The sequence below is a fragment of the Spinacia oleracea genome, chromosome 1, assembly GCF_020520425.1.
Source record: "Spinacia oleracea cultivar Varoflay chromosome 1, BTI_SOV_V1, whole genome shotgun sequence".
NCBI lineage: Eukaryota > Viridiplantae > Streptophyta > Magnoliopsida > Caryophyllales > Amaranthaceae > Spinacia > Spinacia oleracea.
Window position 1 is genome coordinate 107,597,280 of NC_079487.1, and position 72,089 is coordinate 107,669,368.

The window sequence follows — 72,089 nt, forward strand, 5'->3', positions numbered from 1 at the left end:
TGTCATAAGTAAATTTCATTAAAATTATTAGACACTAAATCCTCAATACCTGAGTGATTTGAGATTACTTGTTTGAGAACTGGTTGCTTTGATGTTGACCAACCGTCGCACCGTAAAAGGAGGCTATAAAGGCAACGCTCAGGTAATCACCTATCAAACGAAGTCTAATCTCAAGATCGCAAGATTGGGATTGTCCTCCCATAAACCGGGATGAGATGCTTAAAAGTTGTACAAGGCCACTCGGAGAGCTAGAAACTGTGAAATGCATGGCCGTGCTCGGATGAATCATAGGCTATGATTATCTGTTTATTTGATCAGTTGAACTTTGAAGCCGAGAAACACCTCTGGACATAATAAGGATGACAACTCTTACCATATGTTCAAGAGCAAGCATCGAGCGACAAAGGAATTAGGAAATGCACACTTGTCCCTAAGGACAAGTGGGAGACTGAAGGAAATAATGCCCTTGGTCCAAGTATGCATTCTAATAAATGCGGTTCAGTATTAATTAACAAGTTAATAATTCAGTGAGATCAAGTGAGCTGAATGCCTAGTTAGAGGCCGCTTCAGTTCAAGTGGAATTAATGATATTAATCCACAGCTTACTCTTGACTGAACCCGTAGGGTCACACAAATAGTACGTAAACGGATCAAGTATTTAATGGCATTAAATACTCTATCTATGGATATTCGGAATCGACGGATCTTGGTTTCAGTGGGAGCTGAGATCGTCACAAGCAAGAAATGAATACTCCGGAAACGATGATATTGCCGGAAACGAAAATATGGATCGTATCGGAAATATAAATATTATCCAAGTCGTAGATGTTGCCGGAAACGGAAACATGGTACGTATCGGAAAATATTATCGGAAATGGAAATATTGTCGGAATCGGAAATATTGCCGGAAACGGAAATATTGTCAGAATCGGAAATATTATCGGAATCGGAAAATAATTCCGGAAACGGAAATATTAAATATTTGTTTGAAACGGAAATTAATTCCGGAATCGGAAATATTAAATATTGTTCGATCGGAAATGAATTCCGAAATCGGGAATTTAATCGGAAGCGTATCGTATGAATTAGCGTCAGACGAGGCTCGCTAGACGAAGGCCCAGCACGAAGCCAGACCATCGCCCAGCAAGCCACACGCATCACCAACACACGCCAAGCCTCGACCAGGCCCAGCGCAAGCCAGGCCCAGCCGAAGCCATGGGCGCGCGCGGACAGCAGCATGGGCCGATCGCTGTGCGCTCAGCGTGGGCCGCAAGGCCTGCGCGGGTGTACGGTGCTCGTGCGATGCTCGTGTGCGAATCCTAAAGCTATCGGGATTCGATAAAAGATTAAATCTTAAACCTATTAGATAAATTTTATTTAATAGAGTCCTAGCAGAATTCTAATTAAATTAATTAGTATCCTAATAGGATTCCAGTTCCTTTTCCATACCTCTTTAAATAAGGGCCTAGGGTCATTATTTACAGATACGATTGAAGTATTCTAAAGGGTAAGTTTTGAAAGAAAAATTCAGCCATACACTTGCACTAACCTAGCCGAAAATCTATACTACCTTAAGGGCGATTCTAGTTGGTCAAACTTGATGCGGATCCGGACGTACTGTGGACTATCTACGGAGGGATGACATTTGGAGTCCTAAACACTTGTTCTTGTTCGGTTCGGGCGCAGCTAGGGAAGGCACGCTACAAAGCGTATGCATCTATACTATGCTAAATGATTATGTGTAAATAATATGCTTTCCTGGCTTTATGGTTTTTTTGCATGATTTATGTATTGTCATATGTATCATAACCTAACATCCATTTATTTACTTGATTAAAATATTTACCCCAACCCCATTTGCTTTATTATTTTATTTCATTCAACTAATTCTTCCTTAATACCGTGTCCGGACAAGTGTATCTCCTATTTAAATACGGAGTGAATAACAATAATTGTATTAGAAAAATGAATTATTAAAAAAATAATAAAAAATGAAACCAATAAGCTGAAAAAAGAACCAAAAATACTCATTTTATTACTTAGGGTCATTGAACCCGTGATCCTTGGCAAACACTAAAGGTGCGGTTTGTTCAACTTATTTGACCTGAACTTATCTGAACTTATCTGAACTTATTGAAACTTATCTGAACTTATTGAAACTTATCTGAACTTATTGAAATTTATTGGAACTTCTTGAAACTTATTACTAATAATACTCCGTAATAATAATAATAATAATAAATAATAAATAAATAAATAATAATAATAATAATAATAAATAATAAATAATAAATAATAAATAATAAATAATAAATAATAAATAATAAATAATAAATAATAAATAATAAATAATAAATAATAAATAATAAATAATAAATAATAAATAATAAATAATAAATAATAAATAATAATAATAAATAATAAATAATAAATAATAAATAATAAATAATAAATAATAAATAATAAATAATAAATATAATAATAAATAATAATAATAAATAATAAATAATAATAATAATAAATAATAAATAATAAATAATAAATAATAAATAATAAATAATAAATAATAAATAATAAATAATAAATAATAAATAATAAATAATAAATAATAAATAATAAATAATAAATAATAAATAATAAATAATAAATAATAAATAATAAATAATAAATAATAAATAATAAATAATAAATAATAAATAATAAATAATAAATAATAAATAATAAATAATAAATAATAAATAATAATAATAAATAATAAATAATAAATAATAAATAATAATAATAATAATAAATAATAAATAATAATAATAATAATAATAAATAATAAATAATAAATAATAAATAATAAATAATAAATAATAAATAATAATAATAAATAATAAATAATAAATAATAAATAATAAATAATAAATAATAAATAATAAATAATAAATAATAAATAATAAATAATAAATAATAAATAATAAATAATAAATAATAAATAATAATAATAAATAATAAATAATAAATAATAAATAATAAATAATAAATAATAAATAATAAATAATAAATAATAAATAATAAATAATAAATAATAAATAATAAATAATAAATAATAAATAATAAATAATAAATAATAAATAATAAATAATAAATAATAAATAATAAATAATAAATAATAAATAATAAATAATAAATAATAAATAATATTAATAATAATAATAATAAATAATATTATTATTAATATTGGAACTTATTAGAACTTATTGGAACTTATCTGAACTTAACTGAACTCATTTGAACTTATTGGAACTTATCTGAACTTATCTGAACTTATTGGAACTTATTGGAACTTATCTTAACTTATCTGAACTTATTGGAACTTATCTAAACTTATCTGAACTTATTGGACCTGAAATTTATTTTTTTAAGGTGAACAGAACGCACCCTCAAACCCCTTTAACTAGGGATGGCAATGGGTCCAAGACCCGATCCTGATCCGGTTGGACCCGATCCATTTTTAAGGGTCTGGGTCCAAAAAAATTAGACCCTGTGGATCTAGGGCGGATCTGGGTCTTTGTTCAATGGGGTGGGTTTGGGTCTGGATTTGGGTCCAAGAATCAAAAACCCAGATCCGACCCACAGACCCATATATATAATTTTTTTTTATTAAAATGTAAACATAATTCAATATTTATGTGCTAAAGTCTATTCGGTTCTTATGATACTAAACTATTTAAAAATTATTTGGCGTGACATATAATAATAATATTACAAACTTTAAATATTTATTTATTGTACTACAAGGCTAATATGATATATTTTCTAAACATAAGTAACGAATATTATGTTTTTAGTGGTTTTATTAAAGCAAGATAGTGTTTATGAACATCATGCTTACATGAGACTTCATACGAAAAACTTTAATCCTAATACAGTAATATGGTCATATCGGATGACTTTTGACCATCTATTACTATATACTAAAAGAGACACCAGGAATGACACGTGTCACTTCCTGGTGAAAATTTTTCCCGCCAAAAACTCTTTCCTAAATAGAAATTTATTTTATTCTTTTTTTATTTTCTCTCCTTTTGTATAAATGTTTATATATGGAAAAAAAATATAGGATTATGGAATATGCCATTATTAAAATTTTGGTAAAATTTTAGTCAAACTGTCATATCAATAATAAAAAATATTCTTACTCGATATTTTGGTCAAATTATCATATTAAATATATCAAATATTTTAGTCAGATCATCATATTAAACATATAAAATATGTAATACGTAGTAAGTTAAAATATGATAAAATGAGTACATTGGAGATTATTATTTACGCAATAGATTTAAGGGACAAATAATTCAATTAAAATTTTTATTAAAAAGATGGTCAAATAATAATTTTCAAATATCCGTGCGTGCACGAGACCTAATCTAGTGTTAGAATAATTTTGTCACCCTTAAAATATTTACTATGAACCCCCTAAAAAAATTATGAAAAATATTTACTTGTGAACAATATTTTTGACACTATACAATAACAATTATTGTTACCTATAAATGAAAACAAATTAAAATAAGAAATAATACTTGTGATTACATTATCTAAAAAAACCTAGCATGCCATTTATTAAACAGAAGAAATACTCTGTATTTGTTGCATGTTAGCTACCAAAAAGAAAGAAATTATATTTCATTATATTATAATATCCCATCTTAATATTATTATTTTGATAATGAATGATTATGTGTAGTAGTAGTGATATGTGTCACTCGTGGTGTGTCTTTTATTATATAAGTTACTAGTTTTATATGCACGTGATTAAAACACTCAACGCAACCCTTTTTATTTACTATTCATAAGCGAATATGTGTAGTAGTATTTTTATTCGTAGATTAAAACTATAAAACAATTAAAACAAAAACCATAGATTAGAATTAGAATTCTAAAGTTGTTTTATAGTTTTATTTGTAGACTATAATTCTAAAATTTACTGGTTTTATTTGACGCAACCCTTTTTACTTTCATTTTTTCATTCTACAAAAATCCTAACCCTCACTTTTACTATTTTCTCTCAACATTTTTTTGATATTATTTTGGTTCAAATAAATTTGATTTTTTTTATTAGTGTCACGTGTATCTAATCAAATTAGAATACATATTTTGATTGCAATTGACGATATTTTTGACTTGGAACACCTTGAAATTGGGATCTTTTACCAAATTGGCTACTTTAACATATTTATTTACCAAAACGACTACTTTTAAATTTTGATTCTCAAACTAGCTAAATTTTATTTACCAAAATAATTGTTTTTTTTTTGAGCCAAAAATCATGTACCAGTCTGGTTTTATTTTTTTAATAAATAGTAAACCGATTTTATTTGGACTTTTATTTAATTTTTGAAATTTGTACTTATTACGGAGTATATTTTTTGGGTCTAAATATTAGTTAATTACAAATAATGCTACATAAGTAATAAGAGGTTTTAAAATAAAGTGGAACACTTACCAACCGTATTCATTTTACAAAGAAGCATGGCCATGCTACGCATGCGGTGAACGCAAAGAAGGAGTAGGCTATTTAACCTATTTAACCTATGTACCAATGGGTTACTTGTTTTTATAATTAAAGACCAAAATTCCACAAAATTTCCAATAACAAATAATATTATGTATTTATCAAATTTGAGAACTCCTTGAAATCGAGTATAATTCAAAAAAGGAGAATCTAATTGGATATGCCTTCTCTTGTTTGCTTCTATTATCATATCAAAATTTGGAAGTTGGAAACTCCCTAATCACTCCAATTAAATAATTGAATGTAACTAAGCATGAAAAAAACTTTAAACAAATAGAAAGAAAATTACATACTTATCAATTTTGCTCTTAGAATCTTCATCAGGAAAACATAAAGTCGGATTTAGGGATGTCAATTACTCCCCGTCAATTGAGTTGGAAATCTTTATAGTAGTGATATTGATCGACTTCCCGTTCAAGGTGTAGAATGGTAGGTATTAAGAAAAATAAAAATCCAAAAAAAAAAAAATTGCAAACCCCAAAAAAAAAAAAAAAAAAAATAATAACTCAGCCGGTTCACTATTTAAAAATATATATATAAAAAAAAACCAAACCAGTTCGTTGATTTTTTCTTAAATATTTAAACTTTTAGCTAATTTGGGAATTAGAATTTAAAATTAGCCGTTTTGGTAAATAAATTTATAAAAATAGCCATTGTAGTAAAAGATCCTTGAAATTGAGGTAATTTTCGTTTTTTTTTCTCTTATTTTTCTAATCATTTTCATGCAGTTGGTATGAAATAAATACTTCTATTTTGTACAGATTGAACGGAATATAATTAACTATTTCTTACAGATTGAACATAATAAAATTAACTATTCTTACAGATTAAATAGAATATAATTAACTATTTAATACATATTGAACATAACTGACAGGCTAAATCGCACTCCTATCAAAGATAAACCTAACGTTCACCAACTAAAAATATAGCAAGGGAAATAGGGATCGTATCCACAGGAAAACAATGTTCTTTCTACTATTAAAGTAAATGTCTAGACTACTAGAAATAGGAAAATGGTATGGTTTGATAATTATAACTAAAACAATAAACAATACTAAAAACGGAATAAATCAGATATTAAAAGGTATAGGGCATAGGTTCACCAATGAACAACAATCCAGGATGATAAACAATCAATAATAATCAATAGAACAGTTACTTAGACTAGAATGCTCTCTCGAATCGATACTAATCATAGGCTTAGAATTAACGGGCTCTCGCTACGTATTAATCCCAATTCTACCTATTGAAACAAGCCTAAACATCAAATTGCATCTCTCGAATATTAACTTGATATTGCTAGACTAATACAATTAAACTTGCGCAAATCTAATCGCATAGTAAATGAAACCAATCAATAGGAATTAAACACAATACCAACAATCAACAACATTCAATCACCCCTTCATATTAATTCATGGATTCCCAAAACCCTAGAATATAAACTACTCACACATATTTAATTTAAACAAAGCAAACATGATTAATGAAAACATAATTAAAATTGAATAACGAAGGAAAGAACTAAGAAATACCAAATTGAAAAACAAAGGATGAAATTTAAAGCTTGAAACTTGAATTGAATAATAAAAGTAATTAACAAAAGTTTAGAGAGAGAATAAAAACTAAGCAATAAACTAAGGTACTACTCCCTCCATTTCTTTTTGATGTATCCATTTCAGAAAGTGGGGAGTTTTTAAGAAAATTGGAATCTTGGTTTGTATTGGTATAAGTGTAATGATTGGGTGTAAGAAAAATGATTGTATGTAAGAGATTATAATAAAAAAAAGAAGAGAGAAAATAATAAAGAAATAAGGTAAGAGAGAGGAGTGATAATGATGGGTGATAAAGGAGGTGAGAGAGTGGGTATATGGGGAAGGGAAAATAATTAAATAATCAAAAGGTCTTGCGCGCACAAGGTGTACAATAAATTTATTGTACACCAAAATAACTTTTACCCATTTTTTTGTAACTTTAACCTAGTTTTAATTAACTTTTACATTAGTAAAAAAAAATTGATAGATAAACATTTTAAATGGTTAAATAATTAATTTTATACGTTATTAGTGATTTTAAAGAAATAAGTTTTACTAAAATGAAAAAATTTATCACTAAAATGTAGATAACTTTTACATATATAAGCTTAACTTTTAAGCATTTTGAAGTAACTTTTACTCTAGTGTACAATATTTATTGTACACCCATTGTAAATAAGAATTTGTGTTAAATAATAGGGGTGAGGAAATTTAGGTGGGAATATGGGTAGAATCTTTAGGTATTTTGGTAATTAGATAGAAATGTAAGGGTATTTTAGGATAAAATGTATGTCCAAAAATAGAAACGGATACAACAAAAAGAAACGCTTAAAATGGAAACGGATACAACAAAAAGAAATGGAGGGAGTAGAAAATAAGATGCTCAAAAATGAGATGTCTAAGGGCTATATTTATAGTCTTGCCCAAAAGTAGAAGAAAAAACCGGAAACATAAGCTAAAAATCGCGCCCAGGGGTTGTCGTCGCCCGATCGGGCAATGGGCCGCCCGATCGGGCGATCTGCTCGTCAAACTGCACGATCCCGTATCTTAAAAACACCATATCTCCTTCGTTATGAGTCGGAATTAGGCGAGTGACCACTTGTTGGAAAGTTCTTAAAATCTAGAATCCAACCCAATTTGAATCTTTGCATTTGGAGTTGTATAACTTGAGTTATGATCAAAATAGTGGATGAGATTGAGTTTTCTACTTCTTTCACTATTCGCTTTGCTTGAAAATTCTTCCAACTCAATGTTTGCGCTCTCGTAAGTGTAGACACCTACTTTTGTCCCCATTCCCGCAAGGGAAAGGTTCGATGATGAAAGCATAAAAACTCCACTTGACAACGCATCTCCTATAAAATAAACGAATCTCGATTCCCCATTTCATTTCACCTGAAACCTGCTATTTATGGAAACCTGCTAAAAATAGTAATTGCCGTAAAAGGTAGCTTCTAAAAGTGGCAAAATCATAAAAGATAGAAACCTGTCAGAATTAGGTGTTGCATTCCAACATAAATCCTAAATGAGATAGAAAACCGCGAGAATCCTATTCCTAATAGGGTTCGGAAATAAGAGTTACGTATTAATTTAAATCCTAACGAGCCTAGAGTTCGTAACGGGCCCAGACGCATTCCGTCACAAATTGATACGCGCTAAGAGACTCAAATTAATATCAAACTCTACGGATTTTAGAATCCGAATCTGACTAAACAAAAACTGCCCAGACCCTATTTTCAACGCCTGGCTCTGGGCGCCGATATCTTCGGCGCCCAGGCCTGGGCGATGAAAATACCTGGGTACGTTTCTTTTCCTAATTCCTTGTGGATTAGAACTCTGCAATTCTATCCTTCCACGAACTCTTCCCTATAAATAGGCCCCTAGTTTCGACGTGAAACGACACACAACAACACATAATATATTCTGAGTATTGACTCTAAACCCCTTAGCCTAAGCCTCTCGCTGCGAAACTGTTCACGCGTTCTGTCGCAATCGATCCATAAATCGAACAGAACGTATCCTGTCCCATAATCGAGATTCGTTAAATAAAAAGGAGAAATAGCAAAGTCAAAGTGGTTAGTTTTCTGAGAACCCTGACGCACCTCTCAAGGGTGCGTCGTAATGTGTCCCTTTTCGATGATTTAACCGCTTTCCTCGCCCTTTTTATGAACTGTTAAACTAACCTAATATGATTGTTCTATCACGCCTAACAAATATAATATTTTTGGGAAATCGGATTATCATGCTAGGTCCCTTAATGTTATTTAAATCAGATAATCACGATCGAATTAGTATTATATGTTGCATATTGCTAAAATCAACTCAGAGTAGTTTAATAGTTAACGCATGTCCCTTCAATTATTTATGCTGAGCTAGTAAGGATATCCTGCCTCTGGAGTTATCGACGAGTGAATTACTCCTCTCGGTAGTTACAGTCCCCCGAACCCTCAATCTCTACCTTGCGGGTGTATATTGAGAGATCCCCACACCAGGGATCACAAGGGAACCTACGGCCGTCGTGGTCAAACATAATTGCACTCCCTTTATGTCACGATAATCGGGTTTTGTCAGTTTTTCTCATTGTCGTTAAAAACTGAATGGCGACTCCTATATTACTAGTCGATTGGGTGTATACTCACAGGAAATCCAATTACACTTGATTGAATAAAAAGAATCGTCACACCCACGAGGGACAGGTCACGCATTAGCCTCGCGCTTTTTTCGACCCCCTCACAGTGGCGACTCCACTGGGGATAGTGAAGGAAATACTCGTGCTTGTAGGTAATCAAAATAGCCGAAGGGTGAAACGATCCTACCCCGCGTTTATTTCCCCATCAAGTTGGGACGACCTGAAAATCAGCATATTAATGTGAACGGGCAGAACAACATAACGAATCTCGACTCCCTCGGGAGTTGGGACTAAGGATACCTTTTTCGCCAATAGGGGGGTGCATACGCCGCGCATGTTTCCCACTCGGTACTTGTGCAGGTAGTACACCTATCCCGAACCCAATCGCTCGCCCATTAGGTCCCTCTCACCTGCATGCCCCCTTGGCTTGCACTTGCGGGTTGGCCTCTTGAGCGAAATTCGTCTATTGAAGACACTACCTCGACCGGGGCATGTGTTGGATCTACGATAGAAGCGGTACCAAGCCAGGCGCAAGTAAACTACCCATAGAAGCCTATCATAAACTACGTGGCATATTTAATTTTCAAATCCATGTTTGTAATGTAGTTATGTGTAGCGAAATATGTGATTGTGTGACAAACTATCCTAGAAAACCAATGACCTTAAAAATTGCCCAAACATTCATAGACTAATTTGCCAAAGAGTTATACCGAAGCACGTGTTCCGCAAACCCGAATGATCGCCACAAAACAAGCGACGCTCGGGATGGCCTGTAACGAATCCCACAAACGCTGTCACACGTAAAGGACGTTATTAGGCAAGCACGCAAATCGAAGTCGCATAAACAGAAAACAGAAAACGAGAACCAGCCAGGGACGCATTTTCAACGCCCCTGGCTGGGCGCCAAAATTTCTCACGCCCACTGCTGGGCGCTGAAGTTGCTGCTTGACTTTCTGGTCAGGCGCAGCAGCCTCGGTGCCCAAGCAAAAAGAAAGTACGTAGCACAAAAAATATTCATCAAAAGAATTGCTACGAGGGCGTAAGAAAAACACTCGATTTCAAAAGGCGACTCGCGAAAAATTAATAACTCTTTGTGTCGTCGTTAGGCCTCCTACGACGGCAATGCTCGGCACCAAAACCGAACATGCTAACAACTATGAATGTCACACAGGCAAGTGTTTCGAAAATCCAAAGAATGACCAAAAAAAAACCCCAAAAAAGTGTACCGACAGAAGAAAGAGCGAAAAAGTGAAAAACCAATCTAGAGAGTCGAAGTCTAGACTAAGTAATGCCTGAAACTTTGGGAACCTAAACTTTAGCTTATCTTATGCCTAGGACTGGTCCTGCCACTTGGTGCCGATCAGGGAATCAACGGCTAGTGCGTCTCGAAGATACATCACCAACACCAGGTTTAGTAACTCCAAGCTCTGTCCGTCGTCCCTCATTTCAAGGATCTCCGCTTCCCCAACCTCGATTCGCACCTCCAAACATGTCCATCGAAGATTTGCGAGACCAGATGGTCCAAATGACCCAACTCATGGGCCAACTGAAAATGGAAAATGAAGCCTTAGCGGCTGCGCAAGCCAAAAATGACCTCGAAAACGAGAAGAGGATTGAAAAAATGGTCCTACAGCAAACCATGAGGAGCAAATACTTCTCCCTCGAGCCTGAACCCTTTTCTGGCAAATTATCAGAAAAGTTCAGTTCATATGACTTACCAAAGTTCAAGGCCACGGATAACCCCCGTGATCATCTACTGAGCTTTGTGAACACCATGAACTTGAAAGGCGTGGACAAGTCCATGTACCTACCTGCCTTTCCTTTGTCCTTGGAACCTGTGCCGCTCAAATGGTACTATCACCAGGACCCTAAGCTCTTCCCCACTTGGGAAGACTTTGTCAATGTCTTCATCAAGCCATACTCGTCGAACATGGATTTCCAAGTCACCATGCGCGAGCTGGAAGTTCTCTTCCAAAAGAAAAATGAGGGTTTCACAACCTACTTTGCTAGATGGAGGGACCAGGCGGCCCAGCTAATCAATAGGCCTCCCGAAACAGAATTGGTCCAAAAATTCATTGACAACTTAGACCCGGCTTACAGACAACACCTTAGGTACCTGGGACTCGACACTTTCAAAAGAGTTTATGATGTGGGAATAAAAATCGAGGACGACCTCGCCAAAAACATACAGAGCAAACCTGCATATAAGACCAACACCTATAATCGGGGTAACACACCCCAAGCCCAAGAAGTCCATGCTGTAGAAGAGGCTCCCGCCCGAAGATACCCTATAAGATGGGTCCGAGACCGAAAGTTTGCCCCACTCGGGTCAACTTTGGTACAACCCTTTGAAAGACTAACCAATCAAGGAAAGTTGAGACCTATAGGCCCCACCCGTGACCCTCCTGTCAAAAACAAATATTGGGTCGAAGGTACTTACTGCAAATTCCATCAAGGAAATGGGCATGACACTGAAAACTGCTGGTATCTAAAACATACGATCCAGGACATGATAGAGGATGAAGTAATACCTCTCCCTAACATTGGCAAACCCAACAACAACAAGAGCCCACTCGGCTCTTGTCACATCTCCCTCGACCAACCAGAGAATTTCGACCCCACGGTGTATATTACACCTCAAGGTGCACCACTTGCTGTGGTACCTATGGATCGAATCGAGGGGGAAGTGTGCGGTGTGTGGAACGATGATGCTAAAGATATTTACCTATCTCAAGTCTCGGGCCAAGACCTCTTCACTGAAACTTGGCCCGGGTATGCTCTCATTGACACCACCCCTCAGGAGCCCGAGGTCGACAACCTCACCCGATCCGGAAGGATATACCAACCGGATATTCACCCACCTCCTATGGACGACATCCCGGTTAGGCAAACTCCTGAGAACGGGCGGCACGCCACCGTCGCGGAGGTCATTGAAAATCCTCTCCTGAAACAACTGAAAAGAACCAAGGCTGAGATTACCATCTGGGATCTTATGTGTACTTCAAAGGAACATCGCGAAAAGCTTATTCGCTCACTTGACCTCATCTCAGTACCCACAGATATCACACCTGACTCATTGGTTAGCCATGTCACGAGAGATGCCGGAGAAAAGGCCATAGTTATAAAGACTTACCCAAAGAGGGGGGTGCTCACAATAAAGCCCTTTACTTAGTGGTTGGATGCAAAGGACAAAACATCCCCCTAGCGCTCGTAGATAATGGTTCGGCGGTTAATGTCTGCCCATTGCGAACCGCCCATTGCTTGGGGCTAGGAAGCGATGACTTCCAAACCTCCTCACAAGGGGTACGAGCTTATGATAACTCCCGAAGGCCTGTGTTGGGAAAAATCAACCTTACCATACAAACTGGGCCTGTGGCACGCACCACGAAGTTTCAAATAATCGACATCAAGCCCACTTTCAACCTCCTCTTGGGGCGACCTTGGCTCCATGACTTAGGAGGTGTGGCTTCAACCTTGCACCAAATGGTTAAACTTAACCATAACGGGGTAATACTAGAAATCCGCGCCCCTCCTCTCGATGTCAGTTGTACTATGGTTGGAACGGACGAAACTGCAGATAACCTTTATGGGTTTCAAATGGAAGAAACAATCCAGTTCATCGAAGATTATGATCCAGCATTCCTAGACCCGCATGCATCCCGAGTCATCCCTAGAATGTCGTTAGCTCAAGGTTATTTCCCAGGAACCCCATTGGGCATAAGGAAGAAGGAATGCACATTCCATCCTTTTCCCGACAAATCTACCCCCTTTGGCTTAGGTTATGAACCAACGGAGGAAGATATCGCTGACCGCCTATCTAGGCTACGCCTTAACAAAGCCAAACAAACCACCCTCCTTCCCCCATATCAAAGGACCCTTAACGGGATGTTTGTTCGGGAATGAGAAGAACACCCATGCTGTGATTTCCCTGAACCCTTCGTTCAGGATGGCCTGCTAAAACCCGGATTTGAAATTTTCCATGACTGCCACACCTTGGATGAGGCACCCCACCTCACCAAGACTAAAACAGCTGAAATATTGGACAACCAGGCTCTATGGAAATTGTTTAACGAATCGAGGCCTATGGAGAACGAAACTGTGATGACTACCCTAGCTTTACAAGATGAAGGTTTTGATCCAACCCGGTTAATCTCTCCTGCATCAACACTAGAAGAGGTCGGGAACGGATGGGTGAAGATATATCAGTGGGTCAACGCAAAAGGAATGGGATTCAAGATGAGTATCGGTGAAGGACCGAAGTTTTATGAGACTAAACCCCAGGCTTGAGCCATATAGAGCACCGTTAGTAAAAAGCTTCTAGTAGTTCTTTAGATTGATAATAGAGACTTTAGATGGTCCTAAGGCCCTTTAGAATATGGGTCAGTTTTATTTCAGTGTGTTTTCCTTACTTTCCGAATCAATAAAGGCGTAATATTTCTCCTAAAATTTTTATTCTAACACTAAATAAACACCAAATGTACTTGCAAAATAAAAAAAATAATAAAGAAGCGGTCCACTATAGGCCCAACAAACAAAGCCCACTCGGTTTTGAAATAATGCCATGTGAACCAGTTCCCGAAACCCACAAAATAAACCACACTATCCCATCCTCAAAACCCAAAAAGCCAACCAATGTCATCATAAGAGCCAATCCATGCAACCCAAAATCAAAAAGAAATCAAAAATTTAAAACAAATGCAAATGTTACCAAAAAAAATAAATTCATAAAACGTAGAATCCACCAACAGCTTTCACATAGATTCCATCATACCCTCCACAAAAGATCTTCATAAGTTCCGCACCCTAACTCCATTTTCAAAACTGTTTTGAGTCACCAATAGAAAAAATTAATCTGGACGAAAATGCGTTTCACGCTAACAGTAAAAAAAGCCTCCAAAATAGCCTCAAAATTAACTTTAACTACGAAGCAAAATATCAAGGCACAAAAAACGAAATAGAAATAAATGCAAGAACATGTGAAGCAAAACGTCAAAATTGACCGCCCAAGTTATTTCAGCGCCCAGGGCTGGGCGCCGAAATTTCTGACGCCCCAGCCTGGGCGTTGAAACTCTCTGCCTGCCAAAAGTTTTCCTTTTTTCGAAAAGTGCTTGTCATTTTATCCGCACACAACGGAAAAATAACGAACACTTGGGGGGTACAATACGTATCCAAATAGGTTTACCAACAAATTGGTCGAATTTTACGCGTATATGGAAAACGGCAGATGAAAATAATGGCAAATACTTCACTCATTTAACCGATTAAGTAATATGTTTCCACTTCAGGACATATCTACCGAAATCCGGCATACTAGAACTTATTCTAAAGCTAAGAACTACGCGCGACCTGATTCTGACAAGATACGTAGGCAATCCTTACTAAGGATTCGGTCCAATTAATAAAAAAAAATTATATTCTTTGTGTAGAAAGTGTTAGACATATAAACAAAATTAAATGGGAACTAAAAATACGCCTTTATTAAAATATAATAAGAAGGAAAACAAAGTGCTAGGAATAAAAAACAAACACAACTGTAATAAATAGAGGGCACCTACACCCTAGCAAAGAACTACACTACTCTAGTTCTTCCAAATCATCAAATAAAGTCTTGAAGAGAGCAATGTTCGCAGGATCATCCCCATAGTCTTCTGCGCTGCCCCAATATCAATCTCCATAAGAACTGGCTCCTGGACACTAACTTCCAAAGATGCCAAAGCTTTAGAAACATTCTCAGTTATGGCCTGCTCAGCCTCAAGGGCACAAACAGTGGTGGGAGAAGGATTACTATCATCGACTGGACCAGCCACTGTTTCTACAGGCGGCTGAGCCTTCCTAACCCATACATTGTTCCGGCGACGATCTCCGCGAGAGCTTGCATTTCTTTTAACAACAGCATGCCCCTTCATGTTAGGCACCTTTTTAGGCCTGACACTGGAACGGGGAAGAACTTCCTTTCGCTTTCGATCAGCACGAGCTTTCACAGTCTAAAAACTATAGGTACGAGGTCTGGCAGAATCAGGACCCTCATACTTAACACGAATACGAGGTATCAAAAGCTCAGTCGGCTCTCCATTACGAGCCTCGGTCCTCACATCCTTGTCATCGGAACTCATCCACAACTTATAGTTTTCAGAAAGACCCACAAACCCATTTGTAACTACAGCCCAACGCGGGAGACCATCATAATACCTAGCCCACGCTAAGACCCGTGTTTGTGCAAAGGTTGCTACCTTAGGTGGTACCGTATCAGAAAAGGGGATAGTCTGCCTTAAACCATATTGACGCATGACTCGGTAAGGGAAAATATAAATGGGACAAGATAGCCCCAACAAAGAAATATAAACCGATACATCAGACCCCCCTGTCATAGTAGTCAAACCCCACCATGGTACCACCCACTTAATAGAACAAATTCCGTAAGTAAAAAAGGAGGTCCATTCGGCCTCGTCCTGGCCTTGGTGCAAGTATTTTCGGTTACCCAAAGCTATAGGGAGATAATGTTTAGGATCGGCAGGAGCTTCCAAAAGTCTAAGCCGTTCCGCAAGCCAAATCTGCAAAAACAGGTACGATCGAATCAAAAGAATGAAAAGAAAGAAAAAAGGTTCCTGGGGCGCAGTTTCAACGCCCAGGACCAGGCGACGAATATTCCAGCGCCCAGCCCTGGGAGCTGAAACTCAGCCCCAGGCCAAAAAAAAAAGAAAAGCGGCGTATATGTGCGCAAAGAAAAAAGTAGATTACCTGCAGTAATAGGGGGCTTCCCTTAAAAATTTCGGATTTGGCATCCTTCTTCAGCTCATCCGCACTCAGCAAAGTCTCAGCAACAACCAACGGCATAATAGAATAGCAACTTTCCATCTGGCTAATCAAGGGGATCAGCCTTACGTCACCGAACTCACCGTTATTATTCGACAGCAAATAATGATTCAACAAGCAAAATACAAGGGCTCGAATGTTCAATTTTTTTTCGGTCATATTCTTACTAGGCCTAAAATGATGTTTTACGAGTTTTGCCAAGTTAACCTTATCGTCTACAACAAGTTCAGCAAACATGTTATCATCTAGCCCTAGGAAAGCCCTTATGGTTGTTTTACCCTCTTCAATAGTGCCAGGGGTAACAGGAGTAGCATTAGTAGGATAACCAAGGATCGCAGCAAATTGATCAGGCAAAGGACATATTTCATTGCCCCGAAAGGAAAAAACATGATGATCGGAGTCCCAAAAGTTTAGGGCAGCATGCAGAAAATTATAATCAATATTAATTTGTTGTAAGCCTAAAAGTGCCTCTAAGTGGTATTCTTTTAACAAAGCTTTTTCTGTGGGAGTAAGGGCTCGTAGCCAACGCCTAACAGTCCGTTGGAGTGAGAAAGTAGGGGTCGACATGGCAAAAGCAGTAAATAAATTAGAGCACGGCAAAAAAGAGAGAAAGAATTTGAGAGTGGTGGAAAATAAGGACGTACCTAGCCCCTATATATAGCTGAACGCACCCAATAAACATCCTGATCCCATTCGAAAACGTGTTTAGAAATCCGAAAATCAAATATTACCAGGAAAGAACTTTCAGCGCCCACCTCTGGGCGCCGAAATTTTTAACGCCTGAGCTTGGGCGCTGAAAATGCAGAGGCCCAGATTTCACAAAAACACGGAATGGGAAAGGACTTAAGACCGTCTTGCTAAAACACGGGGCCCTATTGCAAGTAAGATCAAGCCCAAAGCACCTTTAGCTCCCAAATATGCAAAAAAAAAAAAAAATAACAGTGAAACTTGGTCGAAACTTAGACTCATCTCAGAAAACGCTCATGTACACTTTTCAAAAAATAAAAAGCAAGTTAAATATCATGGTCATTCTTCGAAACACCAAAAATATGTAGTCATTGGTTTTCCAAATAGAAAATGTCTGTCTGTCAAAGGGATAATCCGGGCCAAGCCAAAACCGGATGTCACCTGAAAGCTAAAGTCGCACTCCACGGCTTCACTAAAATAGCACACTACTATAGGAGGTCGCTCGCACATACGAGCTTGACCCCGAACATGATTACAAGACGCGAAAAACAACCGACGAGCCCCAACACTTGGGGGCTCACCAAAAGTGGACTCCAACAAAAGTGTGCAATCAAAATCACATTCCCAGACCGTGCCACGCACCATAACATGTTTGGATTTTCAAAAAATATTGTTAAACAAAAATATACACAATGTGGACCCACTTATAGGACACGTCTAAACAGGAAATATTACGACCCACCAACATGTTGTAATCACAAAAAGCCCTTCTACATGGGCAAAATAAGAAATTCAAAATGGGCTCGCCCACCCTCAGCGGGCGGGGTCTGCGTCACTAGCCGCGCAGGTCCTCAGTTTTCGAAAGAAACAAAATATTCAAATTTAAAATAGGCTCGCCACCTTCAGTGGGCGGGGTCTACGTCACAAACCACGTAGGTGAAGGAAATAATGCCCTTGGTCCAAGTATGCATTCTATGTTAAGTCTAATAAATGCGGTTCAGTATTAATTAACAAGTTAATAATTCAGTGAGATCAAGTGAGCTGAATGCCTAGCTAAAGGCCGCTTCAGTTCAAGTGGAATTAATGATATTAATCCACAGCTTACTCTTGACTGAACCCGTAGGGTCACACAAATAGTACGTAAACGGATCAAGTATTTAATGGCATTAAATACTCCATCTATGAATATTCGGAACCGACGGATCTTGGTTTCAGTGGGAGCTAAGATCGTCACAGGCAAGAAATGAATACTCCGGAAACGATGATATTGCCGGAAACGGAAATATGGATCGTATCGGAAATATAAATATTATCCAAGTCGTAGATGTTGCCGGAAACGGAAACATGGTACGTATCGGAAAATATTATCGGAAATGGAAATATTGCCAGAATCGGAAATATTGCCGGAAACGGAAATATTGTCAGAATCGGAAATATTACCGGAATCGGAAAATAATTCCGGAAACGGAAATATTAAATATTTGTTCGAAACGGAAATTAATTCCGGAATCGGAAATATTAAATATTGTTCGTATCAGAAATGAATTCCGGAATCGGAAAATTTAATCGGAAGCGCATCGTACGAATAAGCATCGGACGAGGCCTGCCGGACGAGGCCCAGCACGAAGCCAGGCCATCGCCCAGCAAGCCAAGCGCGCCGCACAAACAGCCACGCCAGGCCCAGCGCAAGGCCAGGTCCAGCAGGCTGCGCAGCGCGCACAGCGCGCACAGCACGCGCAGCGCGCAGCGCGCGCGGGCGCTGCGTGGGCTGCTGCTCGCGCGCACGCATGGGGCCCATCGTGGCAGCCGTGCGTGTGTGTGCAAGTGTTTGTGTTCGTGCACGTTTCCTAAAACATGCAGAGTTCGGTTAATGATTAAATTCCTAATTCTATTTGATAAATTAATTAAAATTAGAGTTCTTGTAGGATTCTAGGTTTAATTAATTTGTATCTGAATAGGATTTCGATTCCCTTTCCATACCCCTATAAATATGAGGCTAGGGCTCACAATTTATAACAAGTTTCAAAGTATTCAAAAGTGAGTTTTTTGAGAGAAAATTAAAACACACATCTTGCTCATAAAAGTGCCGAAATTTTCTAGTACCTTAAGGGCGATTCTAGTTGGTCAATCTTAAGGCGGATCCGGACGTGCTGTGGACTATCTACGGAGGGACGACACTTGGAGTCCTAAAGACTTGTTCTTGTTCGGTTCGGGCGCAGCTAGGGAGGGCACGCAACAAAGAGTATGCATCTAAATTATGCTATATGATTATGTGTAAATAATATGTTGTCCTGGGTTAATGGTTGTTTCCGCATGATCTATGTAATGTCATATGTATCATAACCTAACAGTGGTATCAGAGCCCCTTATTATTTTCATAATCTAAATTGCATGAACATGGTTAAATATTACAAATTTGCAAGAATTAAAAGGGGTGATTAATTTTCGTAATTGTTAATTAATTGCAAATTGCGTTTATTTAATTATACGTACGCAGTTTTTCGGCAGTTTCTTCGTTACTCATCCGAATTGAGTGATTTTTGTGTCAATTCCGCATGTAAAAGGCATTCTAAAATTTTGACAAAAATAGTAATTTTCTGCCGAACCCAGAATTCTCAAATTCGAAGCCTAACTATGACTTTTCGAAGGTTTTAGTTTTTCGAATGCAAAATTTCGTAAATTTAAGATGTTAAATTAAATATTTGCGATTCTTGTTGATAAATCTTGAATTTTTGATTGACCTACTGCATATGTTTAACAAGTTTGAATGCCTAGTCTTGTTAATTATGCAATCTAATTTGTAATTATGATTAATTTGTTGAAAATTAGAATAATTTAGAATTAATTTGATTTTCATAATTAATTGTAATTTAATTAGAAACCTATGATTAAAAACCACCATAAAAATTGTAAATTTATGATAAATTTTAAATTTTTATGACCTAGACTTGAATCCATAACAATCGGAAATCAATTGGATAATAAATTTTCGATTTTTCGCCCTAAAATTATGAAATTAATATTATTTATTAAATTGTCATTAATTTTAAATATAAATTTTAAATTTTTATGCGATTCGTTCATAAAACTTGCACGCACGAAGCAATGGACGCTTCGTGTTACCCTTAAGGGGTGTTGTATAATGCGGGCATGCGACGACGAGCAAGGGAGCTCGTCGCCCGTGCGGCACGAATGCAATGAGCAAGGGCGTAGTGCACGAGCACAAGGCAGCAGCCCTGCCTTGTGTCGTGTGCCACGAGCAATGTACGAATGGGCATGGGCGAAGGGCAAGCCAAGGCAGTCGCGTGTGGGCAGCAAGCGAGCTGCGCCACAACGCGCGCTGCCTCGCACAAGAGCGCGCAGCCTCGCGCGCAGCGAGCGCAAGCTCGCGTGCCACGAGCGCTGCGCCCAGCATTGCTCGCGCGCACAACGAGCGAGGACTCGCGCGCACAGCCAGCGAGCGATGTCGCCCGCCCAGCGAGCGATGTCGCGCGCCCAGCGAGCGATGGCTCGTGCGCCCAGCGAGCGATGTCGCGCGCGCACTGCGAGCGATAGCTCGCGTGCGATGAGCGCTGGCGCGCGCAGCGAGCACCAATGCGTGCGGAGGCTTGCGATGGGGATGCAGCAGCTATGCGACGAGCGCATGGGCTGCGCGCACATGGCCAGCAATGGCTGTGTGCGTGCGGCCCATGGGCGTGCAACGCGTAGGGTGTTTGCGTTACAATTAAAGATCGTTTTGAATGTTTAATTTGAAAATTTCAGTTCACGTAATTTTAATTAATTTTAAAATTAATAATTTAAATTATTTTCTTGGATTTTAATTTTGAATATTGTAATTATAATAAATTTTATTTATTCTAATTATTTTACTAAAATTAAAATCATGAATTAATTTAAATACGACTGAAATTAAATTAAACTTTTTGGATTCAATTATAAATTTATATGAGCTTTAAATTTTAATTAAATTTGTATGTTTCCGGTTAGACTAGAAATACATTTTTATGTTTAAAATTAGTAAAGCATATAAATTTATTGGTTTAAGTGGGAGCGCTTTTTAGTCATAAACTCTTGATTAGGTCTACAAATCCTTAAGGTTAAAACAACTTGATTAGAATTAATAAGGACTGAATAATTGGTAGATTATTGGTGCCCTTGATTAATTGCTGCAAATGTTTACGTGATGCATAATGTGTTTTACTAACCAGCTATGTGGGCCATTCATGATAATGAATGGGTGAATGGTATATATTGTATATGTACTGTTTTGCAGGTTATGAAGTGACTAGTATGGCCCAAATAGGATAGAAAATATGGTCTGCGTACCATTAATTTGAATGTAATTGGTCTAAAGTACCAAAGTTATTTTTCAATTCAAATATGGTCTGCGAACCATCAAATAGTTGTAATTAGTTATAGCTTATCCTATTTGAAGAAAATGGTGCCTCCCACGGAGATTTTCAAGACGGACTTTGAAGTCAAAGCTTCAAGATGAAGTCGGGCCATACTAGATCACATTTATCTTATGCATGCTTTAAGTTATTTATTGTTTTAAATATGTCTTAAAATGCATGAGATCAAAAGCTTGATTATGTTGCATGATTAAGGATTTTAGTTCACTTAAAATCTAACCAACATAGTAAGAGCTTTAAGTTCCAAACTTAAAAATTGAGTTAAAAGGTGCCATGCCAAAATATACACTTGCTTGGATATCCTTTACATCAATCTAGTAATAGTTTTCGCTCAGCGAGGTGTTACTTATTGGTCCTAAAGGGGCAAGGTACACAAATAATTGTGAGTACATGTTAGTTTTGGTGAAACTCAACGATATAAGTAAGGAGTCCTTTTATGTCGTGGCAAAATCGATAGGTTTACCTAATAAGTTCTTAGACGTACCTATCAACCAAGATAGTTTCTAGACTATTAGCAAAAGGCTTTTGCTTACCTAAGATGTTCTAGGATTAAGTCGACAAACTGTGCTTAGTTCTTCAATGATTTTAGGATCTTGGAATCATTTTATTCACACCTGCCGGAACACATAATTTGAATAAAATGCTTAATAAACATTGAATTATGCATGTATGCTAGAATTTAAGTTTATTAAGAGAAACTGTGAATGGTTATTTATTTGTTTATTCTTTTCAATTGTAGTTTTAATATGGCAAACAACAATCAAAACATCATCATGGGTTCTGAGCTTATGGTCAAGCTGAACCTGGCAAATTTTCTTGAATGGGAAGCTAAGCTAGTTGAAATAGTCAAACTCAATCGACTTGAGTATGTACTGTCTCATCCCATGCCAAGCTACTATGCAGAAGACATGACCCCTGAGAGATTTTACGCCTGGGATGCGGATCTAAAAAAGGTTATGAGTCTCATGCTGAACAATATCCCTGATGATTGGGCTAAAAGGTTTGTAGCCTATGAACCTTTTACGCTCATCAAGAATCTGAGGGATATCTGTCGTGGAAGCACGGAGGACAGGGACCTGAACGTCCATGAGTTGATTGAATCAATGTCTGGTCTAAAGGTTAGTTCTCCCAACAGGTGTTATAGGATGGAAGTCCAAGAAACACATGTTCAGCTCCTTCGCACTAAACAGAGGGTAGGCGTCCCACTGAGGTTCCATGTGGATCTTATGCGTTCATACTTTGATCGCCTAAGTCTACTAGGAACACCAATAAGCGAAAGGATGGCAGTTTCTATCTTGCTCAATTCACTACACAGTGGGTTTGGTCGCTTCAAGCAACTATACCTAAGTGAACCAAGAGAAGAAACAGTTGCAGAATTTGTTCACCTTGTCAGAAAGGCTGAAATAATACTGGACTGTGAAGCCAAAGATTTACTCAAGGCTAGAAGGAGACTGTTCAAGAAAGGTGGAAAGTCCAAGGGCAATGCTAAATCAAAGCAGGACAAGTCCACATCAAGCTGTCTTTATTGTGATGGAATAGGCCATTACAAAAGAGAATGTCCAAAGCTAAAGGAAGATCAGAAGAACGGAACAGTCGTTCCATCTTCAGGTATTTTCGTTATAGACTGTATACTTGCTAATTCAACTTCTTGGGTATTAGATACAGGTTGTGGCTCACACTTATGTTCCAATCCACAGGGACTAAGAAGAAGTAGAAAGTTAAGCAAGGGTGAAGTCGACCTACGAGTGGGAAATGGAGCACGGATTGCTGCATTAGCCGTAGGAACTTACTATTTGTCGTTGCCCTCCGGGCTAGTTTTGGAACTGGAAGAATGTTTCCATGTTCCAAGTCTTACTAAAAACATCATTTCAGTTTCTTGCTTAGATGCTAAGGGATTCTCCTTTTTAATAAAAGACAATAGTTGTTCGTTTTATTTTAAAGAGATGTTTTATGGATCTTCTAGATTAGTCAATGGACTTTATTTATTAGATCACGACAAACAAGTATATAACATAAATACCAAAAAGGCCAAAGAGGATGATTCAGATCTCACCTATCTGTGGCATTGTCGATTAGGCCATATAAACTTGAAACGCTTAGAAAGACTTCAAAGGGAAGGAATTCTAGAACCATTTGACTTAGAGGATTATGGTAAATGCGAATCATGTTTACTTGGCAAAATGACAAAGCAACCTTTCTCTAAAGTTGGAGAAAGAGCAAATGAACTATTGGGTTTAATCCATACAGATGTATGTGGACCAATGAGTACAAATGCTAGAGGTGGTTTCAGCTACTTTATCACTTTCACTGATGACTTCAGTAGGTATGGTTATGTCTACCTAACGGAGCTATTGCACAGGCAAAAGAGCCTAGACACCACCAGAGAGTCAAGCATGTACTTCGTAGATTTCACCTTCTACGAGAGTTCGTTGAAAGAAAAGAAGTCGAGATAAGCAAAATTGGAACTGATGACAACATATCAGATCCATTAACTAAACCTCTGCCGCAGGCGAAGCACAACTCGCACACTGCAGCTATGGGAATCAAGCATATTGGAGAATGGCTTTGATGTCTCTGTTTAATGTTTTAAAGTTTTAGAGTTTAAATCTTTGTAAAACATTATTGGTTAATCATTCACAATAAATGAAATGAATTCATTTTTCCATTTAATTTGTGGTTTATTAAATGATGAGTCCCTTCAATTTGACGATATATTCAAGATAGACTGTCAGGACCAGTCCTGTGACTAAGAAATTTCTATCAAGTGAACTTGAATGTCAAAGGTTGAAAATGGTCCCTAATCGGAGTTTTCTATAAAATTGGACGCATAGAAAACGTTAGACGATTAGAATGCAAGATGACTAGTAGTTCTGTTTCTTGAACTATGTGGATATGGCAATGTCATAATCATTTGCATAGATACTTACTTTGGGAAGACTAGTATCGGACAAGACCTATGAAACTTTACTGTAAGAGATGAAAGTCTGTCATAAGTAAATTTCATTAAATTATTAGACACTAAATCCTCAATACCTGAGTGATTTGAGATTACTTGTTTGAGAACTGGTTGCTTTGACGTTGACCAACCGTCGCACCGTAAAAGGAGGCTATAAAGGCAACGCTCAGGTAATCACCTATCCAACGAAGTCTAATCTCAAGATCGCAAGATTGGGATTGTCCTCCCATAAATCGGGATGAGATGCTTAAAAGTTGTACAAGGCCACTCGGAGAGCTAGAAACTGTGAAATGCATGGCCGTGCTCGGATGAATCATAGGCTATGATTATCTGTTTATTTGATCAGTTGAACTCTGAAACCGAGGAACACCTCTGGACATAATAAGGATGACAACTCTTACCTTATGTTCAAGAGCAAGCATCGAGCGACAAAGGAATTAGGAAATGCACACTTGTCCCTAAGGACAAGTGGGAGACTGAAGGAAATAATGCCCTTGGTCCAAGTATGCATTCTATGTTAAGTCTAATAAATGCGGTTCAGTATTAATTAACAAGTTAATAATTCAGTGAGATCAAGTGAGCTGAATGCCTAGCTAGAGGCCGCTTCAGTTCAAGTGGAATTAATGATATTAATCCACAGCTTACTCTTGACTGAACCCGTAGGGTCACACAAATAGTACGTAAACGGATCAAGTATTTAATGGCATTAAATACTCCATCTATGAATATTCGGAACCGACGGATCTTGGTTTCAGTGGGAGCTAAGATCGTCACAGGCAAGAAATGAATACTCCGGAAACGATGATATTGCCGGAAACGGAAATATGGATCGTATCGGAAATATAAATATTATCCAAGTCGTAGATGTTGCCGGAAACGGAAACATGGTACGTATCGGAAAATATTATCGGAAATGGAAATATTGCCAGAATCGGAAATATTGCCGGAAACGGAAATATTGTCAGAATCGGAAATATTACCGGAATCGGAAAATAATTCCGGAAACGGAAATATTAAATATTTGTTCGAAACGGAAATTAATTCCGGAATCGGAAATATTAAATATTGTTCGTATCAGAAATGAATTCCGGAATCGGAAAATTTAATCGGAAGCGCATCGTACGAATAAGCATCGGACGAGGCCTGCCGGACGAGGCCCAGCACGAAGCCAGGCCATCGCCCAGCAAGCCAAGCGCGCCGCACAAACAGCCACGCCAGGCCCAGCGCAAGGCCAGGTCCAGCAGGCTGCGCAGCGCGCGCGGGCGCTGCGTGGGCTGCTGCTCGCGCGCACGCATGGGGCCCATCGTGGCAGCCGTGCGTGTGTGTGCAAGTGTTTGTGTTCGTGCACGTTTCCTAAAACATGCAGAGTTCGGTTAATGATTAAATTCCTAATTCTATTTGATAAATTAATTAAAATTAGAGTTCTTGTAGGATTCTAGGTTTAATTAATTTGTATCTGAATAGGATTTCGATTCCCTTTCCATACCCCTATAAATATGAGGCTAGGGCTCACAATTTATAACAAGTTTCAAAGTATTCAAAAGTGAGTTTTTTGAGAGAAAATTAAAACACACATCTTGCTCATAAAAGTGCCGAAATTTTCTAGTACCTTAAGGGCGATTCTAGTTGGTCAATCTTAAGGCGGATCCGGACGTGTTGTGGACTATCTACGGAGGGACGACACTTGGAGTCCTAAAGACTTGTTCTTGTTCGGTTCGGGCGCAGCTAGGGAGGGCACGCAACAAAGAGTATGCATCTAAATTATGCTATATGATTATGTGTAAATAATATGTTGTCCTGGGTTAATGGTTGTTTCCGCATGATCTATGTAATGTCATATGTATCATAACCTAACAGTAGGTCCTTATTTTCAAAAACAAACCAAAACAAAATAAAATTTCAAAACAGATTCGTCCACTTCAGCGGACGGGGTGTCCACCCTCAGCGGACAAGGTTCGCCACCTTCAGTGGGCGGGGTCTACGTCACAAACCGCGTAGGTCCTTATTCTCAAAAATAAAAAATTCAAACAGATTCGTCCACTTCTATCGGACGGGGTGTCCACCCTCAGCGGACAAGGTTCGCCACCTTCAGTGGGCGGGGTCTACGTCACAAACCGCGTAGGTCCTTATTTTCAAAAACATCAAACAGATTCGTCCACTTCTATCGGACGGGGGGTCCCCCTCAGAGGACAGGCTCGCCCACCTTCAGCGGGCGGGGTCTGCGTCACTAACAGCGCAGGTCCTTAGTCGCTGCAGCGATAACTTTTACTGGATTTTCCTTCGTTTTACGTCCTATAAAAACAAGGGTACTGGATTTTCCTTCGTTTTACATCCTATAAAAACAAGGGGGTTTTCTCGTTTAGCCAGCCCTGAAAATGAGAATCTTTAAAAACGTTTTACCTCGTGATTGGGCTTGGCCAAGCCCAATTACACTTTACAGCTTTAATTTCGAAAACATCTGTAGTTACTCCCAATGGCAAAGTGAGGGGGTTTCTACGCACCTTTAGCTCCTTCCAATGACAAAGTGAGGAAGTTTCTATACTATCAGTTGACAAATCCCAATGACACGTGAGGGATATGTCGACACTTCAAGTGATGACCCTTAAGTCAAATGTTATCACTCGGGGGCTCGTGAGACCCTCGCAAAACAGGTCACATACACCATGGCTTGTGCGACGCACTCCGTCTAATACTTTGACCATCGTCTTACTCCAAGACTCAGTCAAAGTGGGGGCTAACTGTAGACACCTACTTTTGTCCCCATTCCCGCAAGGGAAAGGTTCGATGATGAAAGCATAAAAACTCCACTTGACAACGCATCTCCTATAAAATAAACGAATCTCGATTCCCCATTTCATTTCACCCGAAACCTGCTATTTATGGAAACCTGCTAAAAATAGTAATTGCCGTAAAAGGTAGCTTCTAAAAGTGGAAAAATCATAAAAGATAGAAACCTGTCAGAATTAGGTGTTGCATTCCAACATAAATCCTAAATGAGATAGAAAACCGCGAGAATCCTATTCCTAATAGGGTTCGGAAATAAGAGTTACGTATTAATTTAAATCCTAACGAGCCTAGAGTTCGTAACGGGCCCAGACGCATTCCGTCACAAATTGATACGCGCTAAGAGACTCAAATTAATCTCAAACTCTACGGATTTTAGAATCCGAATCTGACTAAACAAAAACTGCCCAGACCCTATTTTCAACGCCTGGCTCTGGGCGCCGATATCTTCGGCGCCCAGGCCTGGGCGCTGAAAATACCTGGGTACGTTTCTTTTCCTAATTCCTTGTGGATTAGAACTCTGCAATTCTATCCTTCCACGAACTCTTCCCTATAAATAGGCCCCTAGTTTCGACGTGAAACGACACACAACAACACATAATATATTCTGAGTATTGACTCTAAACCCCTTAGCCTAAGCCTCTCGCTGCGAAACTGTTCACGCGTTCTGTCGCAATCGATCCATAAATCGAACAGAACGTATCCTGTCCCATAATCGAGATTCGTTAAATAAAAAGGAGAAATAGCAAAGTCAAAGCGGTTAGTTTTCTGAGAACCCTGACGCACCTCTCAAGGGTGCGTCGTAATGTGTCCCTTTTCGATGATTTAACCGCTTTCCTCGCCCTTTTTATGAACTGTTAAACTAACCTAATATGATTGTTCTATCACGCCTAACAAATATAATATTTTTGGGAAATCGGATTATCATGCTAGGTCCCTTAATGTTATTTAAATCAGATAATCACGATCGAATTAGTATTATATGTTGCATATTGCTAAAATCAACTCAGATTAGTTTAATAGTTAACGCATGTCCCTTCAATTATTTATGCTGAGCTAGTAAGGATATCCTGCCTCTGGAGTTATCGATGAGCGAATTACTCCTCTCGGTAGTTACAGTCCCCCGAACCCTCAATCTCTACCTTGCGGGTGTATATTGAGAGATCCCCACACCAGGGATCACAAGGGAACCTACGGCCGTCGTGGTCAAACATAATTGCACTCCCTTTATGTCACGATAACCGGGTTTTGTTAGTTTTTCTCATTGTCGTTAAAAACTGAATGGCGACTCCTATATTACTAGTCGATTGGGTGTATACTCACAGGAAATCCAATTACACTTGATTGAATAAAAAGAATCGTCACACCCACGAGGGACAGGTCACGCATTAGCCTCGCGCTTTTTTCGACCCCCTCACAGTAAGTACATAATCTCTTGTATTTATTCAAATGAGTATAAAATGCACAAAAATATGGTAATTCCTACAATGTTGAACTTGAAACTACAAACACACTACAAGGAGCACATTAGTACTAAAAATCGCTCCGAGGAGCTCATTTGAGATCAAAAAGTACTAAGGGACGGGGGTTAAAACACTATAAAATATGAACATATCAATAACAGAACTATGTATTCTGTGCAAATATAACAAAATGATGATACAAGTTCTTTCAATCGTCTATAATGATCGAAAGAGTTATGGACTGGTCATGTAGTGGTTGTTTGTTATACATTGGTAGTGGTGATAGAACTTATTTCTGTTACGTTCAATTTTGAATGGGATTATGTTTTTTTCTATTTAAACGGAATACTTAGTTATGTTATGTTCAATCTGTACGAAATGGTTGATTAAATTTTGTTCAATCTGTACAGAATAGTTAACTATATTTTGTTCATCTGTACAAAATAGAAGTGTTAATTCATACAAGTTGTGTGAACAGAATTAAAAAAGGAAAAAAAATGAAAATTACCTCAATTATAAGTAAAAATATCGTCAATTGCAATATAAATATTTATCAAAAAAGGTTGAGAGAAAATAAAATGTGAGGGTAGAGTTTTTTCTAAAATGAAAAAAATGAAGTAAAAAGGGTTGCGCCAAGTAAAATCAGTCTGCGTATAGTACTCCCCTTTTAATTCTATATTTATATTTTTAAAAAATGAGGTTGAGTTCTATGAGTACTCCCTCTGTCCCAAAAATATAGCGCATGTATTCATAACCCGGTGTCCCTAAATGATGTGCCTGTTTCTATTTTAAACCTTTAATCTTTGCTAATATGGTCACACATTGTAATGGCAATATTGTCCCGAAAACAAATTGTAATTCAGAAATGTTTATTTAGGTAGTAATATTTGTACTTTTAAAGTTGTAAGAAGTTGTTGAGAAATAAAGAAATCTTATTGGTCAACTTTAATTTGTATGGATTAGTAACTTAGAATGTTATTTAATCATTTTTTATTGGTCTACACAATCATCACTATAATCCAAATAATTTAATTGTTTTTTAAAAAAAATCTTACAAATAATTATTGCTAATTATCTATGCTATCATTTTCCTTAATTCCCGTGTTTTTTGTCAAACGAACACTATATTTTGGGAAGGAAGAAGTGTATGTTTTGGGCTTATGTAGATTTTTTATTTGTTCCGATTCTAAATTTCATGTACTCGATATTGGAATTGGTGTTTACAACGTCCCAAAAAAAAAAAATAGAACCGAAATCTGAACAACAGGTTCGATTTCGAATCCGTCGGTTCCTAACAGATTTTGGTCCCGATTTAGGTTACTCCGACTTTTAGTTTCCCATAGTGTTGAAAATAAAAGAAATTCTCACTCTAATGCTAGACTAAAACAAAATCCTTTTTCTAGTGCCCACGTAGTGTAATACCCCGAATTTTTAAAACTCGATTAATTATGCTTAATTATTTTTATTTAGCTTAAAATCGTTTTAAATCCTAAATTTGAACTTTATTTTAATTAAAGAAGTTTTATTTCGCTTGAATTTTTAATATTGCTACATGATTTATTTTTCAGTTTATAATTTAATTTCATATTTACGAGCTTAACGACCTTTTTAAATTTTAATTATTTTCGGATTTCTAAATTTATTTTATTCGGAAACTAAATTAATTATTTAACGTTCTTATTTTTATTCGAAAACTAAATTTATTTTTCGTTAACGATATTTATTATTATTTTTTTAATTTTGTATAAAGAATTAATTTAGCTAAACATTTCTATTTTTAGTAGTTTCATAAAATAGCAACAAAATTTCTGAATTTTAGTCCAACCATGTGAAATTACTAAAATACCCTCAAGGAACCAAAATTCCCTTTTCTCCTCTTCCCTTGCTCCCCACGTACAACCAGGAAGGAAATTCCTTCCTTCCCTCCTTCCCTCAATTCTGTCCAAGTTCACTCCTTGGACCCCAAGCAAATTCCCTTCTTCTTCACTCTACTTCACCTTATTATCAGACACAAATTTGCACCCAATTTATCAACCAAAATCAATTACCAAAAAGAAAACTGGAAATCTCAAAACCCCCCCTTGTTTCCTTTGATTCGAACCACCACAACAAACACAGCCACTGCAACCACCATGACCGCAGACTACCACCTCCGTCCAACCGCCTAACACCACCCTAACCACCGTCGGCTACCACCACACCCCCTCACCCTGCTCCCTCCTCTCTTTTGGCCTCCCCTGTCTCTCCCCTTTTCCCGCTTCGCAACACCACCCACGCCACGTCCCACCACCGACCACCAACACCACTATCAGCGCAACCCTTCTGCGCCGCTCACCCAACCTCCACCGCCCAGACCAGCCACCTTATTCCTCCCCCATCTCTCTCCTCCCCCGCATCCCCTGCCCTTCCCCTGTTTTCTCTTCTCCCTTGCTCGCCGCACCACCAGCACCACGCCACCACCACACCACAACCGCCTCACCACTTCTGGAGTAAACCCCCGCCTCCACCTTCACCGTGAACCACGATCCCTCCTCCCAGAACCGGCCGAAAAACCACCCACAAACTCCCCTGCTTTCCCCTCCGATGTTCGACCCCCTCCTCTCGCCTCACTGCTCCGTCGTAAACCGCCGCTCAACCACCACCATCACTGGCGCCTCCTGGCGCGGCTTCCGGTGCTGCTGCGCCACCCAGGACCCGAACCCAGCTCCCTCCTCCCTCCTCTCTTTCTTCCTTGCCTGCTCGTGTTTTCCTTCCCCCAAAACTAAACCAGTTTCATTTTGAAACTTTGGTTTTGTTCCTTAAACCCATAATTAAAATGGGCCTAGAAACCTAACTATTTGGGCTTTTTGGTGAGTTGAAATTGAATTATTAATTTCAGATTTTCAATTTAACAATATTATGTTTTAATAACTTTTATGATATAATTATTTACGAATAAAATTGTTATTATTTTTCAGGTTTATTTATTGATTTTTAATAAAATAAATTACTAGCTTGATTTGGCAAAAAACCGAATTTATATAATATTTTCATGAAAATTGGCTTATGAAATATAAAATATATTTCGATTTAAATTTTCGTTTAATAATAATATTTTCATTAAAATTCAAAATTACACTTTTTATTAAAATTGGTTAATTATAGATTCATTACTTATAAAATTTATTATTTATAAAATGTTGATTTCAGATCATTTATCGTTTTAGTACTAATTCAATAATTTAATATTCTGAAAGAAATCGGACTTGGAGCTAAGGAAGAACGATCCATCAGACGGGAAATATAAAACTACGGTTGAGGTAACGGCTATTGCTAGTACCCGCAATCCCCTTATAAATATGATTTATGAAATTATGACGTTATGATTGAATTTATGAATTAAATGTTTTTGATGTGTTTTATGGATTGTGGGATGAAATATGATTTGTTTGAATTGTTTATTATAATATGATTTGATTGAGTTTTCTCATAAAATTATGTTTATGCAATGCTATGAAAGAATTGATGTTTTATGGATCCCAGGATCTAAATGATGTTTTATGATATAAAATGAGTTATGTTATTTCAACTGAAATACAAGCCAAGGCTTGGTAAAAATACATAAAACATGATAAATGAAAGTGAAAGACCTGGTTTGTCTGGCGGTATATAAACTACCATCTTCCTATCTACCGGTCATGCATGCACCACGGACACCTGTCCACCCATGGATTACGAGCCCAGGCTCCCATGGTTTATGAGCCCAGGCTCAGGGCCCAGGCCCCATGTTACGATGAGCCCAGGCTCTTATGGGCCCAGGCCCAGTGGAGAATTCCTTCACGGTTCGTACTTGCCGAAAACTAGCATGTTAATTAAAAGTTATGAATGACATTTTTCATTAAAAGTTTATGAATGAATTGAATATGATGTTTTATTAAATGTTTTACTTATTCTATTCTCCCTGTGTTATTAAATAAAATGAGTTGAAATGAATTTACGTTGATAGGGTAGTCGTTACTGAGTTTTCGGCTCACCGTTTTGTTTTCCATTTTAGGTACTGGGGGGATCGATGGAAACGAGTAGAGGCGAGAAATTTCACTTTAATATTATTCACCTAGTTTATGCTTAATGTTTTAATAGTTTAATTAAAGAATTTTCGTAAGTTATGTACTTTTATTTTGGGAATATAAATGATTATTATATTAAATTATGAGGTTTTTATGGCTTATGTATGATGTTGCCTTGTATTTTCCAAGAGGGAAGTACGGCAGGTAATGTCCCGACCAAATTAGGTTAATTCCGCTGCTAATTATACTTTAATAATTGAATTAGAGGTCGGGGCGTTACACGTAGACTCTATAAAAAAAAGAAGTGAATGTTTTCTACTTTAACAATAGTCCCAACGTCTCAAGTCTCCAAGTTGCAAGACTTTATTTTTTTCATCTTATTTTTATTGCTTATTAGATAAGACTAAAACAAAATAGAAAAAATAAAAACACGCACATAAAACATTCATATCAGACTAGAAACTAGAAAAATCAGACTAAACTAAGTGAAGAGAATAAAGCTTAAATTAAAGGAAAGAAAAGAAAAATTCAGACTATATTAGAAATAATCAAATTGACCAGAAAAAGCAATAACAGTTAAAAAAACATTTAAATTAAACTAGAGAAATTCAGACTAGACCACAAAGAATCAAACCAAACTAGACCAAAATAAGCGAAGACCTTAGTCAATCTCCTATCAAACACCATAACACTTACGAAGTACTTAATTGCCAGACCACCTAACATTACTTAATTATCAAACCGTCTACCACATTTACTAACCGTGTGACGATATTTCATAACGTTATACTTAACCCTTACAACTACGTATGAGTCCATCTCGAAGGTGGAATTGTGGAAACACAACTCCCACAAGACAAATCTAATGGGAAACACCAAACACCTACTTTGGAAAAAAGAAAGAATATACACCTTGCAACAAACTCTTGATTCAAATCCCATATTGAAGGGTTTTAAAGACAAGTGGGAGTTTGAGTTGTGTGATAACTTAGGGATGGGAGCAAAGTATTCAAGTTTTAGAGTTAGATTCATTGTATTTGCATGTCATCCTATCCCCACACCACCTTCCAAATTCCTTGTATATGAATCATATTCATGCATTTCCCCTCTTATTATTAACAAACCTTATATTATAAATAAATTAATAACATTTTTATTATTAATTCATGGACCCACCCTTAAAACATTGACAACCTCTAAAGATAAAAACACTTCCACACCACAATACATTTTCTCTCTCATTACCGTTCGCTCCATTCATTCATTCCCCCTTCCCCTATTTTTTTTTCTTTCGCCCCATTTTTCCTCCTTTTTTGCCCTATTTTCAATAGGGTTTCCATCTTCGTGCCCCATTTGTTCATCTCATGAATTTTGCAGACCTTCGGATTACATCGATCCTTGTTGTTTTCGTGTTCATAATTTCGGTTTCTGGAACTCTTGTGGATCTGGGTGGCTTCTTTAACTCGTTTAGTTCTCACTTTTTTTGCCTCTTCGAGGTTTTTACTCTGCTTTCAACATGTCTCAGATCTTCGATTACAGTGGTATGTTTCGATCTCTCTTTTATTTTTCATAATTAATTTACTGTTTTTATTGTATTAGTTTGATTTGGGTTTTATGTTCTTTGCTTTATTTTTGAGTTAATTAGGGTTTTGTAATTAGGTTTTTTTTCTTGTTTGGGTGTTTTTTTTTGCTGTAATTTGAGATTTTTTGATAGTTCTGGGATCTGGGTTTTGTTGGGTTATTTGTTGCTGAAGTTTTCAGGTAGTTTTGGCATCTGGTTTCACTGTATTTATTTCATTTATAGCTTTGGCACCTGGGTTTTGGTGTGTCAGTTTAATTTGGATAAAATTGAATTGGGTGTATGAAAGTAGGCTTTTGATCTGTATTGGAGATTGTAAAAATGATTAACAAACTATGTGAAATTTCCGGTACAATAGGTGTAGTTCCTATGTTTTATCATGGATTTATTTCATAATTTGTTTTAATTCTCGGTATCTTATTTTTATTGGTGATTTTGGCTGTTTTGAATGATAATTTAGTTAGCTATAGTGTTGTTGGTGGAAAATTCATAGACTGAGTTTAGTTTTGGCTTTATTGAACTCTCAGGAAATGTATACTCAAACCCCAAAGAAGCTGGCAGCTTTTTGTCCCTTGGTATTGCCAACCATGTGGATGTTTACTTCCCTAACAAAAGGGCTAGGATCAATGCCCCTCTTGTATCAAAAGGAGAAAGCTTAGTACAGGAGAAGCATGTCTCTCTTGATGTCCTCCCAGATGAGTGCTTGTTTGAGATCTTCAGGCGTTTGCCCGGGGATCAAGAAAGGAGTTCTTGTGCCAGTGTTTCAAAGAGGTGGCTTGTGCTCTTGAGCACCATCCCGACTGAAGATCTATGCAACAAAAACATGGTTGTTGCTGATGAGGCTGAGGAGATCGAGAGCGATGGATTTCTTACCAGGAGTTTGGAGGGTAAGAAAGCCACCGATGTTAGACTTGCAGCTGTTGCTGTAGGAAGTGCTGGTCGTGGTGGATTGGGCAAGCTTATTATCAGGGGAAACAACTCCGTTCGTGGAGTTACAGACCTTGGTTTGAAGGCTGTTGCCCGATGCTGCCCATCTCTAAAGAGTTTATCTCTTTGGAATATTTCTTCCATTGGAGATGAAGGTCTTATTGAGATTGCCAATGGATGTCACCGCCTTGAGAAACTTGATCTTTGCAACTGCCCATCAATCACCAACAAGGCCTTGCTTGCAATCGCCAAGAATTGTCCGACTTTGACCTCGTTAAGCATTGAGGGTTGTCAGAATATTGGTAATGAAGGTGTGAAATCAATTGGACAGTTTTGCCCAAACCTTAAATCAGTTACCATGAAGGACTGCCCACTTATCGGTGATCAGGGTGTTGCGAGTTTGATGTCATCAGCTTCTTTCTCGGTAACCAAGTTGAAGCTTCAGGGGTTGAATGTCACTGATCTTTCTCTTGCTGTGGTTGGACACTATGGAAAAGTAATTACTGATCTTGTTTTGGCAAACCTTCAGAATGTGAATGAAAAGGGTTTCTGGGTCATGGGCAATGCTCAAGGTCTTCAGCATCTCAGGTCATTTACCATTTCTTCATGCAGAGGAGTTACAGATGTTGCAGTGGAAGCTGTGGGAAAAGGTTGTCCTAATCTTAAACAGTTTGTCCTGAAGAAGTGTGCTTTCATTTCTGACAATGGATTGGTGTCTTTTGCCAAAGCTGCAAAGTCTCTTGAGAGCCTACAATTTGAAGAGTGCCACAGGATTACCCAAATTGGGTTTTTTGGTCTCCTTTTTAACTGTGGTACTAAGTTAAAGGCTCTTACTATGTCTAGCTGCTATGGGTTCAAGGACATGATTTTGGGATTTCCCCTTCCGATCAAATCCACACCGCTTCGATCTGTAACAGTTAGTAATTGTCCCGGGCTTGGGGACATGACCTTGGCCATGTTGGCAAATTTGTGTCCTCAGTTGCAATGTATCAACTTCAACGGGCTTCCCTGTATCACTGATGCTGGCCTTCTCTCTCTCATCGAGAGCTGTGATGCTGGCGCTGGCCTTGTCAAGGTTGGTCTAACCGGCTGTGTCAATGTGACTGATAACGTTGTTATTGCATTGGCAAAATTCCACGGTGGAACCCTTGAGGTGCTAAACCTTGAAGGGTGTGGGAAGGTGACTGATGCAGGCTTGGTGGCAATTGCTGATGAATGTCTTCTGCTCAATGAACTTTACCTTTCCAAGTGTGCCATTACTGATTTTGGTGTTGCATCTTTGGCTCGGTCAAAGCAGCTGAGTTTGCAGATCCTCTCTTTATCTGGGTGCTCAATGCTCTCAGACAAGTGCATGCTATTCTTGGTGAAGTTGGGTCAATCTCTAATGGGGTTGAACCTTCAGAACTGCAACTCAATCAGCAGTAGTGTCATTGACATGGTGGTGCAGCGACTTTTCAGGTGCGATATCCTTTCCTAAGTGGAAGTTAAAACTATGCTCTTCAGGTAGCGTCAGAAGTATATTCAGCAGAACTCGTGAATAGTAAACGGTCTTTCTAGTTTTTTTTGGGTCCATCAGTTCAAAACGGGCTTACCTTTCGCCAGAGACTTGGTTCTTTTTCCAGGAGGAATACGATCGATTTATACCCCCTTTTTTTGCAGGTTTCCTCAAGATGGGAAACCTGTTTCAAGAATTTAGGCTCTGCCTTATTCTTGAGCGGTCGTTGATGCCTGAGATTACAGTTACTGGTTTCTGGATTTGGAGGGTTTTGCCTTTGTCCATCTTTTGCTGGCTTTCTGGACCTTCATCAAAAAAAAAAAGAAAAAAAAAAGTAAAAAAACAAAACTTTTAGCTTGGCCTTAGAGCTGAGTTCTAAACCTCTTTAGATGTAATGTTTTTTCAAGTCGTCCATGTAAGAGTGGGTTTATGTTCCGCTCACTATAGTGTGGGTGTTGTTGGTTGCTGTTTCCGTTGCTTTTGGAAGTTCGAAGTATGGTGCCTCGTGTCGTCGTGGGCTTTGGCTGTGGCAGCACCCTATTTTGGTGTTGCTGCCATTACAATCTTCACTCTTTTGATGGGTGGGATTGTTTTTTCAATAGTTTTGCCAAGCCTTGGTTTTACAGGCGCCTTTTGTATGAACTTGTTCGTTGCAACGGCTTTTCTTTACGTAATAGAAGAAATTATGAATAAATACTGCGTCTCTTGTCTATTATGATTTCAATTTGCAATTGCTTGGGTTATTCTCTTTTATTTCATGTGTTGATTGAAAACAAAAGGAAATGGTTTCAACAACTAATGCATGTAAAATTCTTTATCGGATAATTTGGATCCAAAACAACTGAGCATCTACCCGAATAATCGTTGGAGCTTGTATAATTTTCAAGTGCAATAATAATATTTGTAATAATCTTAACTACTCCCTCCGTCCCGGAATACTTGAAACCGTTTGACCGGCACGGAGTTTAATTCATTATAATTGACTTCTTATTTAATTGAAAGGTAGTTAGAGTGGGGTGTTTTTTTTAATATACTTCCTCCATTTTTTTTTAATTGCACCATCTTGGATTTCACGTTTGTCAATGCACTATTTTAACCACTAGTATCTCTCATTATACATTTTAAAAAAATATAAAAATTTGATAATTTTAAAGTATGTTTGGAGACGAATCTAACAAGATCCCACTTGAATATATTTTTCCTTACATATAAATCACAAAAAATAACTATATAAGTTATATGTGAATAGTGCTAAAAACAAGATGGTGCAATTATAAAAAAATGGAGGAAGTATATAGTGGGATGTGGTGGGGGGTCATGAATTTTTTTATGTTTATTTGGGGTAGTAGGGTTGTTGGTGGGCCCTTAGATAAGGTGAGAAAATAATAAAATATTATGTAAAGTTTCCATTTTTAGAAGCGTTTCAAGTAATTCGGGATAGCCCTATAAGGAAAGCGTTTCAAGTATTTCGTGACGGAGGGAGTAGTTTGAAATTTTGAAAATAGGAAGTACGTAGACAGGAGACCATGGAATTCGCTGGCTGCCTTATCTGAAAAAGCAATGATGCACTGGAAAACTACAATCGTTAAATAATTGTCAAACCCAACCACCGAATTATTAGGATCATATTAGAGACCCAAAATCTTTATAAGATTTGTTCATATAAATATTCATCAAACATAAAAATATGTTAGTAGTAACTAATCGAGTTAACTAAATACTTAACATAATAAGTACATACGGAGTAGTTATTGTTAATAATAATTCCCTTTTCAAAATATAGCAAGTCGAGTTTGAGAAAGGTCATTTAAGAAATGTTGGTCAATTAAATTCGACTTATTTATTAATGGAGGGAGTAATTTCGTAACGCCTTGAAGTTGAATAGAAACGATGGAAAGCAATCAAGCATCTATTATTAGTTGGAAGATGATAATGGTTACAAATTAAGATTTATAATTTGCATAAATTAAATAAATTGAAGATTCTGAGTGGCAACAATTAAAGACAAGACGAATTTCATAAAATTTGCAGCAAATCTTCCATAATCAGATATTTAAGGGATGCAAAATCAACTTTAATAAAAGTGCAAATCTCTCAAAATATTCGTGACTTCACTTAATTACAGTATTCCACACATCCTCACGTGGTCAAACAACATAAACTAGTGCTAATTGTCTACTCACTCTACCATTTCTCTAAATGGTGGGGTCTCTTACCATATAGTACTACGTATTAGACTTGACGACTTTTTCGTGTTCGCTTTGAGTATAAACGGGTTGGAAAAGCTCAACATTAACATAATCCGTTTCTTAACATAATCAATTTTCTGGTATTTGAACAAAGATGTTACAAACTTGGAATTCATAACATCTCATATTCTTAGGGCCAGATACACGGTACGTATAGTTCTAATTGTATTTAGGTAACTTATACGAGTACGGAGTATTATTTTGGGAACAAATTCCCAACGGTGTGTGGACTTGGTCGTTTTAGTTAAAATTAGACAAAACTTTTGACTGAAATAATTGACCTACACAACTCAAGAGTCAAGTGGTCGACAGTCAACATTTTAAAGATGGGCTATAGGTGAAGATTATGGTAATCACGTCCATGAAGATGTTGTAAACCAACCTCTGAAACTCGTGTAAGTGATTAGCATTTTTGTGTGAATATTATTTTGTATTAAATATTCCTTGATTTATTCTTTACATAATCTATAATATATCAGCATTAGATAGTGGAGAACCTCGAAACTTTCTTATGGAAGACTTTGAGTTTTGTTGCTACAACTTACAAAGTCCTTGTCTCCTCATTTTTGTGTTGTTAGTGCCAAATAAAATCGATGAAATAATGCATTTTGAAAATAAATGGTTGAAGGAAGGTTTGGGGTTGTGAATGAGACTTTGCCATAATTCGCAAAAAACTATAAATTTTATATTGCACCTGAACAAAAGGAATTTTTTCTTGTCCGTTTGACGACTTGTTCATTTAAAAATGGGCACAATGAATTATCAAATGAGAAAAAGAAACTCCTAATACACCTAATTCTAGATGCACCCAGATGCAAGATGGACATGCTCGTGAAAGAGGGACTATAAGTAACAAAGATGGCCGGTAGAAATTGCTGAAGGGAAGGCTATGGCTAATGCGTTGAAACTTGGTCGCAGGTATGGGTTCAAGGAGGTGATTCTGGAATCAAATTGCCAAGGGTTAGTCTCTCGTCTAACGAAAGGAGCCATTTATTTCTCTGATTTTGATTCAGTTTTAGGTGATGTATTGTCGCTTAGTTTGTTTTTTAGTACTATTTTTTGGTCACGTGTTAAAAGGGATGGAAATGCTGTGGTCCATCACCTTGTGAGACTAGTTCCTTTTGGTGTTGAGCAGATTTGGGAGAATCATTGCCCATCGGAGATCTCTCTGTATGTACTTATGGACACTTTGTCCCTTAATTAATGAACTAGCTCGTACTTCCTAAAAATAAAAAAATAACAAAGAACTAAAGGCAACATTAACTTTAATTTGATCGTTACAAACAGGGGCAAATCTTTGTTGTGGTTGGGGTGGGCCTGGCCCCCCCGGTCGAAAATTTTTGTAGTGTATTTTTCGTTACGCCCTCCCTAAAATTTGTGTATAATTGTATAATTACATAGTATATTGCTTAACTTTTTTCTACCGGCCCCCTCGTAAAACCGTTCAAGGTCTACAAATACAATAACTAGTCTTCCAATCGATATTAATATTATGTGAACTTACTCATCATGGTCAAAGAATAAAACTTTTGATGTTTTGAATATACAAATAGTAGTGGAGTAACAATTTTCGGCTTATCATTCATATTTAAAACCCAATGAGAGAGTGGGAGTGTGGGACATCCATGATCCATGGTCCATGGTCCGGTACAACCATAAATAAGGCTAGGTTTGATCTAAAATGGACCGGGTCGACCCTAGTCCAACTATCATGTATTTTACAATATGGTTGTAAACTTGTAAAGGCTTGAAAGTTGATCCCTTTCTTGGTGTTGGTTGGAGGGAGGAGTATTTGCTTTGAATGAAACTAAAGATGATGGAATATCGTAGCTAGCTTTTTCATGAGGAGAATATGATTCATGTTTAATAATCTGTTTCAAAACTTCTACTTTAGCAATAGTCAAGGCTCGCATCATTGGTAATCCATCTTAAGTCATACCACGTCACATTGTCCGACAAGGGATTCTTTTAACATTACATTGTCCGACAAGAAATTCTTTCAACAACATTACGATGTCTTGTTTACAAACAATCTATTAGAATGGTGCTCCCAGTTACATCACATGTAGATACCGTGAGTGAGGGGCACATGCAGCTCACATGTGTTGTGTTGTTGTACACAGTGCATGCGTCTTAGTAACACTTGTAAGTAAGAGAATACTACGCGTGATATTTTTTTTAAAAAAAAAGATTATCTTGATGTACCATACAACCGTACTCCTTAGTCCTTACTCATACATACGAATATAAACCTTAAAGTCGAGGAGATGAGTAAGGGACACATTTTCAACAAAACTTGAGAAATTGATCAATTTTGTAAGCAAATTCTATCATACTAACCAATTACAACAGAATCAAGTTGTGCTTAAGTAATTAGAATTAATCATATTTCCCCAGGGATTCTAAGGGTTCAATCATCATTTTTTAGGGTCAAGAAATAATTTATGTTGGGCTTTAACAGTTTGGGCCTAGAGTTAAATATAGTCCACACAAACATTCACACTCACCTAAGCAAAAACCAAATGAGTTTTCACACTTACACTCATCCCCATTAAAACTTCCTCAACAGACGTCGTTTTCTAATAAAAGTTTTCTCATGTAACAGTTGCATTGTACCACGTTAGCGGTGCAACTAGAACTGTAAAAAATCGACCCGACCCGAAAATCGACCCGAACCCGACCCGAAAATAATGGGTCCTGAACAAGATTTTGTGACCCGTAACCCGATTTTATCCGAACCCGAGCAACCCGAAATGTAATGGGTCAATACCCGACCGAACCCGTTTTGGACCCGACCGATTGAAAATCATTGTATTTATACTAAAAAATGAGATTATGAGAAAATTTAAGCATAATAAACACGTTGTTTTTACTATTGTTGTGTGTAATATAATTTTAATTTGAATTATACGCCATTTTATGGTTGAATTTGACTAAATATAAACTTGTGTAGGAAAATTTGTTAATTTTTGCTCATATTTTGTATATTTATCACCTAAATTAATGAAAATATAATGTGCGTTTTAAAATCTCTCAACCCGTTGGGTCGACCCGAACCCGAATGTTCTGGGTCTTGAACAAGCATTTGCAAACCCGAACCCGAAAGTGACCGACCCGATTCAACCCGAACCCGGAAATAATTTTTTACAACCCGACCCGACCGACCCGTTTGACAGGTCTAGGTGCAACCTTTGAAAAAATGGAGGTTGAGACTGGATTAAACGGGAATAATTTCCAAAATATTTGATTAATTGACATCTGATTAAGCAAACCTCTTTAACAATCATTGTTTTCATATAGGTTTTCTCATACAAAGTCACGTTGCACCATGTTAACGATGCAACCTAATTAAAGTCTAATTATTTCATGTAAAAAGTTTGATTAAAAAAACCTTGGTTTCTTATGGACTGGGTTGGGGGGATGCTTAACTTGTTTGGTAAACCAAATTCTCTACAAATCCTCTCCTTAATACTAACACAAGTAACAAGTCATGGGATAGATAGGAATGATTCTTGGAATCACCTCAGCCCAGAATCCAGCGACACCGACACTATCCGTCTTGTTTACGCTTTCACCGCGTTTCCCATACCGGACCATCAATATGTATTCTTACCCAAGCAACATATCAAGACTATGCATGCTCAGAGGTGAGCCTGATAGAAACACAGATCAACATTACAAGAACATGATCAAACATAATCCTGGAAATGCCCTGCTTCTGGGAAACTATGCCAGATTTTTAAAGGAGGTAGGAAATCTTCTACTGAAAATGAACATTTTATATGGTTGCAGTTTTCTGGTTTAATGTTTTTGTGTTAGGTTAGACTGGTGATTTGGCTAAAGCAGAAGAGTATTGCGAACGAGCAATTCTAGCGGAAGCTGGAGATGGGAATGGGAGTGTACTCTCTCTATATGGTGAACTAATATGGCAAAGCTGCAAGGATGTTACTCGAGCTGAAACTTACTTTCATCAAGCTGTTCTTTCTAATCCTAATAACAGGTAATCCAAACATAACCTAAATTGAACCGAACTTGGTTCCAATATGACCCATAGTCCAAAACCTGAAACAAACAATTAGTAAGCCATCTTTAAGAGGTAGTGAGAAAGGAAGCAATTGGATATTCAGTATTTTGTTCCTTATTCCTTGTATAATTCTGCAATAATGTCAATGCAGTTACATTCTCGCGTCATATGCAAAATTTCTGTGGGATGCTGAAGAAAAAGATGAAGACAGAGATGGATCAAAGTCAGCAACATAGAGATGTTCTAAATAAAATAATGGTCAAACTCAAATTCAGAATGATATAGCAATATGATGTGTTGGAAGAACCGAAGAATAAACATTATAAATAAATAAAAACATTGTTCCAAATGCAAACTACACCAATTTAGTCATCCCCCCCATAAGCTACTTTATGTATCATAAAACTACAACTGGTGTACGAGAACGAGAACGAGAGAATCCCAAAATTTACCCACAAACCACACTTCAATGGCAGATCACTAAAACAGTACTTAATAAGAGTAATAGATTCAAAAGAACAAACAACTCAGAAAAAGCAGTGATCAGACAATCCAGAGAGGGTGCAAATGCAGACTATTAAGCGACCAGACTGGCAATCTAAAAAGCAAACCTCACCAAACTATGGACAAACTGCTTCATATTCATATTCATATTCATGTTCATGTTCTACTAAGCCAACACTTCGTGGAGGCGAATGAATCCAATCCAACTGCACCCCAAGCTTCTTCTTCTTCTTCAATGTTCTGATACAGCTTCTTGCTCGACTGGGAGCTGGACTTGATCTTCAATAATAGGCCTGTTCTCAATTCCAAAATGATCTTCACCCATGTCACCCAAAATGAGCTGGACGTGAGCAGTCGGTGTAGGACCTGGGTTAGAGAGAGAAACTTCCTCTTCCACGCGGGCAATAGGTGCAGATTCTGTGTTAGACAGAGGAATATCCTCCTCCGCACGCGCTATAGGTGGCGTCCCATTAACTGTATGATCCAGCACTTTAGCATTCTTCGATAAGCGTGTCTTCTCAGACGGTAATCTAGGAAGGGACTTCCTCTGAGGCCGTTTAGACTGAACAGGGGAAGCTCCTTTGCTTGGGTTGTTGGTTTGTGAAACCACCTTCTCATCCAGACTTAGCCTTCCAAGTCGTTGGTTTTGGTCCCCTTCTTCTTCAGCTTCAACTGAGGATGGGTTCTTCTTCCTACCCAGCTTGGGCGATCTTGGTCGTGTAGTTGGTATCTGAATCAAAAGGAGGAAAGCAAAACTATAAAAGCTAACCCATCTTCAACATAGGAAAGGGCAATTGTTCTTTATATTGAAATAAAAGTGATAACAAGTCCATGAAAACAATGCAAACAGCAACAATTTTATAGCAAGTAATGGTACACCCATTCAGCCCCTTCTATAATCTATACCTTGTCCAGACCAGGAGCTTCTTCAAAGGCAGTTGGGTAATGTTTATGCTGACGTGTGTTGAGATACGACAATGTAAAAAGACCAATTCAAGTTGTGGGTGCAACATCTTTAAGACCTTACAAACTAAGAAAGATGTTCTACCAAATCGATGAATCTATTCTGTGCTCTAGAATTCTAAAAGACCCATGTTTCCTAACAAACAACTTTGACCAGTAACATCTTCAATTATTAAGTAAAAGTTATAAAAAGTTGAAATTTTGAAAAATAATCTACGTAGACGAATTTAACAAGATCCCACACAACTATGGTTTTTCTTACATCAATGTGGAATGTGTAGATAGTGCAAAAAAGTTAATATGGTGCAACTAAAAAAAGGAGGAAGTACTCGTACCACTTTCTCTTTTCTGTTCATTTGTTCTCCTTTTTTGGGTATCGGCAACTTCTAAAAGCAGTCTACCTCGGTCTAAATCTTTGCTACCTAATTGAAACTACAACATAAAAATACAACTCCTACTACAACCTAGGTCCTTATATACTAATAAAGATTACTACCTCAATTTCCTAACAATTCGTAACATTTGACTTTGATTGTTAAAATTTACAACTTACAAATTGTCAAATTTTGCATCCATTTATTAATAGTTTCTCCACGTGTTTATCTTTGTAGTATTTGAAAGAATACAGCACCACAAAATGATGATCAAAATCTACAAGGTTTGATCACAAAAGCTAGTTGTGCCTACAATTTTAAAGGACATAAAATTGAGAGAATACCAATTTTACACTCAAAGCAAGCAAATGTAATAAAACCCAACCTCCTACCTAAAACTTAAATGGTACATAGATCAAGAGGAAACTAGAGGAATTTCCCTTTTCTTGTCAACATAGTGAAGCATAGCTTATCCAATCTGGCTCTGCAAATGAACGGACACACTAAAAACTATCCATAACACTTCCTTCAGATGAAGAATATAATCACGGAAAAAAATAGAGGTTGTTGTGCGTGGCCTACTGGCTCACGATGAACCTTTTAAACTCTGTGACTATAGACATGATTAGCCAGCTTATGAACAAGACATCACAAGCTGTATCGAGACTTTAAAAGTCACAATAATTAAATCCCAGAAGAAAATAGTTCTACATTTACAATAAAAATAAAACACGGGAAAGAGCTCTTAACCCAAACAAAAGAAGAGAGAAGCAACTATCAATTTTTTTTGGTAGCCATCAATAGTAATGGGGATATGCCAAACAACCAAGAGAAAACAATCTACCTTCTTCAGTTCAACTTTTGGAGGTGCAGGTTCCTGGTAGAAGTTAGGCATTGGCGTTGCTTTAAAATTTAAACTTTTCCGAAGCATCTTAATCTCAGCCTCTTGAGATTCCTGGAAAAAACATAACTCATTATGAGAAGGTAACATGTATTTGCAGACATTGGTCTTCCTCAGAAGTATAGAAACATAAGCATTTAAAAATACAACACCTTGGACCTCTCCTTCAGGTTATTTTTCTCTTCTTCTAGCGCATGTATTTTTTCTTCGAGTTTGGTATAAAACTGCTCAACGGAAAAAATAGGTAAAAAAATCCAAGTTAATTAGAACATAGGTTATGCAAGAGAAAAGTTCCTAAAGAAAAAGAAAAGCAAACGCCAACCTCTCTTCTCTTCTCAGCCCGTTCATGACACCTAAAGCTGAAACCATAAGATGGAAGTTTACCCTCTTTTCGGGCCCTGGCATCTGCTGTAGTGGGGCTTCTGCAAAGTACTTAAGGATAATCTTACATAACAACTCAGAGACGGACAATAACCAATTAAATAAAACAATCAAACTTGAAAAAATGCTCCTTTACCCTTGCCAAATTAGAGCAAGGAAGAAAGGGGAAAAGAGGTACAACGTTAAGAAGGATACTCAGAAGATTCTCCATTTCCTTCACTTTTAGCTGGAGGTTCTTTCTTCAGGGGCTTCAATTTTGGCTTCACCCTGCATCCAAACAAATATTAATGTAAAATCAAACTGCGAAGACCTGAGCTAATAAATCATCCCCTACTTCAAATTTTTAATACACAAAGTTAGGCTTAATTAGGCTTATTAGAAATAGCATGTTCTCAAGGCAAGGAGACTTGATTAAAAACCAATTCAACTATAGAAAATAAAAATATAGCAATGTAACATACACAGGGGCTTCATACTGCACCGAAGTTTCAGAGCCAGGCATCATTTCAAACTTCTCCGGCTGCTAGAAAATAAGAATGACTTACCGTTAGCTAATCACGTATTATCTTGATCAGAAAGGGGCCCATATATTAGATAATACATAATAAATACTAATTAAACAAGTATCCACCTTAGCTTTTTGAGCATCACTTGCCGCAGATACGGGTTTTGAGGTCTTGCTTGGATTACTATTAGTAGCATTACGATCAGTAAAAGATTTAGTCTTTACAATAGGCTGTTTTGGCTGTGGTTTTGCCGACAAAGTACCATTAGTAGTTGCCTTCACTTCTTTATTGTTGGTGATCTTCTTGACTGATGTCACCGCCGCCTTTTTTGTGTTTAAAGGCTTCTCAATTTTGCCCCTGCCTCGATTGTTTTGTGCTTTGGGATCCTTCACGTCGGCACTTGCTGTTTCCACGTCCTACAAACCAACATATGTTCAATAAAAAGCAGTTATAGCAATACTAACTCAAGAGTACATATCCAAACAAAAACTTCAGCTGAAGCAGCGTACCTCAGATGCTGGGAAACCAGTGTTTTCCACATGCGCAATAGTTATCTCTTCCACTTCTTGGGTGGAAGAATCAATACCTACACCCGCCGTACTGCTTTCAGGAATTCCATTGACCTCAACTGCAACGTCTTCCTCTACCAAGTCATGGCAATCATACCGAGCACCATTCTGATCAACAACCCCAGCCATACTAGCACGAATATCAGTGTCAGCATCCATCATCAACTACACATTTATAAATTACCACATTAGTTCTAAGCAATAAACATGTATGGGCGGAACTATTACAGAAGAAAACGTAATCAAGCAGTCTTGTGATGATGAGCCATTAGTAATTACAGTACTAATTAGGCCTGTCTGAAAAACAAAGGCTTTCACAGATAGAATACATGTTCCATTCAAGCTCATTATTCTCACTAGTGAAGAAGACTGTTGTACTAGATTACGGACCACCATTCCATACTTTCAAAATCAAATCCCACATTTATATCGAAACCTTCCATTGCAAATAATAATTTGAAGATGAACCTCGACGCAATGGTAAGTCAATCGCTCCATTGTACTAGGTTTTCTGCATTCAAGGCCTCTCTCTTACTCCAAGTTAAAGGAAGCTTTGTGCACTAAGTCTCCCCTCTTTTCGACATCACCCACTCAACTGTAAAATCATCCTCCATTTCACTGAGGCTAATACTTCGCAACAAACTGCAGTTGACAATAAAATTTTAAAAAGTCCGTCCATTTTCTTCCATTGCATTGTGCTGCTGAGTACAAAATTACAGTCCAATACCTCTGATTCAGGACACGATAAGTTCATCTCTCAGCAAATAATAGATGCTACAGGTAGCAATTGATATTTTCAGGATAGATACCCGGCACTCGGATCCATGCCCGAGTCTAACACCCGCATCCGAGTCCAAGCATCATATCATGAACTATATACAGACAGAGTGGATCAGAAATTTAAAATTCATGTTCTATACTAATTACTAAACCCCGATAGTAGAAATTAAACAATACACAACCAATCAGAACTTCAGAACATTCTCTCATGTCATTTGTCAATCACTTCTATTTCATAATTTCAAATTTTCAACTATAATTTGTCAATTCAAACAAAACCAAGCAAACCAAGTTCACAGCAAATTAGGTCACAGTAACTCAAACAAGCAATTCCACTTCAAATCTCAAAACCCCAATATGCATAATCAACAACTAGATCCCCCAGAACTAGCTAAACACATCTTAAATCAAACCCATACAAACCCAAATTAAAAACCCAGAAATCAACAAAGTCTGTAACTAAAAATCAAAACTTGGCAACTAAAAAACAAGCAGAAAACGTTAAAAAGTTTGCATTTTTAATCACCTGGAAATTACAGCAACATTAACCAACTCGATCTGGAACAAATACAGAAGAAATGAGGGTAAGGGAAATTTTTCAATTTTCTGGGTAGTGCAGAAAATCAGAAATTAAAAAAAATCCAAAAAACCCCCACGATCTTACAAAAGAATTGAGAGATAACTGATTCGGTTTTGTTGTAAAATGTAAAGACAATTGGGTAATTTTGTTGTAGTGGGAAGATTTGATTTTTGAATCAAAAATCAAAGGAAGAGGGGGCTGGAAAGCAGTTTTGTTGAAAGAGAGTGACTGGGTAAGAGAGAGAGAGAAAGGTGGGGTTTTGAAAATGAGAATACCAGGTCACTTACACACGACCATTTTCAAGAGAGAGAGTGGGAGGATTACACATTTACACTACACCCTTTGCTAATTGCTCTTGCTTGCTCACACTGTTCGGGCAGTATGCTGAAATTGCGGTTGGAATTTTGGATTTTGGAAATAAGGGTTGGGGTTTTCACCCATTTTTGGGAAAGCCTCACTCTACTCGACCTTCTATATTATTACTCGGTAATTTCCGAGCCATGTTTGGTTTATCAAAATTAATTAATAACTCATGAGGTGTAAGTCTAAATTTATAACTAATGAGGTGTAAGTCTAAAGTCTTATAACCTACAAGAAATAGATTATCAGTCTTTGTCATTAATTGAAATTCTCATTGATAACCCGACCAATTATAATTATGGATCTCAAAAATCAAGCAAGACTTTTTTACTTGCGGTGGGTTGGTGAGTTGAAGAACCCTATTATTGAGTTTCGTTACTAAAGCTAGTTTCAATCCCCCTCTCCTTACTAATACTTGGGCATGCACAGAAATGAAGCTTAAATACTTGGCATACGTGGATGAGGCTTAAAGTTCATATTGAGTACTTCGTATGTGCTTATTGAAAAAATAACAGCAATCTTTACATTACTTAAATGTTATACACATTTTAAAACTTACCGTTAACAAGAGTATATGGTAGGTCAAGTACCATAAACTAATAAGGACCCAACATTAAAGTCAGGCCCAATCGAGTCACAAGCCCAAGAAGAAGAAACAGAACGGTCCCAATGAAGGAAAAGCCCAAGAGAGACGTAAGCCTAGGAAGATCAAATTTCCAGTGCCAGATGTAAGGAGGTTAAGAAGCGTGGAATAAGTCAAAGTTGATGTGGCCATGAATACCTTTTTGCTCTCCTCTGTTCAAGCAGTTATGGGGATAACTCCCACTCTCCCACAAAGCGCTATTCAACCGCCTCTTACTATGGTATATATACATCAAAAACCGCCATTTGGAATGACATCATCAACACACAAACAAAGCATTTCATAATTTTCGTAGCTTTTCTTAGCTTTAGCCCTAACGCTTAGTGTAGCCCTAGACTAGGCTTAGTAGCTAGCAGTAGTGTAGCAATATTTCGTAGAATTCTCCCGTATATTGAAGAACTTCCGGTAGTTATGCTAGTTTTTTTTTTCTAAGCATTCAATCATGGAGGTACATCTTTTCATGAATTAATGTTTTTCCATTTCATTACATATCAATCAATGATATCTGTTTAACTTTGTGTGTTGTTTTCTTAAGCATTTCATTTCCCATTAACTTTGTCATAAAAAGGGTTGCATTTGGTGATTTCTTACAAATTACTCGTTCACGAGCGAGACTTATATGTAATAAGGTTAGCCTTCCTTCCTTTAAGGGCAGTACCCCTAGGCATCTTTATTCGTTCTACAAAATAAGGTGTTATTGCTTGTTTGCGTATAGCGTCAACATTAACACAGTTTTTTTTAAAACCATTATCCACTTATCTGTGTGCAACTCAAACTAAAGGTGATTGAGCAGATTATCCTGGATTGCCCAGTTACCTAACCTGAAATCGATAGATTTACCATTTCTAATTTTCCATCGGATTCCTTTACGAAGAATGTCCCTTTGATTGAGAATATGACGCCAAATGGCCGAATCTTTAGGTTTTGGAATATATTCAAAGAAGGACGAGTTAGTGAGATATTTCTTTTTAATAAGCGAGACCCATAGTGTTTGTTCGTTTTGAAGGATTTTCCATCCGAGTTTGGCTAGGAAAGCTTGGTTTAGCGCTCTTGTTTTTCGGAGGCCTAGGCCTCCTACACTCTTTGGTTGGCAAACTTTACTCCAAGAGATGAGTGGAGTGTTTGTAGAAGTTGCTGATTGTTTCCAAAAGAAATTACGGTGAACAGAGTCTAGATTAGAGCAGGTTTTTTGTGGTAAAAGGAAGGACGAGCAGACATAAGCCGACAAGGCTTCCAAATTACTTTGAATAAGGATCGCTTTACCAACTTTAGAGAGGAAATTAGCATGCCATAAGTTGATACGTGAAATGTTCTTTTGAAGAATATTATCATAATCTTTTTTTGTTGGTTTGAAGGAGGAGAAATGAACTCCTAAATACCTGCCTAAGGAAGTCGATTTAGTCATTGAGAATTTCCCGGCAATAACATTATGTCGCGAGTGATCAATTTCTTTTGAAAAAATGATTGCGGATTTATGAAAATTAACCAGCTGGCCTGATAAATTGCAGAAAGAATTAATCAAGGGGCTTAAGTGGTTGGTAGCTGAAGATGTTGCTTTAACAAAAAGTAAGCTATCATCCGCAAAAAGGAGGCAAGGAACTTTGGGAGTTTGATTTGCAATGCGGATTCCAATACCCGTACTCGAAATTGCACTACTCTTAGTAAGCATGACAATAAAGACTTCCATACATATAAGGAAAAGATAGGGGGAGAGAGGATCACCTTGGCGGATCCCCCTCGTAGGCAAAAAGAGTTCCGTGGTGGCACCATTTATTTTGAGTGAATATGAGACTGTAGTTACGCAAGCTTTAACCCATTGTATCCATTGGTTAGAAAACCCAAAAGCTGATAGAGTAGCCCAAAGAAAGTCTCATTCTATCCTATCATAAGCCTCATATGTCTTGTTAATTACCTTTACTAAGGAAATTTTCTTCATATACCTAATTAGCTTGGTCTAAATTATTTGATTTGTGGAATACTTTAACTTGGCTTTACCATTCTGGATTGTACTCCCTCCGCTCCTACCAGATTTCCCAATACTTCGTATATTATAATTTAAGGTCTATATTTATTTATCCCATATCTTATTTGATCTGTAGTCCCTAAATATATTTAATCTAACTGGAAAAATTTGCCTACTCGTTTACTTTTGAGTATACACAAAAACGATTTTAAATAAAGTAAATAAAAACATTTGTGATAATCTTTGAGAGACTCCCCAAAGTAACTTGGAAGGAATGTTAGATTTAAAATTGACGTGACAAGGCAAACAACAATGGTAGTTAGGTAACCATTGTGATTGCTCTAATCAATTGTTTTAAATGTTGATCTACTTTCAAGTTTTAACAGCCATTTTTCATTGTTAATAATTAACTTCAAATATTCCCTAATTAAGCAAATGTTTCACGTTATTTGGAGATAAAAATGTAAGCACATCTTCATTCCTAATTTCAAATTTAACAAGGAAGTGATATTTTATTATGGGCTTACTTAATATGTAGTTACATACCCCTCTTCTTTACAATTACATGATACTATATGAAAGTAAGGTTTCTCCTAGCTCATTACAAAAAAAAAAACATATTGTATATAAATACGAACTAGTTTCTTTTTCTTGTGCAATACTACGTACTCCGTAATACGGAGTAGTTTTTACAAAAATAGATAATAGTGCAAATACAAAAGTTGAAAGGGCAATGAACTAGGAATGAGGGTGTCAGGAATGTTAAAAGTCTTGTATGTAGTAAAGTTATACCTAGTATTTAAAAAAGAAAATCATAGATCATTAGATACACGTGTCATCCAAAAGTCTTGTATGTGGTAAAAATATACCTAGTATTTAAAAAAGAAAATCATAGATCATTAGATACACGTGTCACCCCGTATATTTCTCATCCATACATTTTTTTTTCCTTTTTGTTGTTTGTTATATAAAGTACGAAGTACTAGATTAGGTTCCATGCATGCACGAATATTCTTAAATTATTTGACCAATTTTATTGACTGGAATATTTCTCTACCTAAAAATATTGCATCAACAAATCTTGAACATACTCATTTAATCATCTAATACAATTTTCGCCCTACTAATTATTACATATTTTAAATGTTTGATAAGTTGTTTTGACCAAAATATTCGATATACTAATATATTTGATCAAAATATTAAGTAAATATATTTTCCATTATTAGTATATCGATTTGACTAAAACATTACCAAAATTCATTTTAGCAAATTATTATGTGGCATAATAATTATTTTCATAATCTATATTCAAATATTGATTTTTACATATATAAACAGTTAATAAAAAGATAAAAAAAATAAAAAAAATAAAGAAGAGATCTTTTAAGAAACATTTTTTTGGCGGGAAAATTTTGCATCAGGAATTGACACGTGTCATTCCTGGTGTCTGTTTTAGTATAATATAATAGATTTTATAGCTTCAACACCTCTTCCATTTCATCTTCCCCATCAACATCAATTCTCCATTAAGTTCATATATTCATTCAACCTCTTCTACACAATCTTCTTATTTTACACTCAATATTAATTCACCATCTAATTTATTATATTTTTCCAACTTACAATTCACCTCTGTATAATCATATATTCCAAATAAAATTATAAACCATCAATAAAATTAATTAGTACTTTAAAAAAACGACTTAACAACCACTATATAATTGTCCGTTCATCGAACAGACTTAAAAGATAGTTTATAAGTTCATTAGGGATCATGCAAGATTTTTACTTAAAAAAATATTGGAAAATTTTCTTTGGTTACCTTGAGTTTCTTATTTTTCTCTTTGCTATAATGAAAACAATAATTTTGTCTATGGTAGCCTTAAGTTTCTATACAAAAGTAAACAATGGTATTAGTGATGGTTTTATGTTATTTTTTGCTCAAAAGCTATATTATTAGACTAACTGTAGTTAACTATAGTTAGTTATCGTTTAAGTTACCTAAATACCCTTAAAACTAGTTTTTCCTCCTAAAAGAAAAAGATTCTTTCTCTCCAAATTATTTCCTCCTATTACAAACCGATAAATCCACCCGACTAACTCATCATTGTGCAACCAAATAGTCGCTTACATTATAAAAAAATGTTAAATCGCAATATTTTTAAATAATCATATTTAGTTTCCCATATTTCATTCGTATAATGCATTAATTGATTTGCAATGGTTTTATTTGAAACGCTTCACTTGATGGGAAGTCACTGAGTATAGGTGAATGGTGTACTAGCCCGAGGATATTTTTGTAAATTCAAATGTTAATCACAGTTAATAAAATCAGTTAAAACATCCTTTATACCAATATTTGATTATAAAATGAAGACTGCCAAAAAAAATCTTGTTTTTATTTTACCAAAGATAAAAATAAGAAACTTAAGGTTACCAAAAAAAATTTCAATTAAAAATGAATTTTCAAATAGTTACAGATCCTGTATTCCTGTTCAATATAAATTATGGTTGTAGTGCAACATGGAAGTCAGTTTGGAGCCTTGGAGGTCCCCCTAAACTTTGTCATTTTGTCTGGCGAGCTTGCACAAATTCTTTGGCTACTCAAGGGAGACCGTGTGAGCGTCATGTTGCTGAGTCAAGCTTGTGCATCCTTTGTGGTGACGACTCTGAGTCGATCATCCATGCCTTATTTGAATGCTCTGGGGCACATGGAGTGTGGGAGAGTTCTCCTTTTACGCAAGCCATAAGGGATGCCCTCAAACAATCTTTTCTTGCTTTATTTGCGTAGCTCAACTCAAAAATGGATAAGAATGATCTCCTTGCTTGTATGTGTAACACCCCGGCCTCTAATTCAATTTTTAATGCATAATTAGCAGCGGAATTAACCTAATTTGGTCGGGACATTACTGCCGTAACTCCCTCTTGGGAATTACAAGGCAACCATCATATTAATCACTATTAAACTCCAAAATTAGTATAATAAACCTTTTTAATTCCTTAATAAAAGTACGTAACTTAATCAAGAATCTTTACTTAAACTTGTTACAACTTAACATTAACTTAGGTGAACTTGGTAATAGTGAAGTCCTCGCCACTACTCGTTTCCGTGGTCCCCGGCAGTACCTAAAACGGAGAACAAAACGGTGAGCCGAAGACTCAGTAACGAGTTACCCTAGCATCGTAACATCATTTCAATTCATTTTATTTAATAACACAGGGAGAATAGAATATAGTAAAACATTTAATAAATCATCATTTCAGAAGCATCATTTCGAAAGCATCATTTCAGGAATATCATTTCAGGAACATCATTTCAGGAATATCATTTCAGGAACGTTATTTCAGGAACATTATTTCTTTAAGCTTTTTCCTTTTAACAGTATTATTCTGGTCGTTGGGACTTTACGGGAAAACATGGTAGGACGTCTCCTACGAACAGGGGAAGCCAGTGCTTCATAACAGGGGGAGTCAATGCTCCATAACAGGGGAAGCCAATGCTTCATTTCAGGGGGAACCTTGGTTCCATATCAGGGGAAGCCAGTGCTTCTTATCAGGGGGAACCTTGGTTCCATATCAGGGGAAGCCAGTGCTTCTTATCAGGGGGAGTCTGGGCTCCATATCAGGGGAACTTGACCAGTTCTTACACTTTCATTGATCATGTTTACATTTCTTTTAGTTGAACATTAATCAGGAAAATCTCATTCATTCAGGATTGTTCAATAAAACCATTAAATCTCGTTATTTCATAAAATCATTACTTTCAAGAATAATAAGTCATTAAATCAATATGTTGCATAAAGCTGCATTATCATAAAATAATTCAATCAAATCATGCTTGTAATTCCCGCAAATCATAAAACATCATTATAAAACATCAATCATTCATAACATCATTCATAAATACATTTCGAAGGAATTGCGGGTACTAGCAATAACCGTTGCCTCAATTCCATGATTGCTAGGCCTTTTCCTTGGTTCGTTCGTCCTGAGCTCCGAGTTCGATTTCTTTCAAAGTATCAAATTATTGAATTAGTATTAACTTGATATATAAATTTCAAAAAAAATCAATATTTTATAAATCGTAATTTTATAAGTAACGAATTTATAAATAACGAATTTTATAAAATATAAATTCCGAATTTTAACGAAAATATTATTATTAATCGGACTTTCAATCAAAATATATTTATTTATTTCATAAATCGTTTTTCATGAATATTATTTAATTTCATTTTTAGTAAATAAAGCTAGTAATTTATTTCAGTAAATTCGGTAATTAAATCTGAAAAATAATAAACAATTTATTAATAAATAATTAAAAGAAACAAAATTCATTATAACATAAATATTGATTAATTGAAATCTGAAAATTCATAGTTATCTTACCCAAAGCCCAAATAAAGATGGCCCAATTTAAGTTGGGTTTAGGAGAATAAATCAAGTTTCAAAACTTGATATTTGGTTTCCTGGAAAAGGAGGACACGGTCCAGAAAAAAAAGGAAGCAGGGCACGAAGGAGGGAGAAGGGAAGGGAGGAGGGTGGTTGGCGGCACGACGGTGGAGCCGAGAAAAACCCGCCAAAAGGCGACGGTGGAAGGTGATTTGCGGCGGCAGAGCACGAGGGGACGGAGGGGAAAGACACGAACAAAGGCGAAAACAGGGGAGGGGGTGCGAACCGAGGAGGAGACCGGGGATCTTGAGAAGGGAAGTGGGTGGTTCTGGGCGGCAGCACGCCGGAGAATGGAGCGGATATTGGTTGGTGAAGGTGGTTGGAATGTGGTGGTGTGGCGTCGGTGGTGCAGCAAGGGGCTAAGAAAGAGAGAAACAGGGGAAGTATGGTGGTGCGGTGGTGGTTTTGGGTGTTGCGGGGTGGTTGCAGCAAATTGAGGCGATGGTGGTAGTGGTGGTTACAACTTACAATGGTGGTGGTTGTGTGGAGGAGAGGAAGGCAGGGGGTTGGTCGCAAGGGCGAGGGAGACAGGGGAGGTGCGTGGTGGAGGTGGGTTGGAATTGGTGGTCTTCACGGTGGTTGGAATAGGTGGTGTTTTCGGTGGTTGCTGGTGGCGACAATTATTGCTGGTGATGGTGGTGGTTTGAAATAGAAACAAAGATGGTGAACTTAATTCATGAGTTTAAATGGTAATGTTGAAATTGGTTTGTATGGAGGAATGAATCATATTGTTGCGCATTTTATAGTTTTATGGAAAAGGTAATGACATCATCAAATGAAGTCAACATGAAAGTAGTGTGAGGAAGAAGGATGAGATCCTTGGAGACCAAGGCAATGAATATGGACTGATTTAGGGGAAAGGAGGAAGGAAGGAAGGAACTGCTTCCTTCTTGTTTGTACGTGAATAGCAAGGAGGGAGAAAGAAAAATGTCAATTTGTTCCTTAGGGGCATTTTGGTCATTTCACATAGTTAGGCAAGATTTCTGAAAATTGGTTTCTATTTTTAGGAGAATGTTTAATTAAAACCAATTTTTGAAATAATTCTTAAATAAAATATCGTTAACGAAAAATAAATTTAGTTTTCGAATAAAGATAAGAATGTTTCGAAATTATTAAAAATCCGAAAATATTAAGATTTAAAAAGGTCGTTAAGCTCGTAAACATGAAAATTAAATTATAAAATCCGAAAAGTAAATCGTGTAAGAATCTTAAAATTTCAAGAGAAATAACACTTTATTAATTAAAATAAAGTTCGACATTAGGATTTAAAATGATTTTAAGCTAAATAAAAATAATTAAGCATAATTAATCGAGTTTTTAAAAATTCGGGGTATTACATTCTTACCCCCTTAGAAAAAGTTTCGTCCTCGAAACTTGAAAATTAGATTTATAAAATGATTGTTATAAATTGAAAATGCTCGAATAAAAGTACGATGTTTTAGTTTAAAACCAAGATCTCACAATTATATTTCAATCCTGACAATGTCTAGCCTTCATTCCGCCATCATCTTTTAGGACTCCGCTTCAACTCGAGACCTAGAATCAAAGAGTAAAGAATACAAAAGGGGCAAAATTATATATTGATTCTTAATCGTCATTAAGGTTAATTTCATTTCGCCATCGTCTTTCGTATCTCCACTTTATTTCATATAATTGGATCGAGGAGCAAAGAACATAAATGGGGCAAACTTGTTAGCATAGACTAGGCTCCCATTTTTCTTTATGATATCTTGTTTGAAAATATTTTCTACCAAAAATAGTAACATTTAATGCAAAACTATAATTATGAAAATATATGTATATGTAATGAAAATAAATATTTATCTACCAATTGCAATACTCAAATAATTTTGTAAAAGTCATTTATTATATCAATCTCGTACTCTGAGCTCAGGAGAACTTCCATCTGAGGCGGCTTCCATGTATAACAATTAGATTACCAGTACAATCATGTCAGCATAAACATAATCCATATCATAAGGACATAATTCATAAATTGAAAAATTTCAAATTAAGTAACATTCATAATCATTTGATCTAACACACGAGCATGGTTTATCATAACATAATCATTCATAGAAAACATAGTCATTCATACATCATATCCCTCGTGGGCGAATAATTAGAGATATTTCGCTTTCATTTTCTATTGGCCTCTTTGTTGCTGGAATCTTGTCGTTGACTTCCGTTATTCGATTCGTTTCGATTTCGATTTCCGATCTTTTCTTCTGCATCACACAACTTTGTTGACTACGTTCGTTGCGGGGGTTTGAGTCCAATCACGTGACAGAAACTACATCATTAGACGTACGACTTCGTTACTTATCCTTAGTATTTTAAGTCGACAAACACTTGGGTTTTGGCGGATAGTTCTAAGCCATCACATGTGCCTTAATCAGAAACAACCTAGGTTCCAGAAACTTAGTTCAGACTACCTGGCTGTCATTTCGTCGATTCCTTTTCTTAACTCCATTGCATTCCTCAATAATAATTCTTTTCGAACTTCATAACATTTATTGATATCATCAACCTCATAGACAGACTAATTCTCGATAACTTACATTGGTAAGATCCCCAAAACTTTATGCAAAATTAGTTTCATCTTTTCGATCACCAGAAATCATGTTTTCCACCTAACATTTTGCAAAACCTTAATTCTCTCGCTTAGCTTTCTTCAAGCATTCTTTAAAAAACAATCCCTATAAATGATGCGGAAAGGTATACTGAAAACACCATCAACCTTACTGACTGACTAATTCCTGATTACTTCCTTTGGTATAATCCTCAGAACTCCATGTGTAACCTCAATTTCATATTTTCACCATAAATCATGTTTGGTCTCGATCACATAATATTTTTGCATAACTTTTTAATATTCTAGCTTAGCTTCCTTAACATATCTGAAAATACACTTAGGTGCTTATAACCACAAAACAATCATTATGAAGGATGCGGGAAAATAACCCATAAATCAACCTTAATCATAACTTAAGCGCTTTGAACCCTGAATAACCTTGATTTAAGTGATGATCCACCTTTTATGAAATACAAACTCACACTCTTCTTGTACTCTATCATTCATCCTTAAATACAAACTCATGCTCTTTCGGTACTCTAAAAATCAACCTTAAATAATTCATAAACATAAAAGTTCCTTAAAACAATTCATATCCACAAAATCATGCTTTAATTATTTCTTTCATAAACTTCCTTGAGGACATTAATGATCCTTAAACATTTCATAACATGTCCTTGACACAAGATCTATAACATGATTCAAATCTAAAACAGGAAACTTAGGTTCAAACGTACATGAGAACTAAATTGAAATGGTATCAGTGTTGGCGTCATCTTCTTCTTCCTTGCCAGCTCTCATCATGTAAGCCTTTCCAGATATTGGTGGTCGTGGTGGATCATGATCAACCCTAGCTTTGTTGTTGTTTCTTTCATGATTGGTCGAGGTTGCTCTTCCAATATCCGTGGGAGGTGGTTTAGGGCAGTCTCTGACAAAATGATCTTTTCCTCCACATCGATAACATGTCTTTGTTCCTGCATGACATTCACTTTCGGTATGGTTTCTCTTTCCACACTTAGCACACCATACCTTACGAGATGCTCTATCATTGTAACCTTGGTCTCTTCTATAATTATGGTTTCCTTGGTTTGGCCTTTTAGCTCCTCCATGGTTTTGATTATCATTCTTCCTTTTATCACCAACATTTTGCGCTTCTCGAAGTAATACAACTCGTTCAACATTAACTGCAATATCAACCATATCTTGATAGGAAGTAAACCTTTGAGTTGCCAACCTATCTTGGTACTTCAAATGAAGACCTCGCTCAAAACGGTTCATCCTAGATTGTTCTGTCGATACCAGCTCCGGTGCAAATCTTGACAATTCCATGACCTTGTTTGCATATTCCATAACACTCATTGTTCCTTGTTGCAAGTGCAAAAACTCGTCTTCCTTTTGTTTCCTCAGGGATGGTGGATAAAACTTGTCTCTTAATAACTTTTGCAGTTCGGTCCAACCAAATCTAGGCTCATTCTTCCTTTCCTTATTAACTTTCCACCATAAACTTGCTTGACCCGTTAAGTAAAACACGGCGAAATCGACTCTCCATTCCTTAGGACATTGCAAGGTTTCAAACAACTGATCTATGCGGTTAATCCAATCCTCGAATTCTACAGGGTCGGGCTTGCCATCGTAAGATGGTGGGTTTAGGGATGAAAACTTCTTGAACATTGATGCATTTTCGTTCGCATTCGTCGATTTCTTTTTCTCAGAATTTTTGATTAATTCAGCTAACATCGTGCTAGCGGTTTCTAATCGTTCCATCCTTTCTTTATGATCTTCGATAGGTTGATCGTCATAGGGATTATCGTGGGCAACATCCTCGTAGATAGTGTCATCGTTGACATGGGTGTTGTGCTCGTTGTGAGCTCCATCGTTAATATCGTTAGCAGCCTCGATAGTCGACATTCTGCATAATATACTCGATTAGGAAACATAAACAACAGGAAAATAATCCCTTTTTAGCCCATTCCTACACTCACACTCATTTCATTTTAACTTAACATGATTTTAACATATTCTTTTTAACTTATTCCTTAAAAATTCTTTGCTTAAAGCCTATTGAATTCTATAACGTGCAAAACCCGTAAGGTTTAGCACTTATGGTCCAGAACCTTGGCTCTGAATACCAAACTGTAACACCCCGGCCTCTAATTCAATTTTTAATGCATAATTAGCAGCGGAATTAACCTAATTTGGTCGGGACATTACTGCCGTAACTCCCTCTTGGGAATTACAAGGCAACCATCATATTAATCACTATTAAACTCCAAAATTAGTATAATAATCCTTTTTAATTCCTTAATAAAAGTACGTAACTTAATCAAGAATCTTTACTTAAACTTGTTACAACTTAACATTAACTTAGGTGAACTTGGTAATAGTGAAGTCCTCGCCACTACTCGTTTTCGTGGTCCCCGGCAGTACCTAAAACGGAGAACAAAACGGTGAGCCGAAGACTCAGTAACGAGTTACCCTAGCATCGTAACATCATTTCAATTCATTTTATTTAATAACACAGGGAGAATAGAATATAGTAAAATATTTAATAAATCATCATTTCAGAAGCATCATTTCGAAAGCATCATTTCAGGAATATCATTTCAGGAACATCATTTCAGGAATATCATTCCAGGAACGTTATTTCAGGAACATTATTTCTTTAACCTTTTTCCTTTTAACACTATTATTCTGGTCGTTGGGACTTTACAGGAAAACATGGTAGGACGTCTCCTACGCACAGGGGAAGCCAGTGCTTCATAACAGGGGGAGTCAATGCTCCATAACAGGGGAAGCCAATGCTTCATTTCAGGGGGAACCTTGGTTCCATATCAGGGGAAGCCAGTGCTTCTTATCAGGGGGAACCTTGGTTCCATATCAGGGGAAGCCAGTGCTTCTTATCAGGGGGAGTCTGGGCTCCATATCAGGGGAACTTGACCAGTTCTTACACTTTCATTGATCATGTTTACATTTCTTTTAGTTGAACATTAATCAGGAAAATCTCATTCATTCAGGATTGTGCAATAAAACCATTAAATCTCGTTATTTCATAAAATCATTACTTTCAAGAATAATAAGTCATTAAATCAATATGTTGCATAAAGCTGCATTATCATAAAATAATTCAATCAAATCATGCTTGTAATTCCCGCAAATCATAAAACATCATTATAAAACATCAATCATTCATAACATCATTCATAAATACATTTTGAAGGGATTGCGGGTACTAGCAATAACCGTTACCTCAATTCCATGATTGCTAGGCCTTTTCCTTGGTTCGTTCGTCCTGAGCTCCGAGTTCGATTTCTTTCAAAGTATCAAATTATTGAATTAGTATTAACTTGATATATAAATTTCAAAAAAAATCAATATTTTATAAATCATAATTTTATAAGTAACGAATTTATAAATAATGAATTTTATAAAATATAAATTCCGAATTTTAACGAAAATATTATTATTAATCGGACTTTCAATCAAAATATATTTATTTATTTCATAAATCGTTTTTCATGAATATTATTTAATTTCATTTTTAGTAAATAAAGCTAGTAATTTATTTCAGTAAATTCGGTAATTAAATCTGAAAAATAATAAATAATTTATTAATAAATAATTAAAAGAAACAAAATTCATTATAACATAAATATTGATTAATTGAAATCTGAAAATTCATAGTTGTCTTACCCAAAGCCCAAATAAAGATGGCCCAATTTAAGTTGGGTGTAGGAGAATAAATCAAGTTTCAAAACTTGATATTTGGTTTCCTGGAAAAGGAGGACACGATCCAGAAAAAAAGGAAGCAGGGCACGAAGGAGGGAGAAGGGAAGGGAGGAGGGTGGCTGGCGGCACGGCGGTGGAGCCGAGAAAAACCCGCCAAAAGGCGGCGGTGGAAGGTGATTTGCGGCGGCAGAGCACGAGGGGACGGAGGGGAAAGACACGAACAAAGGCGAAAACAGGGGAGGGGGTGCGAACCGAGGAGGAGACCGGGGAGCTTGAGAGGGGAAGTGGGTGGTTCTGGGCGGCGGCACGCCGGAGAATGGAGCGGATATTGGTTGGTGAAGGTGGTTGGAGTGTGGTGGTGTGGCGTCGGTGGTGCAGCAAGGGGCTAAGAAAGAGAGAAATAGGGGAAGTATGGTGGTGCGGTGGTGGTTCTGGGTGTTGCGGGGTGGTTGCAGCAAGTTGAGGCGATGGTGGTAGTGGTGGTTACAACTTACAATGGTGGTGGTTGCGTGGAGGAGAGGAAGGCAGGGGGTTGGGCGCAAGGGCGAGGGAGACAGGGGAGGTGCGTGGTGGAGGTGGGTTGGAATTGGTGGTCTTCACGGTGGTTGGAATAGGTGGTGTTTTCGGTGGTTGCTGGTGGCGGCAGTTACTGCTGGTGATGGTGGTGGTTTGAAATAGAAACAAAGATGGTGAACTTAATTCATGAGTTTAAATGGTGATGTTGAAATTGGTTTGTATGGAGGAATGAATCAGATTGTTGCTCATTTTATAGTTTCATGGAAAAGCTAATGACATCATCAAATGAAGTCAACATGAAAGTAGTGTGAGGAAGAAGGATGAGATCCTTGGAGACCAAGGCAATGAATATGGACTGATTTAGGGGAAAGGAGGAAGGAAGGAAGGAACTGCTTCCTTCTTGTTTGTACGTGAATAGCAAGGAGGGAGAAAGAAAAATGCCAATTTGTTCCTTAGGGGCATTTTGGTCATTTCACATAGTTAGGCAAGATTTCTGAAAATTGGTTTCTATTTTTAGGAGAATGTTTAATTAAAAACAATTTTTGAAATAATTCTTAAATAAAATATCGTTAACGAAAAATAAATTTAGTTTTCGAATAAAGATAAGAATGTTTCGAAATTATTAAAAATCCGAAAATATTAAGATTTAAAAAGGTCGTTAAGCTCGTAAACATGAAAATTAAATTATAAAATCCGAAAAGTAAATCGTGTAAGAATCTTAAAATTTCAAGAGAAATAACACTTTATTAATTAAAATAAGGTTCGAAATTAGGATTTAAAACGATTTTAAGCTAAATAAAAATAATTAAGCATAATTAATCGAGTTTTTAAAAATTCGGGGTATTACAGTATGACAATTGCGTGGGCAACATGGGCATTCAGGAATTCTGTTGTGTTCAATGAACCATGGTGTGGCCTGCAACAAGGTGTCACGGGTTTCCTGATGCTGGTCAGTGACTTCAAAGAGTATATTGGTGCTATATTTGGTAAGCAGGTACTCAATGTTATGTCTAGCAGCAGTTGGTAAGCTCTAACGCAGGGTAGACGGAAAGTAATGGATGCTGCCATTATGGAGGGAGGTGTTGTGGGGTTGGGTGTGGTGATACGGTCTGATGAAGGGGAAGTTGTGGCTGTTGCAGTGAGGAGGTACAAGGCTTCTTGGAGTGTGGAGCTTGCAGAAGCTAGGCAACACGGTTGGGTTGAGTGTGATGCGAGTAATGTGGTGGAGGCAATCAGGGAATGGAAGCTGGGCAGAACTCCTACAAACTTAAACTTAATTATTGAGGATGCTTGTGAGTTGAGTTGCAGTTTTAATTCTTTTACTTGCTTACATGTTCGTAAGCCAGGGAATGTAGTTGCACATTCTGCTGCTAAACTATTACCAGTAGATGGAATAGAGCAAGTGTTTGTAGACTCCTTCCCCCAAGGTATTTTAGCCTTGGCGGTAATTGATTCACTCAACTAATATACTGTTTGGTCTTTCCCTCAAAAAATAAAAACTTACTTTAACGACCCCTCCTGATTTTATATTTTTCTTCATCAACTTTGTTCATGTCACCTCTTTTCCTTAGATTAAGGGTCTCTCGATGTCAAAAAATAAATTAAAAAATAAATTAAGGGTCTGTTCTAATCGATTCATTTTGACTTGTTTTAGGGGGAAAAAAATCAAATAAGTTCAAATAATATAAGATAAGTTCAGATAAGTGCGGATAAGTAATACTCCGTATAAGTTAACATAAGTTCCAAAAAAATATGTTTTTTCCAATCGTTTTCATACACAAATAAGTTTATTTCAGACAAACTACATTTTTTTTCCAGATAAAATAAGTAAATATAGGTTCAAATAAGTTTAGATAAAATAAGATAAGTTCAGGTAATATAAGTTCAGACAAAATAAGTCAAATACAACGGAGGTTAAGTAGTATCGAACATTTAAGGGAAACTATGAAGCATATGCCCTATAGAAGTGAAAGTATAACAAATGTAATGACGGAATTAAGTGAATAGGAGGGGTAGTAAGAGCAACTCTAATGGTTACCTACCATGTGTTGTGGCTAAGTTTCCACATCAAATTTCTAGTTACAATTGATTTAAGCTACAAATTATCACATTGGTGGGTTACAATGTTGTTAGAATCGCGATCCGGATCGTAGGATCCTACGATCCTACGATACATTTTTTGCAAAACCATCCATATCGCAAGCAGAATCGCAGAGATGGTGGGATCGTAGCAGGATCGGTATGATCGTATAGGATCGGTGGTATCGTAATAGGATCGTAGATCCTACTTTTCACTAAGATTGGTGCAGGATCATTCATGATCGTACAGGATCGAAGCAGGATCGTATAGGATTGTACAGGATCGTGTAGGATCTGTCGATCCTACTTTTATACTTATTAAAATGATCCCTAAAGCAACTAATTTTCTCTTTAAGCCTAAAAATTGATAACCCAACTTCATAAGCGGAAAAAAATTTCTTCTCTAATCTATATAACTATTACAAAGCTATATTGGCTTTATAATATCAATATTATGTGAGAAAAATATGTACTTAACATCCATGTTGTTTGAAAGATATGTATTTATTCATTTAGCAACATTTTTCTTACTCTTTTTTACAATTTTGTAGGATCTTACGATCCTACGATCCGATTCTACCGATTCGATCCTACCCCCCTCATCGATCCAAGGTGGGATCCCGATCCGAACAACCTTGGTGGGCTATAATATTTTATAGCTCCCTATATTGTATAACTTAAACAATTTATTTATTTGGGCTACCTTTTTTTTGAGCCACATGCCAAAATTGCTACAAGATTTTAACAGTTGCTTATGTAATTGTTGTACCAATAGTAGGCTACATGCTCACATGTTTTTTCTTTTGTTGTGAGCAAGTCCCCTTTTTTAACCATTGGAGTTGCCCTAATAGGATGCACCCATTCAGAGTTAGAAGAATTTATTGGTTAAAGATTATGGTAAAATACTAAAAACTTAATACATATTACTCCCTCCGTCTCTTTTTGTTCTTTACGTTTGGTATTTTGCATGTGTTTTAACGAATAATTAATGTGCATTGAGATTCCTCAATTTTTTTTATTTGAACAAGTCAAACTACGTTTATTTATAATGTTTTCACTTTTATCAAAATTTTGATATTGGGAAAATGAAAATTTTAATGTCACAATGGAAAAGTGTGAGAGATTAAATGACACCAATGAATTTAATTGGTTAAAATAATCATTTGACACAAATTTGGATAGAATGTTAAATCATTTATGTGATAATATAAAAGAAAATGTAAAGAACATTTTGGGACACCCAAAAAGAAAAACGTAAAGAACAAAAAGAGACGGAAGGAGTAGCATTTTTTGGTTAAAGTTTATGTTATAAACTCAAAATTGGAATATTTTAATCTGTGTTTATTACATGAAAAGATTATGAGGTTTCACAAAATTCCCGAAATTACCACATGTTTTCATAAATATACCAAATACCATTTAGATTTGCGAAAATGTATCAAATGCCCTTATTGAGTAACGGATGTTAGCTCCAAGTCATTAGTGCCCACTAAATTGAACTATCAAAAACTCAATTAACCCCACCCTTTAATTTCCGGCTATTTTCTCTCTCCTCTCTCACGCCACCTTCCTTTCTCGCTCCTCCCTTCTCTCTCCGATTGTACAGTCTGACACCGGCCACTTACCCAACGAGTAAATAGGTCTGGAGGTCCCTAAACTTTGCCAAAAGGAGCAGTTAGGTCCCTCAAGTTTCAAAAGGAGCATTCAGGTCCCTCAAAATGGATGGAAAACGCTGCTTTTTGGCTTCTGTTACTAACGTCTGTTAAATGAATTAAAAATAAAGGCAATTTAATATAAAAGGCAGAAAAGGACAAAATAACAGTTACTTTAACCTATAAATAATTTAAAAATAAAAGCAAATGCATTTAAGTTAGCTTTTCTACATAATCATCTCTATGTTCCTTCTTCTCCTCCACTCATCACGTTTCTTCAACTGGGAATCCCAGCAGCCCAACTTTTCTCACTCCTCCATTTCTTACCACTCTATTCTAAAATACCTTTCTCTTTCTCGTCAATTCAACTCCTTAGAGAACCTTCTTAGAGAGGCCAATTCGACCGCCCTGGTATCGCTTCCCTCGTCAAATCGTAGAAATCACATGAAGCTTGTTTTTCATTGTTGCTTAATATGTTGGTTTTTAATTTTTAATTTTTGGGATGGTCTTCTAATAATAGAATTGACTAGTTCACCAATAATTAAGCAATGGTACTAGAAATAAAACAAAGTGAAGACAATGTTCAGGGCGCAAAATCGCAATTAACTAGAAAGCGATCAAATTTGTGCGGCAGTCTCTCCTTTGAGCTTTTCGGAATTGGGATTTGAAAATAGTCAAGGTGTTTTCTTTTTATAACTCCTTTGTCTTTCTCTCTCATACAATTCTGCAACCTTTTTCATCTTCCACCTTTTTTCATTTTAATCTTCTGCTCTGTAAGTTGCAATTCTGAAGTGGGTTTTTAGTGTTGTGAATTGGGAAGCTCTGAATTGTTTGTTTCTAAAGGAAATTGGGGAATCTTTTTTTAATTGTTTATTTAGAAAATGGGAAATGTGTATTTTTGCAGTTTTTTTTTTCCTGCAATTTTTGTTTCATCGTGAAGTGTAATCTTCGTTCTGGGTTCTGAATTTTGTTTTAGGTTTTTAGTTGATGATTGAATGCGCTATAAAAATTAGAAGTAAAAACAGGATTTTGTTAAAAAGAGAAGAAAAATCGAAAAGGGTAATTGAGAAATATGATTTAATCAAGTGGGTCAATGAGAACTTACAAGAACATCAACTGATCTGAGCTCTTCCGCACAAATTGAGAATCGATGCTTGTCCACAATCTTAATATAGAGTAATTAATAAAAATAGCCTCTGTTTTTTCTTCTCTTTTGTCTGTTTAGAAAAAATTTATGGACTGAATTATGTGAATTCGGTGGAATAGATTCAAATTATGTGAAAAGAAATTAGATTAGGGTGCAAAGTCGTCGAGTAAAGAAAAACTTCGCCATTTATGGGAAGAAAAAACTTTTAAAACAGGGGTTTTTATCAACAGTGAAGGAGTTTGGGGGTGTAAAACTGAGACATTGAGAACGAAAATCAAAATGCTAGTTTTGATTAGAGTTGAGAGAATTCATAATTGGGGGTTTAAGGTGAGAGGAAAACAGGGGAGGGGAGAGATAAAATGGAGTTCGGAGGTTTGCTGGGGACGATTGAATATGACTCAAGGAGAATTTTGTGCCAAAAAAAATTAGTGGAAGAAATCAGGGAGGGGGAAGATGAAAAGTTAAAACATGTACATGGAGAAAAAGCCATGTGAAAAAGCCAAGTAAGTTGAAAAAGCTAACAAATAATCAAGAGCAGCTGTTTTTAATCATTAATACACATGTAATTTAATTTCTCTTTTTTTTAAAGCAGTTTTATTATTATTTTATTCAATTTAACGGAAAGACAAACGGTGTTAACAAAAGTAGCGTTTTCCATCCATTTTGAGGGACCTAAATGCTCCTTTTGAAATTTGAGGGACCTAACTGCTCCTTTTGGCAAAGTTTAGGGACCTGCAGATCTATTTACTCCTTACCCAACCAATCAATCACCCAATCCAAACCCTGGAAACAAACTACAGTCAATAAGTGCATTTGATAATTTTTTGCAAATCTCAGGGGTATTTGGTGTATATTTAAAAGCATAAAGGTATTTTGCGAATTTTGCGAAACCTCCCAGACATTTTATGAAATAACTATATAATCTAACATTAACTTAATTATATCAGGATATATGAATGATACTAACAGTCCGGGTAGCTAGTTTCTTATAAGGGTCCACATGAGACTTGCTTAACTATCAGACTGTGCATAATGGTATGCGCTTATGCCAGATATATATATATATATATAAGAAGTGGTGGTGACGTCACTTATATAACATGTGATCTGACAATTAGTATGAGTTTATACCAGATAAACATTGTTGGTGACGTCACTGATATAACATGTGATCTGGCAATTAGTGAATTGGTATAAGAATATATTAATAAATTGCTATACAATTTTTTACAAGAATTTGTACAAACAATGTTGCTGAAAGAAGTTGCAAATTTAGTTTTTAGAAGTCTTAAACCACAAAATCGGTTCAAAATTCCGGTATGATATTTAATGTTAGGAATTAAACACAACTTAGTTAACTCGACAAGAATACGAAACGGACTTGTTTGGTTTAATATCTTGTTTCCTAGTTTAATTAGAATTGTAATTAGGAAACTATATATATTTTTGTATGTAACAATCTCTAGGATTATTTAGACTTGGGGAGCAAGTATAATTCTAGTAGATGTAGGTTTCTAGTTTAGCCTATAAAAAGGAGGTTTAGGCCTAGCTAGAAAATAAGAGGGAAGAGGGAAAAATACATTGGTGAGAGGAATCATCAATTGAGGGGTTATTGTATTATTTTGGAACTTAATAATACGATAATATTTGAGGGGAGGAAATCAATTTTTTTTACAAACACTTGTGTCTTTTATTATTGTTTTTGCTATTTGTTCTATATTATATTTGTGGGTTTGTTTCTCATCGTTCGAGGCACGCGTTTGGTAATAACATTTAATCTGTTCACCTAAATAGACAGTACCGACTTTTCAATCTAGTGTACTTTTGAACCGGTGCACGCCCTAACGGACAAGAGAGTAAAAGACAACTCCTGCTCACTGCTCAGCTACTGCTCCATCGTTCAGTTATACAATTTGATATATTGTGCAAGTACAACTCAAGAAACATAGTCTATTTCATTGTCTACCAAAATACAAATATCATCCTTAATTAATCCTTAAATGTAGCCGGACAATATTGTTAATTGTTGGTTTAACTTAGGGTTATGCTATAATAATGATAACTTAAGTTACTGTTTTAATACATATTCATAACTTAGGGTCTATGATTATTAATTGTTGGCATATCATCATTGTCCTGTTTCCTACCGTGCCTTCAAATCGTGCTTCAAATATTTACATCGTGCTTCTCGAATTATTCATAGAGATCTTCATTGAGATTTTTTTATTTTTAGGTTTTTTAACAAAACTTTAAGATCATAGTTAAGGTTATGAACTAGAAAATTCAATTTTAGGACTTGAGTATCATCATAACAATTTACACTAACTAATTTTGAGAAAGGTTTTTTTTTTCTTTTTTTTTAAAATATTAGGCAAATTTGCCAAAAAGGACCTTTTATAACTCAAATTTTGCGAGAAAGGACCTTATATAATTTTTTTTGTGAAAACACACCTTAAATTATTATTTTTTGCGAGAAAGGACCTAAGGGAAGTTTCCGGCATTGATTGAGCTTTTCCGGTCATTGATTTGCACGTGAGCAGCACGTGTGGCTTACGTTGGCTAAAGACATTGATTTTCCCGAGTCTTGAATTTTCAAACTTGACTTTATTTCGATTTTTTTTTTCAACTTTAGGTTTTAAAGCTTAGAATTTTGGAGGAAAATTGGGCTGTGATTAGCAAAATAAAGTCACACGTGCTTCTCACGTGCAAGTCAATGGCCGAAAAAGCTCAGTCAATGCCGGAAATTTACTTTTGGTTGTCTTTCGCAAAAAAAAATTACATTAAGGTGTGATTTCACAAAAAAAATATTATATAAGGTCCTTTCTCGCAAAAAAATTTACGTTAAGGTGTGATTTCACAAAAAAAATTATATAAGGTCCTTTCTCGCAAAATTTGGGTTATAAAAGGTCCTTTTTAACAAATTGGCCTAATATTATTTTAAAAGTATGGGGAACGTTAAATTAAAGAGTCAAAGCAGCTATAAAGTCAAAGGAAACATTTCCTCTACAATAACATCCATAATTAATCAGATGGGTTATCACTTATCGATCTAAAATAGTTCCTGCATACGGAGTAATCAACATAAGTTTTACAATCAAATTTTCTACAAAGTTTTGCCAAGATATAAACAACTTTATTTTAGTCTCTCTCTTTGCATGCTCCAGCTTGAAGGATTCAATCCCACATATAATGTTTTGCATGCATTGTATGATAATGTTATACGGAGTATGAAGTATTGAATGAAGTATATGATTAATATCATCAATATCATGAAGTTCTAAAATCATATACGAGTACTTATATATATACATCATCTATTGGTGTCAAATCGGATCATCGGTTCGGTTTCGGTTTGGGTTGGAACCGGTTCATTTTGCTATCGGTTCGGTTCGGATCGGGTTGAAAAATTAACGGTTCGGTTCGGGCTCGAGTTATGTGGTACGGGTTCATATCGGGTCGGGTTCATAACGGGTCGGGTTCATATCGGGTCGGTTCATAAACGGTTTAAGTCGGGTTCATATCGGGTCGGTTCATAAACGGTTTAAGTCGGGTTCATATCGGGTCGGGTTCATAACGGGTCGGTTCATATCGGGTCGGGTTCATAACGGGTCGGTTCATATCGGGTCGGGTTCATACCGGGTCGGGTCAGATCGGATCGATTTGTAGTCGGGTCGGGTCAATTCGGATCGGTTTGTTAACGGGTTTAGCTGGATTGTAATCGGGTTGGGTTCATATCGGGTCGGGTAGGTTAATGTTTAGTCAGAGTATTACTAAACATGTATTGATGAACTAAATACTAATAACGTAGTAATTAATAATCGATAATGATGAATTAATACGTAATGAATTTGTAAAGTATGTATATACAAGTTTGTCATATATTCATATTGGTTTAAACAACGAGACTAACATGTTCATTAACGAAAGAGAGACAAACAAGTTCAATTGTTAATGAATTTAGTCGATTCAATTAAAATAACATATATAGTTTTTCGATTAGTTCTTAGGTTACAAACTTATAAGCTTATAAGGTATTGAATTAGATCAATTTAGTTTAATGATCGATTAGACGATTAGTCAGTTGAAAACGAGTCAATAAAAGAGTGCACATTCAATTCTACAAGACTATAACTATACAGTAATATAGCTATATTGGAAATACATCTAATAAAGAACAATATGTTAAATGATAACATGTTTAGTTACTTAGTCGGTTGATAAACAACAGTTCGAATACTCGGTTGAACAAC

The 72,089-nt window shown here is 36.5% G+C and overlaps 3 protein-coding genes across 7 annotated transcripts; 2 read left to right on the top strand and 1 right to left on the bottom strand.

Moving 5' to 3' along the window:
- The first annotated feature begins 34,081 nt into the window (after positions 1 to 34,081).
- On the top strand, positions 34,082 to 37,616 carry LOC110788382 (EIN3-binding F-box protein 1). The gene is made up of 2 exons (XM_021993021.2): positions 34,082 to 34,432; positions 34,998 to 37,616. Exons 1-2 carry the CDS (start codon positions 34,408 to 34,410, stop codon positions 36,872 to 36,874), a joined length of 1,902 nt encoding a protein of 633 aa, XP_021848713.1. The 5' UTR covers positions 34,082 to 34,407; the 3' UTR covers positions 36,875 to 37,616.
- A 5,023-nt stretch (positions 37,617 to 42,639) lies between these two features.
- On the top strand, positions 42,640 to 43,452 carry LOC110788381 (uncharacterized). Its single transcript, XM_021993020.2, has 3 exons — positions 42,640 to 42,889; positions 42,966 to 43,141; positions 43,317 to 43,452. Exons 1-3 carry the CDS (start codon positions 42,647 to 42,649, stop codon positions 43,399 to 43,401), a joined length of 504 nt encoding a protein of 167 aa, XP_021848712.1. The 5' UTR covers positions 42,640 to 42,646; the 3' UTR covers positions 43,402 to 43,452.
- Positions 43,453 to 43,460: 8 nt separating this feature from the next.
- LOC110788380 (protein WVD2-like 5) lies at positions 43,461 to 49,163 on the bottom strand. Of its 5 annotated transcripts, none has more exons than XM_056838926.1 (11): positions 48,670 to 49,163; positions 48,091 to 48,235; positions 47,832 to 48,005; positions 47,304 to 47,528; positions 46,920 to 47,210; positions 46,750 to 46,811; positions 46,484 to 46,555; positions 46,230 to 46,329; positions 46,060 to 46,131; positions 45,851 to 45,961; positions 43,461 to 44,399 (listed from the first exon to the last, which is right to left on the bottom strand). In XM_056838926.1, exons 3-11 carry the CDS (start codon positions 47,859 to 47,861, stop codon positions 43,902 to 43,904), a joined length of 1,461 nt encoding a protein of 486 aa, XP_056694904.1. In that variant the 5' UTR covers positions 47,862 to 48,005; positions 48,091 to 48,235; positions 48,670 to 49,163; the 3' UTR covers positions 43,461 to 43,901. The 5 variants fall into 5 exon arrangements, with proteins under 5 accessions (XP_056694904.1, XP_021848709.1, XP_021848711.1 ...); XM_021993017.2 differs by having other exon boundaries at positions 46,750 to 46,808; positions 48,670 to 49,162; XM_021993019.2 differs by lacking the exons at positions 47,832 to 48,005; positions 48,091 to 48,235 and having other exon boundaries at positions 47,304 to 47,493; positions 48,670 to 49,161.
- Between the last annotated feature and the right edge of the window lie 22,926 nt (positions 49,164 to 72,089).

What these genes read in the sequence shown, in the direction of transcription:
- LOC110788382 (XM_021993021.2), top strand. Translation starts at nt 34,408, where the DNA reads ATGTCTCAGATCTTCGATTACAGTG. An exon ending in TCAGATCTTCGATTACAGTG is followed by an intron (nt 34,433 to 34,997) that starts GTATGTTTCGAT and finishes TTGAACTCTCAG; the next exon opens with GAAATGTATACTCAAACCCC.
- LOC110788381 (XM_021993020.2), top strand. Translation starts at nt 42,647, where the DNA reads ATGATTCTTGGAATCACCTCAGCCCAGAATCCAGCGACACCGACACTA. An exon ending in ATGCCAGATTTTTAAAGGAG is followed by an intron (nt 42,890 to 42,965) that starts GTAGGAAATCTT and finishes GTGTTAGGTTAG; the next exon opens with ACTGGTGATTTGGCTAAAGC. An exon ending in CTTTCTAATCCTAATAACAG is followed by an intron (nt 43,142 to 43,316) that starts GTAATCCAAACA and finishes ATGTCAATGCAG; the next exon opens with TTACATTCTCGCGTCATATG.
- LOC110788380 (XM_056838926.1), bottom strand. Translation starts at nt 47,861, where the DNA reads ATGGAGCGATTGACTTACCATTGCGTCGAG. An exon ending in TGACTTACCATTGCGTCGAG is followed by an intron (nt 47,529 to 47,831) that starts GTTCATCTTCAA and finishes ATAAATGTGTAG; the next exon opens with TTGATGATGGATGCTGACAC. An exon ending in GTGCAGTATGAAGCCCCTGT is followed by an intron (nt 46,556 to 46,749) that starts GTATGTTACATT and finishes GTTTGGATGCAG; the next exon opens with GGTGAAGCCAAAATTGAAGC.